A 72,089-nucleotide genomic window follows, 5' to 3' on the forward strand; every position below is an offset into this window, starting at 1 on the left:
GATCGAGGAAAACTGTGATCGGTGAAGTTAAACTCCCGATCAAGATTGGACCTAGTGATTTCCAGATCACTTTCCAGGTCATGGATATCCACCCATCATACAGTTGTTTGCTTGGAAAACCATGGATTCACGAGGCAGGCGCTGTGACATCCACCTTACACCAGAAGTTAAAATTCGTCAAGAATAAGAAGTTGGTGGTGATAGGGGGAGAGAAGGCTCTCTTGGTTAGCCATTTATCTTACTTTTCCTACATAGATGTTGAGGATGAAGTTGGGACTCCGTTCCAAGCCTTATCTATTACTGAGCCTTCAAGGAAAGGACCTTCTTCATTTGCTTCCTACAATGATGTGAAGTTGGCCATTAAGCATGGCGCAACTACTGGTTTAGGACAAATGATCAAGCTGGAAGATAATAAATCCCGAGCTGGCATAGAGTATTCTTCAGGCATTTCCAATGAGCGTGGGTTGTTCCAGAGTGGTGGTTTTATCCACACCACAGAAGATCAGGAGGCTGCTACCATTGTGGAAGATGATGAAGAGGAAGACCTGGGCAATTTCGTCATACCTGGTGGAATCTGCAATAATTGGGTCGTTGTTGATGTTCCAACAGTTATCCACAAGTCCACGTAATATGTTCATTTTGTTTAAAAACCCTTCTCCCATGCCAAAGGGAGAAGTGATGACATTGTTGGCACATTTTGATTAATACAATGATATGCATTCCAAAATTACATGTTAAATGTTTGTTTTTCCAAATTATTTTTCCCTTTTTGCCTTTTTGCATGAAATTTGTGATCACCATAAAACCCTAAAAAGAGAATAAAATCAATCTTTTCATCTGCATAATGATTTGCCTTGTTTGAATTATGAAATCTCTTTTATACTCAAAATCATTATGCAGGATGATCAAACCCATTGAACATAATGATCCAACACCATCTCCCAACTTTGAGTTCCCGTATTTGAGGCCGAAGAAGATGATGTTGAAGAGATTCCTGATGAGATTACCCGTCTGCTTGAGCATGAAGACAAGATCATTCAGCCACATCTTGAGAATCTGGAAACAGTCAACTTGGGGTCTGAAGGTTGCGTTCGTGAAGTGAAGATTGGGGCACTCCTGGAAGAGTCTGTCAAGAAGGGGTTGATTGAGTTGCTATGAGAATATGTCGACGTCTTTGCCTGGTCGTATGAAGACATGCCTGGTCTAGATACTGATATCGTGCAACATTTCCTGCCTTTGAAGCCTGAGTGTGTGCCTGTGAAGCAAAAGCTCAAAAGAACTCATCCTAATATGGTGGTGAAGATTAAAGAAGAAGTTCATAAGCAAATTGATGTGGGGTTTCTGGTGACTTCTACATATCCTCAATGGGTGGCCAATATTGTGCCCGTGCCTAAGAAAGATGGAAAAGTCCGAATGTGTGTGGACTATCGAGACTTGAATAAAGCTAGTCTGAAAGATGATTTTCCTCTACCACATATTGACATATTGGTAGACAATACAACTAAATTCAATGTCTTCTCATTTATGGACGGATTTTCCGGTTATAATCAGATTAAAATGGCACCCGAGGATATGGAGAAGACAACATTCATCACACCTTGGGGAACATTCTGTTATCGAGTGATGCCCTTCGGTTTGAAGAACGCCGGAGCCACGTATCAACGCGCTATGACTACCTTGTTTCATGATATGATGCACAAGGAGATCGAGGTATATGTTGATGATATGATTGTGAAGTCAAGAATGGAAGTTGAACATGTTGAGCACTTGTTGAAGCTTTTTCAGCGTTTGAGGAAGTACAAACTCCGCCTGAATCCGAACAAGTGTGCATTTGGAGTCCGTTCCGGAAAGTTATTAGGCTTTATTGTCAGTGAAAGAGGTATTGAAGTTGATCCTGCCAAGGTCAAAGAAATACAAGATATGCCTGCGCCCAAAACTGAGAAGCAAGTCCGAGGTTTTCTTGGCTGCTTGAATTATATTTCCAGATTTATATCCCACATGACTGCCACATGTGCGCCTATTTTCAAGCTCCTCCAGAAAGATCAGCATCATGATTGGACCAAGGATTGCCAGAAGGCCTTTGACAGTATCAAAGAGTATCTATCTGAGCCTCCGATTCTGTCTCCGCCTGTGGAAGGGAGACCATTGATTATGTACTTGACTGTGCTTGATGACTCCATGGGTTGTGTGTTGGGTCAGCAAGATGAATTAGGGAAGAAAGAGTATGTTATTTACTACTTGATTAAGAAGTTCACTGATTGTGAGTCTCGATACTCAATGCTTGAGAAGACATGTTGTGCTTTGGCTTGGGCCGCTAAGCGTTTACGCCAGTATATGTTAAATCATACAACTTGGTTGATATCCAAAATGGATCCAATCAAGTATATCTTTGAGAAGCCTGCTCTAACTGGGAGGATTGCTCGTTAGCAGATGTTGTTGTCTGAGTACGACATTGAGTATCGAGCTCAGAAAGCTATTAAAGGTAGTACCTTGGCTGATCACTTGGCACATCAACCAATTGAGGATTATCAGTCTGTTCAGTACGACTTCCCAGATGAGGAGATACTGTATTTGAAGATGAAAGATTGTGATGAGCCTACGCTTGATGAAGGGCCAGAGCCTGGTTCCTGATGGGGTATGGTGTTTGATGGTGCTGTTAATTAGTATGGAAATGGTATTGGGGCAGTGATTATTACTCCTCAGGGCACCCATTTTCCTTTTACAGCAAGGATGACTTTCAAATGCACGAATAATATGGCGGAGTATGAGGCCTGTATTATGGGTTTGGAATAATGTATTGATCTTAGGATCAAACATCTTGATGTTTATAGTGATTCGGCCCTAGTTGTTAGTCAGATTAAGGGTGAATGGGAGACGAATCAGCCTAGCCTCATTCCATACAGAGATTTTGCGAGGAGGATTTCAACTTTCTTTACTGAGGTTGACTTTCATCATATTCCTCGAGAGGAGAATCGAATGGCAGATGCTCTTGCTACGCTTGCTTCAATGATTATGGTAAAATATTGGAATGAAGTCCCCAATATTACTGTGATGCGCTTGGATAGACCAGCTCATGTATTTGCAGTTGAAGAAGTGAAAGATGATAAGCCATGGTATTTTGATATCAAGTGCATTCTCCAAAGTCAGACTTACCCGCCTGGGGCATCTGTTAAAGATAAGAAGACTTTGAGGAGATTATCTGGCAGTTTCTACCTCAATGGTGATGTGCTTTATAAGAGAAATTTTGACATGGTTCTGCTCAGATGCGTGGATAGACACGAAGCAGACCTGTTGATGACTGAAGTCCATGAGGGTTCATTTGGTACTCATTCCAATGGACATTCCATGGAAAAGAAGATGTTGAGAGTAGGCTACTATTGGCTGACAATGGAGTCTGACTACTGCAAGTACGTGAAGAAATGCCACAAGTGTCAAATTTATGCGGATAAGATTCATATTCCCCCGACACTTCTTAATGTTATTTCATCACCATGGCCTTTCTCCATGTGGGGAATTGACATGATTGGCATGATTGAGCCAAAGGCGTCAAACGGTCACCGTTTTATTCTCGTAGCAATTGATTACTTCACCAAGTGGGTTGAAGCGGCATCATATGCAAATGTGACCAGGTAGGTAGTTGTGAAGTTTATCAAGAATCAACTCATATACCGTTATGGTATGCCAGATAAGATCATTACTGATAATGGATCTAACTTGAACAACAAGATGATGAAAGAGTTGTGTAGCGAGTTCAAGATTGCACATCATAATTCTTCTCCCTATAGACCCAAGATGAATGGGGCTGTTGAAGCTGCTAACAAGAAAATCAAGAAGATTATTTAGAAGATGGTTGTTACGTACAAAGATTGCCATGAGATCCTGCCATTTGCTTTGCATGGCTATCGTACATATGTCCGCACTTCAACAGGGGCAACCCCTTTCTCCCTTGTATATGGCATGGAGGTTGTTCTCCCCGTGGAGGTTGAGATCCCATCAATGAGAGTCTTGATGGAAGCCAAGTTGACTGAGGCTGAATGCGTTTAGAGTCGTTATGACCAACTTAATTTAATTGAAGAGAAGAGATTAACTGCCATGTGCCATGGTCAATTATATCAGCAAAGGATGAAGAAATCCTTTGATAAGAAGGTCAAGCCTCGTGTGTTCCGAGAAGGTGACCTCGTGCTCAAGAAAGTCTTATCTTTTGCGCCCGATTCCAGGGGCAAGTGGACTCCAAACTATGAAGGTCCATATGTTGTTAAGAGAGCCTTTTCAGACGCTGCTTTGATACTTACAACTATGGATGGGGAGGATTTCACTCGTCCTGTGAATTCAGATGCAGTCAAGAAATACTTCGCCTAAAATAAAAACAGAATAGCTCGCTAAGTTGAAAACCCGAAAGGGCGACTTAGGCAAAAATGAGCGTCTCGGTGGATTGAAAACCCGAAAGGGCGGTCCAGGCAAAAGTTAGAGACATAAAAAATGAATATATATATCCCGCTAGATTGAGTACCTCACCTTGGGGCAATCTAGGCAAAAATTAGGGATTTGGCAAGTAACTGCATCCTAACAAGACTTCATTCTGCATGCTGTCTTCTGTCAAAGATTCTCGCTCGGTCATCGTCAACTAAAGCTTCAAATACATTGGATTCAGAGTTGGTGGAGAAATGGTCATTATGTTCAATGTAGCCCTTTTTCCAATATATATCACCAATTTCAAATTTGTAAAGATCCATGGAGTCTCGCCATTTGCGAACTACCATTCTATCAAATAAATTTGAGCCTTTATCCAATTCTTTGCACTCTTATTTGTTTCTGTTTAACAAATGTTTGCATGTTTTAATTGATAAATATCATTGTTTTTAAACAAATAAAGTTTTATAAACTGTTTTTAAACAAAGTGAACATTCACAATGGCTGAAAGGATAAAATGGAATGTCTTCAGTGCTCTCCCAAGGATAGTATGATCTCCAAAAGGGTAAGACATTTGTTCATATTCTGGCATATTTGTTTTCTTTTCATCATCTTTCAGGTGGTCTCCTCAGCGAATGCAAAAAGAATTTGCACATCCTCAACTCTCCGGAGAGTCTGAGTCTAGCATTTGTCTTTTATCAATTATATGATTGTCATCCCTTGTGTAGACTGATCTAAAATCCCTTATAGATTGATAAAAATTGATATGCTATCTTTTCACGAGGAAGTTGGTCTTCCCCCAGCGTGAATAGAAATCTCCAGTAGAGTAAGCAGGAATTCCCAGCTTGAGTAGAAGTCCTCAGTAGAGTAAGCAGGTGTTCTCTACAAAGTTATCTTTCAGATATCTCCTCGGCAGTAGTTGCCTAGAGTAGTTGGTGAAGGGTTGTTCCCTTTTCATCCCCAGCATGGCACGTGTTGACGTAGGATTTGCTTCCGTTTCCCTTAGCCAAGACAGTTCCTCCGGAGATACTGATAGTTGTCCTCAGCAGGTTGGTTTGTAGTCATCCCCAGCAGGTTTGCCTACAGCTCACTCACCCCAGTAAGGTTGCTCACAGCAGACTTTTCCCAGTTGGATCGCCTACAGTCTATCCCTAGTGGAGTTGCCTGACCAGAGCCTGGTAATTTGTTTTCCCCTCCGTAGGAAAGTTTCCTCTAAGTTGAGTTGGTGGTGAAGATGTGTTATTTCCTTCCCCAACGGAGCAATGTTTCTCTCTTTCCTCAGCAGAGTTGGTTTCTCCAGCAGTTAGAAGAGAATGCTTGATTGATGTGTATCTGTTTGGTGGTTGTTCCCCACAGGATTTCATATCATCCCCTGATAAGTTCCCCAGTAGAGTCTCTTCTATGACGGATCTTATCCGTGTTGAGCTCCCCAGTCGAGTTTCCTCTACAATGAATGTTATGTTTGTTCAACAGCACATACCTGGTTGGCGGATGTTCCCCACAGAGGCTCACATCTATCCCTAATAAGATCCCCAGTAGAGTTCCTCTATGATTAGATCTTATCAATATCTCTGCATGTTCCCCGGTTGACTTTTGCCTTTCCCAGGCAGTTGATAGTTGTGACTTTTGCTTATCTCCAGTAGTGGCTCTGTCCCCAGCGGTGATTTGTGGCTCCTGGTATTTGATGCTCCCCACCAGATTTGATTTCTCCTGTGGGCCTGGCCTTTCTCTTTTGAGATGTTATACTGGATGTCCGTCCCTTGATTCTAGGACTTGTTTGTGTTAGATATGTCTGTCTGGCAGCATTAATCATACATAAACCACGCATATACATGCATAATTATAGCATTCAGATATTCATGTTTCATTCTTTGCCATATATCTTTGCTTGTTATCTCCTGTTGTTGGTGAAATATTCTTCCCCAAGCAGATGTTTGCGTCTGATCTCTCCATATAGAGTCAGCCCTATAGGCAGAAAGTGTCTATCATTCCTTCTATATTCCCCACTGAGTTATGTCCTCGTGGATGATTTTTGTTTCAGTTTCCTCCCTAATTATATATTTGGATGGAAGTACTCCCCTGAGTCATATCCTCATCAGGTTGAGTCTTGTTTGATTGTGTCTTTCTAGTTTGATTCCTAGATTGACTCCTTTCTTGTTATTTCCCTGGCAGTTTCCCTGTGGTTTAGTTGTTCAAATTGCTCAGTAACTTGTCATTCTTCATCCTTTCCCCAGTGGATTTTGTGGCTTTCTACCCAGTAGTCGGTAGTTGTAAGTCCTATTACTGTGGCTTTCTACCCAGTAACCGGTAGTTGTAAGTCCTATTTCTGTGGTTTTCTACCCAGTATCCGATAGATGTAATCCCCTATTTGTTGGTTATCTTTATCCAATATTCGATATTGATATTCCTTCGTTTTTTAGTATACCACCCAGTAACCGGTGATATATCTTTGGGATCATTGCTCTTGTCAATGTATCCCCAGCGAGTCATCTTTCATTCACCCTTGTTGGTAATGACTGTTTCTCCTTCGGATCGGTCATCATTTTATACCCAGTAACTGGTATCCCAATGTCCTTTCTTTTCGGTCGATTTATCCTTTATTAACCCAGTAACCGGTTGTGGATAATCTTCCATGCGAGTATGTTATCTACGTTCTGATGGTAATAGATAATATATCTCATGCGCTCTTCAGTCGAAGTCTTTTTCTTCCCTAGTTGAGTAAGATTCGTATTTCCTTATGGAATCGAATGCCCATCCTGTAAATTGAGTTTGCTTTTTTCAGCCCTCCTTTTCAGATGATGAGTGTCTTGGATATGTTCCTAATTCACGCCTGGTTGGTCACCTATTATATGCACAGTAACTGGTATCTCTGGTGTTCCTTCCTTCTGCTCCCTATTATGACTTTTTTCCCTCTGTGGAATCAGATTTTCCTGAGTTGAGATATGCCTTTTAGGTCCTCCTTAGATGTTTCGGATGATTGATATCTCTCACTCTTATACCGGTCTTAGATTTTCTTTCTCCCTGAGCGAGTTGTTCTCACCCAGTAACCGGTGTTTTGATAACATGTCTCGTTTTGAGTTTATTACCCAGTAATCGATAATATCTCGTTTTTTCTTCCTCAGCTGAGACCTTATTGGATTTCCCCGTCTGAGTCCGGATTTTTATCCGAAGTATCCTTCGTGAATAGTTTTGCTGTATTGGCATATTCCCCAATACATGCATCTTTGCGTCAGCTCAAGTCTTTCCATTGATTTATTTTCATGGAATCCCTTCGTGTCTCCCAGCAAGTTTTCAAGTCGTGACCTGCTCACACATTTTACCTTTATTTCTCCACCAGAGTCTCTGTCTCCCTAGTGAGTGTATTACTCCTATGGATTTTCAGTTTCTCTTGATTTCTTTTCCTTTGTGGCCATATTTCCCCATAGAGTATTAACTTTTGCATGCATACATCTGCATCATGAGGTCTCTTAGGGACCAAAATTCGTCTCTTTGTTATTATTTAAGCCCATTCTACCTCGTCGAGATGAAGATTTTAACCTTCATATCTCCGACTAGAATGACCTTAAATAGGGGCATCTGTAAGACCCTAATTTTGACCCTAAGATCCCTCATGGCATCATATCATTGCTCATTGCATTGCCTCAAGGATCATAGCATGTGTAGCTCCTTAACCCTAGGGTTGGGACTTGTGTGAGTTGGTTTGAGACCACCAAGCATGCTTGAATTGTATATTATTGCTTTTCTTATTTTGTTTACTAACCAAAAGCACAAAAATATGTCACTAACCTCTTTTGTTTTGAAGCTTAAGCAATCATGAGATCCAAGGCTCCTAGGAGGCTCCTATGCTCAAAGAAGTGGCTAGATAAAGATGAACACAAGCATGACAATGGTTAACAAGGTTCCTAACTTTTGATGTGTTTGTCAAATGAAGATGACCCCAAGAGAAAAAAATGTTCTTAAGAACCATTTTAACAACTTTCATGTTCATCAAAAATCCATTTGAAACTTGTAAGGTCATCATTAATTTCAAAACATTATAGGTCATTTTGACTGAAACCCTAATTTTGGGTCAACTTCCTAAGGACCTAACTTCCTTATTTTTTATGATTTTTAGGTGATACCAATTGCATTGGAAATATTAAGGTGTCTAATTCAAATGTTATGTTGGACAAAAATTCATAATCCTAAAATAAACACATGTGATAATACAAAACATTATAGGTCACTTTGGACCAAAACCATTGAATCTTGAAAATGTCCAACTTCAAGTGCCCAAAACTTTCTCATATAAAATCCAAATGATGCATAATTTGAGTCTAAATTGATCATCTTGAAAATATCTACAACTTTAATATTGGAGTTTTTTCCATTTGAGGCTTTCATTATTGAAACAGAAAGGCTTGAAGTTGGTCACTTTTTGGAAAAAAATTCAAAGGGAACTTATACATGTTTTGTACCTCAAACTTCAAGGCCAGTTTTCATAAATTTCCAAACTCCAAATGGATTTTTGCCCAACATAGATTTTGTTCCTTATGTCAAGACCTTTCCAACCATTACTCAAATGCCTATGTTTGGATTTTCTATGTGTGACTTTCAAAGAGAGGAACATTTATGCCCAATTATGCATTTCACTTTGAATCTTCATGCACAAGCCATTGCAGTTCAAATTGCACGTCCAAACCTTCTCCAAATGAGCTCAGCTTGCAATTACACTTGAGTTTGGGCCTCACATGCGCCTGTATAGGCCCGTGCATGGAGGACCCAAAGCTTCATACACACGAGTTTGGCACTTGTTTGCTTGCATCTCAGCTATAAATACATGCCTTGCCTCATTCAAATCTCAACCTCAAGGCAACCTGAAACTCTGTAGAAGTGAAAACCCAACCATACCAAAGGAATTCTAATTTTTATTTCTCACTTTCAAGCTTGAATTTCAACAAAGTTAGTTGATATTCAAGACTTATTCCTTAACCTTGCATTCATACCACATCTCAAGATCAAATTGGAAGCAAAAGTTGGAAGGAATCGTGCTGATCAAAGATGCTCTTCAAAGGTATATGATCCAACTGTTTTGATCTGAATCTCATCATACAATGTGATTTGCTTGTGTTCAATTGGTTTTCTGAAGTCCTCGTGCAAGAGGCAAGCCAGTTGTGGCTTTGATTTTATGTTTTGAGAAGTTTCAGTTTGCATACCTGGAAATTCAAGCTCAGGTTTCTCATCCAATAGAGATCTTGAGGGAAATCCAAGGTTACAGGGGTGATGTACATCACCCCAGCTTCATTTTGGTACCACGTTTGTGCATTTTAGTTGAGGTTCAAAAACCTGCAACTGGTGGCTGGAATCAGTTAGTCCACCGGAGAAGACGGTGGTTTCCACCACCGTCCCCACGTGGATGACTCCAGGCCCTTGGATGAGGCTTCAACATTCTAATCCTGGCCAATGATTCTTTTGACTTTTTTAAATCCATTGTGTCACGCGTTGGACTCATGACCATGATGGAAGCGCGCCCTTGAGCCATTGGATGTGTCCACGTCAATTAATGAAGTGGATCCAACGCTCCCTGATTTTTCATATTTTCTAATTTCTGTTTTATTTTCTTTTATTCCTTTTTATTTCAAAAATTCATAACTATTTTATTTGGAATCACAAAAATATGAGACCAACACTAAAATTTTTCTTGAAAAATCTAGTTTCATAATCTGATTTTTAATTATTTTTGTGATTCCACTTAATATTTTTTGTGGATTATTTTGTTTTTATTAGTTTTTAATTCATTTTAAATACTTTTTGATATCCAAAAATTCCAAAAATATTTTCTTAACACATGGATCATGATAAGTCTATGAAAAATATTCTCATCAATTTCTTAATTGATTTGAGATTTATTTGAGATTTTAATTCATTTGTGTTATTTTTCTTGATTTTTAATTGTTTTAAAATAGTTTCTGTTTTCAAAAAAATGTTGAAAAAATTTGTCAAACCTTGTTTGACCATGTTAGACCTATGATGATTCAATTGGACTTATCCAAGTTGATTTGATTTGAATTTGAGGTTTGACCATACTTTGTCCATTTTAATTTTTGCATTTATTTTAATTTCAAAAATACCAAAAAATATGTTTGACTTTGTTGACTTCTAATCTTCATTTCTCTTCTGTTTTACATTGGTTGATGATGATTTCATTCACATTTGATCATTATGTTTTGATCATGTCATTTGAATTCTCATTTCTTATTCATTTCACTTCATCTCCATCTTCTTCTTTTTATTTTGGCCAATGAGTTAATGATTTGTGGTTAGTCTTGACATATGAGAGGCTTAACCTTCTTTGATCCAAATCAGACTCAACTTGATCAAAGATCAAGTGAGTTGCTTTGTGTCCAAAATAGGTTGCTTCTTGGTCAAGCAAAAAACCTAAAATCCATACAAGGCTTTCTTTCTTTTCTTTTGGCATGGCAAGTTGTAGGAGCTTGGCTTAATAGTCATGATCTCTAACTTGTGTTTATTTGCCTATAGTTTTATTGACCGGCCTCAAATAGGTGTGACTACTACATTAGTCCACTTACGATTTCTTAACATAGCGCTAAATTGTCTTATGACACAATAACATTAACTACTGTTGATTCTAAGTGTTGGCAGCAATTTTGGTAAAACAAAGAGTGTTCACAAGATGTTATGTGTGATGTCTTAACATGAGATATCCTATGTACCTGCTGGAGTTCAAGAACATGTGCATGCAGGATTGTTTCAGAATGCCACATACAATGCCATGGCTTCTGATATTGGATGTACCTGTTGGAGCTTAAATGAAAGACATGTTCATGCAGGATTGTTTCAAATGACATACACAAGGTCATGACATCTGATATGGATGTACCTGCTGGAAGTTATAAAAGGAATTATTGGATTATGCAGGATTTTTCCAGGATGTCAGACCCGATGTCATGACATCCTGTACACAGAACATTCAGTATGAATGTCTGGTGTTTTGTGATTGCACAATTAATGGCAATCTTTGTATGATTGAAGATATGATTAGCTGGCGCATTCAATCATGGATTACAACCAGATTTACTTATTTTCTAAGGAGATCTAACCAGCTGTTATAAAAAGATTTGATTGGAAAATAGATTTAGGGTTTTCAAGTTGTCCAAGCCCAGCTGGATGCTTCTATAAAAAGGGACTTAGAAAACCTGTTTGAATACACAACCAATACTGAGCAAAATTTAGAAAGAGAGCTAGGGTTTGTGTCTGTTTAGTCGTGAGACTTGTAGGTCATTCAAGTCATCCATTGATGATTGAATTGGACTGATTTGTGGTTGTAATTTGTCACTCTAAAGTTGTTAAGCAAGAGTGTGTGTCTTGATCAAAGCTGTGAAGCAAGATCAAGAGTGTCTCTTCTTGATTGAAACTGTGAAGTAAAATCAAGAGTGTGTAATTGAAAAGTATTTTCTTTTCACAAGGGATTGTTGTTTAAAATCACTGGTGTGTGATTGTAGGGAAGTGAGTGGGTTCTCATATCTAAGAGTGCTTAGGTAGAAATTTCACGGGTAGAGATTAGGTGAGAAAGACTATAACTTGTTGAAGTGTACGGAGAGTCTTTGAACTAATTCTATTTTAGTGAATTTCCTTCCTGGCTTGGTAGCCCCCAGACGTAGGTGAGTTGCACCGAACTGGGTTAACAATTGCTTGTGTTCTTTGCTTTACCATTCTGTATTTTTATCCATTGTGTGTTAACAGATATTAGTGTCGTGACATTACCTTCGACATCTTATATCTGATACCAGAATTTCAATTGGTATCAGAGCAGGCATCCTGCTCTAGTTCTGGGTGAGATCTAGGGGTAGTACTTTCTGGTACAATGGAGAGAGATGGAGGATTTGTTCATAGGCCACCAATTTTGGATGGTTCTAACTATGACTATTGGAAACCTCGAATGGTAGCGTTCCTGAAATCCCTTGATAACAAGGCTTGGAAAGTTGTGTTAACAGGTTGGGTGCATCCTGTCATTACTAAAGAAGGAGAAGCCACTACTGAGAAGAAGCCTGAAGAACAATGGTCCAAGGAAGAGGATGATCTTGCTCTTGGAAACTCTAAAGCATTGAATGCAATATTTAATGGGGTAGACAAGAATATTTTCAGGTTGGTAAACAACTGTGAGGTGGCTAAAGATGCTTAGGACATTCTCAAGACCACTCATGAAGGCACCTCAAGGGTAAAGATGTCTAGACTTCAGCTGCTCACCTCCAAGTTTGAAAACTTAAGGATGAAAGAAGATGAAAACATTCATGAATTTCATATGAGTATCCTTGAAATTGCTAATTGTAACACCTCAAAATTTGCCCTCCTCTCTTGGGACTAGCATAACATATTACATATCATTTTAGGTCATTAGGCATTGCATATTGCATATCATGTGGTTATATGGTGCAAGTCATTCTCTCAAGTCTTGGTCAGAAGATGAGGAAGTCAAAGTGCAAGCTAGGGTTTCATTGGACTGGTCAGCAATCATCTGAGGATGTGGAGGTCCAAATTAGGGTTTTATGATTCTCAAAAGATATTGGTCTTCATCTTGATTGAAGTGATACATCATCATCATCATGGTTTGTCATCATCAAGTGTGGGGGGATATTCTTTGAGATTAGGGTTTTGACCACTGGTCAACCCTAATCAGTTGCATTGGGCCAATCAGGGCATGATCAGGAGATGGGGTCTATGATGGACATGGGGATCATCCCATGGTTTTATTGAGATTATTGAGGCTAGGGTTTCATCCTTGGTCCATTTCATCAGAAGATTGGAGCTCAGTTTGATCTATGCATTGCCAAATTCATCTATCAGTTGGAAAAGTCAACTGTGGTCAACTGTGCTTGATTTTATGGATTTGGAGGTGGAAATGAGTTGGATACACTTCATTCATGTTGAAACAAGTGTTATTTGACATGTCAAAGCTCAAGAATGGAGAAAATCAAGTCAGGACAAAAATTGCCAAAAATAGAAAGTGACTTGTAATGGAAGTTTCCAAAAATGGAAAGTTTTTGACCTCAAATTTACATGTCCAAGGAAGCTTCAAATGAAAATTTGTTCAACATGAAAGTTGTAGATCTTGGTCTCACCTTTCCAAAAAGTCCAAGAACTTGAAAATCCCATGTATGGTTGTCAAGTTATGATCCATTCAATTTCAAAAATGACCCATAATCAGAGGGGCATAACTTCCACATGGAGTGTCCAAATTGAATGATCTTTTTATGTGCAAACTCCATTTGACATGTACTTTCATGGTGCATAATTGGAATTCATCAAAAATGGTCAATGCAAAAAGTCAATTTTCAAGTGTACAGTTAAAGATCCAAGGGCAAAATGGTCCAAGTTGAGAAATAATGAGAATTTTGGCATGGGTTTTTTTGCAACACCTCACAAATGCAAATTGGAAATGGTTTGAATGGTCATAACATGTTGAGGTGCAATATTTGACCAAGTCATTTTGGAACTTCATTTGAAAATGTACAATTTGCCATGACATGGTGAAAATGAGAATTACAATGCCAATGACCATGGGACAAGTTGCAACACATCACAGCTGGCATTTTGAGAGTGTGTGAGCTGTCATACAGCTGTCACAGGGCCTATGTGAAAAGTCCATTTTGCCCTTGCTTAGTAAAATGCATTTTTGCTAATCACATATCATTTTGCTAATTGGATGATTAAGAGCTAGATTAAATGGAAGTATATAGTCTTAATCATAACTAACTTTGGATCAGAATCACATTTCACAAGAAATTGCAACTGTTTTTCCCTCCAATTCTCCAAATTCACCAAGAACCTTCAAGAACAAAATTCATTGGAACTTTCTCCATTCTACACCAGTTCACGAAATTTCTTTTGCTTCATCTTCCCTAAGCTATAATCTTCCACTGTTTTGGTAATTTGGAGCAAGGAGACCTTGGATTCGTGACTGTCCATGAGGAGTTCAACAATGGCAATTGGAAATTTCTTCCACTAGAAGCAACATTGGACCAAGCTAGGCATTGAAGTCACCTTCCTATACTTCCTTCTTCATCTGTTTTAAGGAATCGTGCGCAAAAGCTCAAGGAATCACCTCTGTCTTCAAACTAAGGTGCAAATTCGAACCTCATCGTTTCCTAAATTGTTATATGCTTTTGAAAGATTGTTCAACGTAGAACAGCGTGATGCCTTTAGTTTTTGGAATGGTTGATTGTAGAGAGAGATATTTAGATTCAAAGATTTGATATCAAAACCTAATTTGGTCGATCCATGAGATGTAGCTAGAATTAGGATGAATCATGTACATATTTGGAATCCTGGCATTTAGACCTTTCCAACGGATATCCATTTGCAAATTTTAGTGGAGGTTTGATGTTCTTGATGTTCTTGCATTTTCTGGAAAAACGATGATGATGATGATGATTTTCTGGAAAAAAATTGGCGTTTGATCCGTCCACTTCGTTGTGTTTTTTGAATTTCTGTTTCCCTCCGCTTCCAACCAATCGCGTGCTGACACTTCAATTAATGAAACGCCTGCGTTTTGGCATGGCTAGTGATAATTACGAGATTGCCACTGAATCCATTTAATTAATTAAAACATTTCAATAATTATTTAATAATTCTACCAAACTTAGAAAAATCATAGAAAATTAATGATTAGTCCAAAAATGATGAGAGTTTTTTTGATGGATCCCAAATTCTCTCTAGTTTTTTATAGGCATGGTTACATAAGTTGTGCATGGAAAAATGTTGACCTGGCCTATTGATCTTTGACTTGTGTACAAGTTTTGCATGTTTTGCCATATTCATCATGAAATGCTCATACATTTAAAGAAATGATTGAAATTTTTTGTGCTTATTCTGGACATGTTGATGGTGATTTCCATGTAAAGTTTGTGATTTTTGGATACTTGATGATTGAGATATGATTTTTTGAATCTAGGTGTGACAATTTGTGTCACACCTAGCTAGGTCAACTTCATGAATTTATTTGCATGACCTATGATTGTTGGATGGGATAGAAATTTTGCATAAATGATCATTGATATGTCAAGATAACATGTGAATTTTTTGGAATTTTTGATTGCATTTTCAAGTTGATTGATATTTTTCTTCTCTGTTGGTTCATTTTGCAACCTTGTGTGACACATACTTGTATTTCCTTTGTGAAATTCTCATATGGTTTTAGATGGAGATGAAATTTGATATGCTGGTTATAGACACATTTTAGGACATCATGCTTTTGGTCCCATTCATTTCTTAATTGTTTTCACTGTTTTATGAATTTTTGAAGTGAATGCTTGTGTTGATGCTATGAATTGGCTTGAATAATTGTGTCTGGATTTCTTGATTTTCATTGACCTACTTTCTCTTGTCCAATTGAGCTGAAAATTGACATGCTATACCTTGAATGTGTCCTGTTTAGGTGTGAATTATTTGAGGATTTTTGGAATTGTTTTGATATGCTTTTGATTAAAGTCATTCTGTTTGGACTTTTGGTGTTGTATTTGACCTAGTTTGTACCAAGTTGTGCATGAAATGATATTGGTAAATGGTATGAGCATGGGACCAATTGCATTTGCTTTCTATTTGTTTGAATTTGATTTTGGATTGGTTTGGCTTTCTGTTTAGATTTTTATCACCTTTTGGACCCTAGGCTTGGCCTAGTGGTCTAGTTTCTCACATTTGGTTTGACTTTTCAGGATGAAATGCACAATGCTTAAGAAGATTGCTGCAAGGCAATTTGAATTGAGTCTGGTTGATGTTTATAAACTAACTTGACTTTGTTTTGTAGGTTGTGATGCTTGAGCTTAGGCTTATAGCTTGCACTTGTGTGCATTAACTTGTGTTGTCTGTATAGATTAACATTTGCTGTTTATTGTTTGTCTGTCTGAGTACTGATGATACTTGATTGATTTCAGGTACATTTAGTTGCTTACAGTTCTTTAAGAACTTGCTTGCTGCTGCTTGGTTTTTAAACCACTTGAGGTAGGACTTCTATTCTTCATGTAGTCTGGGAGACCCGGCCTGTTACTTGGCCGGGCAAATGTCTGAAGTCCTCCTTAAGAGGCAATGTTTGTGGTTGTTTACATTTGTGCCCAAGCAGGTAAAGTCCTTGATTAAGGCAATTGGTGGAAGCCAAGGGATATGCAATCTATCCCCCACTATTCTGTTGAGTCGTCCCTCTGCTCACACGGCTGTGTGTTGATGCATTGGGGCACAAACCCAAGATCTTGTACTTTGTACAGTTGTGTCAGAGTCTTTGAGCGTAGAAGGGTCCCTCCATTCTGGACCCACGCTCCTTTGTCAGAAGCTCTCCCTGGTCAGGGATAAGAGCTGTGAAGTCTAATCTTCACTCACCTTTCATCTGCTTCACCTTAGCCCCGCAATGGCAAGGTTAAGAGTGAGCGATACCCATGTACAGATGACTTGCTTCGGCAGTCAAACCCATTGTTTGAGCCCACTTGACTGGTTATAGTGTGTGCTTTGTGAATATTTGTTTGCTTGTATGCTTGTATGCTTGCTTTCTTCCTGGATAGGGTTAGCTTGCAGTTGTGCAAGTAGGTAGAAACCTCAACTTAGGGCAATGATGCATGACAACACTAGGCTCGAGTACAGCTCCCTGGTAGTGTGTCTTCCCTTGGTTTGTGGCTAGATTTTCTTTCCCTTTAGGGGGAACTACATCGCCCTGATCCTCGTTCCAGACGAGGTATGTAGGCAGGAGACCGTGCGAGGTCTCTCCGGGCCCTTTTTTCCTTTTTTGTGTGTGTTTACTTGTGATTGTGCTTGTGGTGTGCTTGGAAGCTGATGTAAGTCCATCGAGTGGCCTTCGGGTTCCAGTGTGCGTGTGTTTTGGTTCGGATGCTGATGTAAGCCCAATGATTGGCATTCATGCTCCATGTTTGCCTATTGATGTGCGTGTGCTGTTTGGCGTGCGTGAGCCGAACTATAGCAGCTCTGATTCTCGTTCCAGACGAGATATGTAGGCATAGGACGCGATGTCCTATCGAGCTCCCTTCTCTTAACCCCACCTGCGTTCCCTGTGTGTGTGTGTGATGTTTAGCAACCTTTTCTTTCCTTAGAGCGTGGATCCCGTCGAGTACGACGGACGTGAGGGGTGCTAATACCTTCCCCTTGCGTAACCGACTCCCTTACCCTTTCTCTTTGGTCGCGAGACCATGCTTTTCCCAGGTTTCTCTGAGTGTTTCCTTTCCCTATTTTGGGATAAATAACGCGCAGTGGCGGCTCTGTGTTGTGTTTTTGTTTCAGCCCGCCGGTTGTTTTTTCGCGAATGCGACAGCTGGCGACTCTGCTGGGGAAACTGCTGATGTAGACCTATGCTGGTCCATCTTCCCTAAGCGAGTCTCTCCTAGCGCTTTAGGATAGTTTAGGTTGCTTGTGATGTTTGATTTATTGCATTTATTATTCTAACCAATGTATATATTTGCATTAAATATTTGCATGCATCATTCTATCATGTTGCCGTCCTCTGTGCAGGTGGTTCCTCTGTTTGGGGTGGGTGTTCTGAGTGGGGCTAAAACCCAGGCCCGAGTGTACACCTAGGACTAGTGTGGTCTCATGTCGCCTCTTTCGTGTTAGGTTAACATGTGCTTGGCGGCGTGATGTACCACAAGCCGGACGAGGTTCATTTGATAGTGCTTTCCTCTGTGGGGTACTCCACTTTGGCTTAGTCACTTCATTTGAGTTGTTGACTCTGGTGACCGATCATTTCCCGGATCTTTGGTTTAGACGATCTTAAGGGAGCTACAATGGCACACCCGAAAGGGCAAACCCATTGAGTATCTCTGCCCGATTGTCGAGACTATTATCCGCCTTAGGATGACCTGTTTAGAATTTACCTGTGAGGGGAGGGTGATTCTTTCAGATGCATGTTCAGATGGTGACTCAGATGGTGACTTTTGGTTCCGTGGATTGGAGTCCTATTTATGAGTCAGGTTTATGGTCATTTATTGCTGAGACGCCGGAGTGCTGTCCGTGATTTATCATCGGGGATCCGTTTATTTCAGGATTCCCCGGGCCGAGTTGTTTATCAGTGGGGATCCGTTTATTTCGGGATTCCCCGGGCCGATTCAGAGATTGCGTGATGGGTCTGCTCAGAGACTGATGATGATGATGTATCTGTCTTCCGTTTATTTCGGAACCCGTGGGTCGGATTTGTGGTTGCATATTCCTCAGATGATTATGATCAGTACAGAGAAACAGGCTTCAGTGCAGATGATCAGATGACTCAGAGGATGGCAACGCATTGCATTCATTCATCAGCATCATTACATTTTGCATTTACCTGCATCTAACACATGTTTACCCATATGGAGGGACACTTTTGATTGAGATCCTGGTTGAGAGATTTTCTGCTCAGACATGAGAACCGGTTTGAAGCACGATGTGGCCTACAGTTTCTTTGATCCCGAGATTGGTGTGCTGAAGGAGATGATAGCATTGATCACTCCCGACCATGTGGGGATGTTCAGAGAGTCATATGGTAGTATCTTGAAGATGGTTTTCAGACTCACTGATAGTGACAGAAGTGTCATTCATACTCTTCTTCAGTTCTATGACCCGGGGCTGAGATGCTTCGTGTTTCCAGATTATTTGTTGGGACCTCTGATCGAGGATTATGCTAGCATCTTGGGTATACAGATCCGTGATCAGATTCCTTTCCATGTCACTAGGGCGGAGCCAGATGTCCTTGGGATTTCCCGTGCTCTTTATTTGAGTCCGGAAATGGTCAAGGAGGGTCTGAAGGAGAAAGGAAAATTACCTGGATTTCATTTGAGTTTCTTGGAGGCTAATGCCAAGGAACATGCTGCTAGGGGTAACTGGAAGACGGTTTGCGCGTTGATTGCTGTGAGCATTTATGGGATTGTTTTGTTTCCTAATCAGAAGAATTTTGTGGACCATAATGCTATTAGGTTGTTCATGCAGAGAAACCCTATTCCTACTCTGATCGGGGATGTTTACTACTCGGTTCATAACAGGAACGAGAAGCGGCGTGGTGGTCTGATCCGATGCTGTGCTCAGTTGCTGTTCAGGTGGTTTATGGGGTATTTGCCTTCCCGATGTGCTTTTGCTCATCTTGATCCTTCTGTCAAGTGGTCCTTCAGGTTGATGGGTTTGCGGGCTGATGACATTGCTTGGACTCATAATGGTTGGGCTGGTCGGGATTTTATATGCAGTTGCGGGAGTTTACCTAATGTGCCTCTTGTGGGAGTTCAGGGTTGCATCAATTACAACCCGACGCTTCTCAGGAGACAGATGGGGTTTGCTGTAGAGGGTCCTCCTCTCGGGCGAGAGATTCAGGAGTCCTTTTACTTCCCGATTGATGGCAATCAGGCCAAGCTGAGGCAGGTATTGGATGAGTGGCGAGATATCCAGAGGAAGGGTAAGGTTCCTTATGGGAAGGTCAACTGACGGTATTTTCCTCTATTTGATGATTGGTTGCGGAAGAGAATTGAGATTACACTTCTACCGTTTCCTGGAGGTGATTCTGGGTGTCCTATGATTGAGGGTCCAAGTTCTTTTGTCAGTATGGAAGAATTCCTTGAGATGAAGAGGGCCAGAGATCAGTTACTTGCAGAGAAAGCTGAATTGGAGAGGAGTGTTGCTCGAGTTCAGACAGCTAACCAAGAGATCAGAGTGAAGATGGAAGATCAAGACAAGCGATATGCCCTGGAAGCAAAGCGCTTTGAGATGGATACAGCCTACTATGGGAAGATCAGTCAGGCCTTAGCATCATCTACCAGAGAGCACGACATCACCAAAGAAAGATTGGCTAGAGCTTCACAGATCATTGAGGATCAGAAGAGGAGGCAAATCTTGGTGAAGGATCAGAGGGATGATATGGCCAGAATCCTCGCTGCGGAGTGGGAAGCAGAGAAAGCAAAGATCATTGCCGAGAGGGATCATTACCTGGCTGAGAGAGACCACTACTTCAGGCAGATGAAGATTCACCAGAAGGAAGTGGGGAGATTGCAGCAGGAGAACACCGAGCTCAGGTTCGCCGTTGAGTTCGCGAAGATGGAAGACGAGATAGGGCCATCTGTGGGACCCTCATCCGGCTAGATCTTTCATTTGTTGTGGATTACCGTCAGGCTTGTTGACGGAATCCATTTGCTTGTATTTCTTTCCTGATTCTGGAGGATTGTATTTGAATTTTATCTGGTTCGATGTATGACTATGGCACTTATTGTGCACTTTTTGCTATGGGATGGTTATTTTCAGTCGATGATTGATCTTCAAGCTTTATTTGCTTTACCGTATGCACTCACACAAGCACACACATGGTTGGGGGTATCATGCTAAATCACATATCTCCAATCTGCACGATGGAATCAAATGTTGATTATCAGAATATTGATGCCGGATTATTATTTGTCTCGATGATGCCAGGATCGAGAGATAGAGTGTTCCTCATGTGGATAGATACTGCATTCATGCATTGATCATAATAACTTGTGTTTTATTTTGCAGGTATATGTTACTAACGTGCTTGATTGATACAGGAATCATTGCTCGTGCTCGAAGAACTGTACCTTTGCACTCAACACGCCCTCACAGATACTACACCAGGCGCAATACTCCCAAACTCATGGATCTTCCCAACACAGATATTCTTGAGCTGAAGGATAAAATGAACGAGCTGATCAACATCATGCAAGGCTTTGCAGTTGGTCAGAAGGCGTTGGCTGACAAAGTTGAAAAGCTCGAGCGGGCTTCTGCAGCAAACAGTGGGGTTAACCTGGATGGTGTCTCCAATCAGGGGCTGGGTGGTTCTCGTGATGGCGGTAAGAGGACAACTATTGGTGTGGTGAATAATACTGGTGCTGGTGGCCAACCGGGGCAGAATTTGAAGGATAATTTTGTGCCTCCGTTTTATGGCTTCGATGAGGACAGAGAGGAAGACAGGGAGGCTGATCAATTCTCCATGCAGAATGAACCGTTTGTTCCATACAGTGCTCCGCCTCAAAACAAGGAGATTCAGCTGCTGGCTGAGAAGATTAAGGTGCTAGAAAGTTATGCCACTCCCGGGGTGGTCAATATGTCAAACATGGGGCTCGTTGAGGGGATTGTGATCCCACAGAAGTTTAAGGCGCCCACATTTGACAGATATAATGGAAGTTCTTGCCCAGAGACTCATCTACAAGCCTTCGTCCGCAAAATTTCTGCATATACAATGGATCAGAAACTGTGGATGTACTTTTTCCAGGACAGCCTGTCCGGAGGTTCCCTGGAATGGTACACCAAGTTGAAATCCTCGGACATTAAAAACTGGCAGGATCTTGGGGATGCTTTCTTCAAGCAATATCAGTTCAACGCTGACATGGCTCCGAGTCGTACCCAGCTGCAGGGTATGTCTCAGAAAAATAATGAAGGATTTAAGGAGTATGCTCAGCGGTGGAGAGAGTTGGCTGCTAGGGTACAACCTCCTCTGGTTGATCGTGAAATGTCAGATCTCTTCATGGGAACCCTGCAGGGGGCATTTGCTGAGAGAATGGTTGGTTGTCCGGTGACCAACTTTTCTGATATTGTTGTGGCAGGGGAAAGAATTGAGAGCTGGCTGAAGCTCGGTAAAATTCAGGGTAACGCCTCTTCTTCAAGATCAAAGAAACCGTTTGGTAATGGTGGCCAGAGGAAGAAAGAGGGTGACACAAGCGCTGTGTATGCTCAACGAGGACCCAGTAGGGATCGTTACTTCCAGCACACTGCTGCAGTAATTATTCCTGCTGAACATCAGCCTGCACCGCAACAACAACAGCAACAGCAACAGAGACAACCCTTTCAGCAGAGGCCTCAAAGGGCTGGTTATCAGATGAGGGGTAAAGCAGTGGACAGGCAGTTTGATAGGCCTCCGGTGACCTATGCTTTTCTGTTCAAGAAACTGATGGATTTGGGGCTCGTACAGACAAGGACTCTGGCACCTTTGAGACCTGATCAAAGGCCAGCCAGCTATGACGAGAGTGCAAAATGTGAATTCCACTCAGGTGCTCCCGGACATAACATTGAGAACTGTAAAGCTTTTAAGCACACAGTTCAAGACCTGGTGGATTCGAAAGCGATTAACTTTGCACCATCTCCCAACGTTAATGCCAATCCCATGCCCGCACATGATCAAGGGGGAGTGAATGCCATTTCTGCAGAGAGTAGGATCGGGCTGTTGTCTATTGACCAGTTGAAGACTCCGTTGGCTGAGGTCAAGGGTCTGTTGTTGAAAAATGGGGTTTATCCGGGCTGTGGCCATGAGTGTGCCGAGTGCACTATTGCTCCCGAGGGATGCGTGCTTCTGAGGAAGGCTGTCAAGGGTCTGATGGACAATGGGGATATTATTATTGAGAAGAAGGCTGATAAAGGAAAAGAGGAGGTCTCCACCATAACTATATACTTTGATCCGGTGGATTTGTCGGACCTAGCTGAAGCGGCTCCAGTTACCATCACGGTACCTGGACCAATTCCTTACGACAAAGATGATGCCGTGCCTTGGCATTATGGTGGGGAGGTTTATTGTAATGGGGAGAAGATAGAAGAGCAATCTGCAAGTGAAACCACTGTGCTAAAGGTGGATAATGCCGGTCCCAGCGGTTTCACTCGCAGTGGGAGACTCTTTGCTCCGGAGGCCCTGAGGGGAGGAGAAGGAGAAAAAGATAAAAAAGAAAAGGTCGAGGCTTTAGCCAGGGCGAAAGGGAAGGCTGTGGTTGATAATAGTACTCCTGTGGTGACACCGAGGCCTGCGGGGTCGGAAAGTAAACTTGATGATGATGCTGAAGAATTTCTGAGGATCATCAAGAAGTCCGAGTACAAATTGGTTGATCATTTGCAGCAGACTCCTTCCAAAATATCCATTCTGTCATTGCTGTTGAGCTCTGAGGGGCATAGGGAAGCTTTGTTGAAAATTCTGAAGAAGGCCTATGTTCCTCAGGAAATTACAATAAATCAGTTGGAGACGGTCGTATCCAATGTGCATGCTAGCCATGGGCTGGGCTTTACGGACATGGACCTGACAGTAGATGGAAGGAATCACAATAGGGCACTACACATTGCGATGGAATGTAAAGGAGCCGTGCTTTCGCATGTGCTGGTTGATACCGGCTCCTCCTTAAATGTGTTGCCGAAGAAGGCTCTGGCGAAGCTGAACTGTGATGGGTTGATTCTCACCCCGACAAATTTGATTGTGCGGGCTTTTGACGGATCAAAACGGGCCGTATTTGGAGAGGTAGAGCTGCCAGTGAAGATTGGACCCGAGGTGTTCAAGTCGACATTCTATGTCATGGATATTCAGCCGGCATACAGTTGCTTGTTGGGTAGGCCATGGATTCATGCTGCTGGGGCAGTAACATCGACTTTGCACCAGAAACTAAAGTACATCTGGGAGGGTCAAGTCGTCACTGTTTGTGGGGAAGAGGACATTTTTGTCAGCCATCTGTCCTCGTTCAAATATGTGGAGATGGATGGTGAGATTTGGGAGACACCCAGTCAGGCATTTGAAACCGTTAAGGTGGAGAATGCTCTGTTTGCTAAGCAGGAGGAAGAGAAACCGTCCATTGCTTCATGCAAGCAGGCCGCTGAGGTGGTTAAGAGTGGAGAGGCTCCTGGTTGCGGCAGAATGATGGAGGTCCCTGCAAAGAAGGACCGATTCGGGGTTGGGTATCAACCGGGCCGAGGCTCAGGGCAAGGAAGAGGACGTCGTACGTCAGTAACCTTCACAAGCGCCGGAATGCTGGATCCGGATCACATTTGCATGATGGGTGAAGATACTGATAGTGACTGCGACATTGACCAGTGGATAAAGTCGTGCACACCAGGGATGGGAATCCAGAACTAGAAGGCCGAAGAGATCATCCGGGTCACTCTCCTTGAAGAGTAATATTTTTCTTGTTTTCATCTTATATGCATGAAAGCCATACGTGTTGCCCGACACGTAATGGTCCAATGAAAGGGTCACCTCATGTTTAAATTGGCAAGATTTTGCATCATTAATAAAAGGATGTTTTTCAGTCAAAAGCGGTGTTCCCTGTTTTTCATTTATTTTTGCAGTTTAAAAATAAAAAAACAGAATAAAAATGGCAATGTTTTCATTTTTCTTTTCAATTTGTCACACCGGTTCTAAAGCAATGCATGAATCAACATTCATGCAGATGCGATTCCTCCCCGGATCTCATTGATAACAATCCTGTTACACCCTTGTATGACTTCGACAATCCGATCTATCTTGCCGAGGAAGAAGACGAAGAAGATTGTGAATTGCCAGGGGAATTAGCCAGGTTGTTGAAACGAGAGGAGAAGGTGATTCAGCCGCATGAAGAGCCGATTGAGGTTGTGAATCTGGGTACTGACGAGATGAAGAAAGAAGTAAAAATCGGGGCTGCTTTGGAGGAAAGTGTCAAGAGCAGATTGGTAGTGTTGTTGAAAGAGTATGTCGACATCTTCGCCTGGTCTTATCAAGATATGCCAGGGTTGGATACCGATATCGTTGTGCACAAGCTACCGTTGAGAGCAGATTGTCCTCCAGTGAAGCAGAAGTTGCGCAGAACTCGACCCGACATGGCGATGAAAATCAAAGAAGAAGTGCAGAAGCAGTGGGATGCTGGTTTCCTTGCTGTCACTAATTATCCGCCATGGGTCGCGAACATTGTGCCGGTCCCGAAGAAAGATGGGAAAGTGAGAATGTGTGTGGACTACCGAGATCTGAATAGAGCTAGTCCGAAAGATGATTTTCCGTTACCGCATATTGATGTGTTGGTAGATAATACAGCTCAATTCTCGGTGTTTTCTCTCATGGATGGCTTTTCTGGCTATAATCAAATGAAAATGTCGCCAGAGGATATGGAGAAAACAACGTTCATCACGCCATGGGGCACTTTTTGTTATAAGGTGATGCCATTTGGTCTCAAGAACGCCGGTGCTACTTATCAGAGGGCCATGGTGACTTTGTTTCATGATATGATTCATCATGAAATTGAATGCTATGTTGATGACATGATAGCAAAGTCCCAAACAGAAGAGGGGCATTTGGTAGATCTGGCCAAGTTGTTCGACCGGTTGAGACAGTTCGGACTGAGGTTGAATCCGAACAAGTGCACGTTCGGAGTGCGGTCCGGTAAATTGCTGGGGTTTATTGTAAGTGAGAAAGGTAGAATAAATTGCTGGGGTTTATTGCAAATCTTGTGACTGCTTTGACAGGAAGATGGGGATCTGATGAAGACTCAAGTGATGGTGAAGTAACCTTTGAAGAATTGGCCTCTACCTACAGAGAGTTGTGTCATAAAAGTGTAGAGCTGAGCAAACAGGTTTTAAACCAGAAGAAAGAAATAAATCAACTTGAGAATGAGAAGGTAGAATACTTGGAAACCATCTCCAAATTACAAACAGAATCAGTGGGTCTGAATGCTAAGCTAGTTGAAAATCCACAAGCTGAAAGTGAGAAGATGACCAAGTATGTAAGGATGTTAAGCAATGGATCTGACTCCTTAGACAAGATTCTCCAAACTGGACAAGTAACAGGAGACAAATCTGGAATTGGGTATAATGACTCTAAACCTGAGAGCAGTTACATTGGTGCCAAATCTCAAGCCAAACCTAAGTGCACCCATAATAAAAGTAAACCAGTGATGTCACATCATATGTTCCAACATCAGAGGAGAAAACAGCAGAAAAGGAAACACCAGAGATGGAGATGCCATCACTGTGGGAAGTTTGGTCATCTGAAGCCATTCTGCTATAAACTGTATGGTTATCCTAGGCATACTCATCATCAGAATCACTATCAATCCAGACCCAAACAACACAGGCCTATATTTAAGAAACAATGGATTCCTAAGACTAATGTCACTAGTCTGATAGCTCACATTCCCCCCAGAATCTCAGCCAAAGAAGAATGGTACTTTGATAGTGGATGTTCCAGACACATGAATGGAAACCAAGACCTGCTAACTTATCTGCATCATCATACCATAAGCCATGTAACCTTTGGAGATGGAGCAAAAGGTGAAATCAAGGGAACATGTAAGCTTGATTGTCTTGGAGTTCCTAAACTTGACAAGGTTCTACTAGTCAAGGGCTTGACTGCAAACCTAATAAGCATAAGTCAATTATGTGATTAAGGTCTGAATGTTAACTTCACCAAAACTGAATGTCTAATCTTTGAAAAAAATAGTGAAGTGATTATGAAGGGAATCAAAACCAAAGACAACTGCTACAGGTGGAGCTCTCAAATGGATTATCCCTTAAAATATTGGATGAGTATAGATGCTCTCAAGAGTGATGAAAAACAAGTCCATGGGAAATGTCAGACAAAGATGTCACACCAAAAGCTCAGAGGAGAAAAGGTTATGATGGCTCAAAAAAATGGGAGGTTAGATCAAATAGGTGGACATATGATCAGTCATAGGCAGAATGGAACTGTTGGGACTAGGCCACAGGGGACTTTATGTTTATCTAGAAACAAAAAGGCCAAAATAATGTGGAGAAGATTGGAATGACACCTGCTTCTACACATATGAAAGGTATAGAAGATGGAAACAGTTGGGCTCAACTGGGTTGGATGAAACTATTGATGATTGCATACAGTGTCACACACGATGTCATGACATTGTGTTATGACAACCTGAATGCTGAAACTAGGTCCAAAAACCAGACTCGGCACAGATGGACAATGTATTATTTTTGCCATTATCACCTCATTAGAAAATTCGTGGAAGACAAACTCAGAAGCCTAAAGCATGGACTGGAACTAGTAGACAGGGTTGCAAGGAACTTGGGTGAAATTCAAATTGGTTATGAGGGAGGAAAATTAGGGATTTGGACTCTTGTGAAATTATGGCTATTAAAAGGGAGAAATAAAAGAAATAAAAATAGTGTATACCCTTTTAAAAGAAAGAGCCACATTAATGACAAATCATTCCCCAACATTGAAAATAGTATCTATTCCCTTAGCACACGCTACCTAAACACAACAACCTCCATTTCCATTCAACTTCTCAGAGAAGCTCACCTAAGGCAAAGAAACTTTTCTCAAAAGTTCTACAACATGTCTCAACATCCATCAGCATCTGGTTCAAAATCCTCTCACCATGCACAGACTCCCTCCATGGAGTTTGAAGATGAAGACGTGATGGACGTTACTCCTCTTTGCATGATACCAGGCGACACCCTAGGTCCCTCTTCCAAGGCTGGAGATAAGCAAGGTAATACCTCTGGTAACTCCTCTCTTCCAAAAGACATGCATTATGCTGATCGTGCCATAAGGAACCTAGTCACTGGGATTCTAAGTGAAGGGCATGAAGTCAAAGGGGTTTCTACCCCTCTGTCCAGAAGGGACCCCTCTTCTGAGGAGGAACCTCATGCTGATAAAGATGATGACTCATCTAGATCAGAAAAGGAAGTTGCTGCTGAAGGGCTATGCTCTCTAGGTAAAACCCTACCTAGCAAGAAACCAGCAAATATGTCTCAGGAGAAGGTTATTGACCTAGAGGAAGAAAGCTCTGAAGAAGAGGATGATCCTTTGGTTAATCTTGTAAAACCTAGTGTAGTTGAGAAACTGAGAACTAGGAAAGGGAAAAGTGTGGCTAAAATGAGAACAGGAAGAGTGAAAAAGACTGTTGGTATAGGACCCTAAAAATCTTAGAGCAAAGTTGAGGTTAGGAAAAGGAAAGAAAGAGATAGCTCTGACTCTGAGGAAGATGTCAAAGACGATGTCCCAGACATCTCCCCTGCAAAAAGGCAGGCTGTTCAAAAGTCTCCTGGCAAGGCTGCTGCTGTGCACCTAGACAATATCTCCTTTCATTTAGAGGATGGTGCAGCAAAATGGAAATTTATCATTCAGAGGAGAGTAGCTAGTGAAAGAGAGCTTGGAAAAGAGGCTGTGGAGGTAAAGGAAGTAATAGAGTTGATCAAAAATGCAGGACTAATGAAGATTGTGGAAGCTCTACCCCAATGTTATGAGGGGTTGGTTAAAGAGTTCATTGTTAATATCCCTGAGGATATTTATGAAAAGAGCAGTAGGGAGTTCTGCAAGTTGTTTGTAAGAGGAAAATGTGTGAAATTCTCACCAAGTATTATCAACAAGTTCCTAGGAAGAGGAACTGATGGAGGAGTGGACCTAGAGACTACAAACAATGAGGTCTGTAGGGTTATCACAGCTGGCCAAGTTAAGGAATGGCCTAGTAGGAATCACTTATCAGCTGGGAAGCTCACTGTTAAATATGCCATCTTACACAAGATAGGTTCAGCTAATTGGGTGCCTACTAATCATGTCTCTACCATCTCCATTAGTCTTGGAAGAATCATTCAATTGGAACAAGGGTTAACTATGATTTTGGCAAGTTCATATTTGATCAAACCATTAGACATGCTTCTACAAATGCTGTGAAGTTACCCATTGCCTTCCCCTCCCTTATTTGTGGCATTATCCTGAGACAACAACCAGGCATCCTGAGTACAAGTGACATTCCAAGCAGGAGAAAATCCCCTCTGTCCATTCATTATAAGCTGTTTGAGGGAAGTCATGTCAATGATGTCATGACATCTGCCAAAAGGGAGCCTACATCTCAAGGGAGCTTGGTTGATCAACTAAAAGAAACCTGCAAGGAATTGGATAATGGGATAAGGGTGGCCAAGGCTAGAAAAGAAGCTTTAGAAGTTCTTATCTGTAGCCTTGAAAAGGAAGAAGTAGAGAAGGTTGGTAAGGATTTAAATGCAAGATCAAAATCCCGATCCAGTGGAAGCTCTGGAAGCTCTGAAGACTCTGAAGGTGAAGGTGATACTTCTTCTTCTGATTAATGGTTCTTGGCTGTGTTGAAGACTGGTAAGGTGAAGTCTGGGAGGTGTGGAAACTGTTCTGCTGTTGCTGTATGGATGCTGAAGGTTTATTGTTTTTTTTGAAAAATATGTATTTTGTGGCAGTCCTCATTGATGTCTGTTACGTAATATTTAGGGCTCTTAAAGAGTTCCTTGGATTTGTTCATTATCTCAGCTATCAGCTGTGTATAATGATGGTTTGTACTTCCTGAATATTATGTTTTAACATGCTTAATGTTATAACATCTGATCTAACACTCTCTGCTAGGCTAATAGACATTTATTTTGTCTGATTGGTCACCTTTGGTCAATTTTGACTAAAAAGGGGGAGAAGTGGATATATGGAAGTTGTTGTGGAAGTTGTGATATGTATGTGGCTGGACAGAAGGACAGTTATTATTAGTGCACAGGAGGTGTTAAAACAGAATGCTATTCTGTTTATAGATGTCAAAGAGGATGTCTGATATGGTGCACAAGTGTTGTTGTGGAAGCAGATGTCAGATTGACATTCTGGCTGGTACAGGTGCTGGAGTTACAGTAGTTGTTATGTTCATGAAGACTGTTTGGTGTGTGCACAGATTTAGGGGGAGAAAGAGTACCCTTGTGCATTTGTGTGTCTTACTAGTTGCATCCATAACTAGTAATTATGTTTGTTACACAGATTTAGGGGGAGGAGAAGTACCCTTGTGCATATGTGTATTACTAGTAGCCATAGCTAGTCATTGTTTTTGCTTCTGCTGCTGATTAAACTACTATTATGTTGTTTAACTGCTGATAGTTTACCTTGTGAACAAAAAGGACAGATATATGTTTTAGCCAAAATTTGCCAAAGAGGGAGTTTGTTGATTCTAAGTGTTGGCAACAATTTTGGTAAAACAAAGAGTGTTCACAAGATGTTATGTGTGATGTCTTAACATGAGATATCCTATGCACCTGCTGGAGTTTAAGACCCTGGTAGTTTTTCTATACCTTGCATTTTAGGGAGTCATGTGATCGACAAAGCTTTCCTAGACTTAGGCGCTAGTGTGAGTTTGATGCCCTTAGCTGTATGTAAAAGGTTAAACCTAGGAGAATTGCAACCAACTAAGATGTCCCTCCAATTAGCCGATAGGTCTGTTAAGTATCCTGTAGGCATTTTAGAAGACATCCCAGTCAAGATCGGTCAACTTTATATCCCAACAGACTTTGTGGTCATGGATATCAAAGAAGACGAAGATATCCCTATCCTTTTAGGTAGACCATTCTTATCAACAATCGGAGCTATTATAGATGTCAAAAGAGGGAAATTAACCTTCGAAGTAGGGGATGAAAAGATCGAGTTCATTCTTTCAAAGTTCCTGATGGCACCAATTCTAGGAGACGCATGTTATGCGATTGATATCATAGATGAGTGCATAAGAGAATTCGATCAAGGAGAACCTAAGATCGAACCATTTTTAAACCCGAATGAAAAGGATGACGAGTTAGAAGAAACGGAACCTCACACTAACGAATGTCTGGATCTTACTCCAGGCCCTTCACCTAATTCTCAAAAACCAGCCCAAGAACTTAAGGAACTACCCAAGAACCTAAGATATGAGTTTTTGGATGAACAAAATGAATCGCCCAGTAATAGTTAGTGCCACCTTAAACCAAGATGAGACGAATCGACTCTTGAACGTTTTAAGAAGATACCCCTCTGCCTTAGGGTACAATATCTCTGATTTAAAATGTATTAGCCCATCTGTGTGTATGAACGGGATCTCGCTAGAGGAAGATTCAAAACCTTCCAGGGAACATCAGAGAAGAATCAACCATGTAATGAGCGAGGTAGTAAAGAAGGAAGTCCTTAAACTACTGGAAGTTGGTATAATCTATCAGATTTCTGACAGTAAGTGGGTAAGTCATGTACATGTGGTACCCAAAAAGGGAGGCATCACAGTCGTGTAGAACGAAAAGGGCGAGCATGTCACTAAACGCATAGAAGGCGGATGACGGATGTGCATAGATTATAGGAAGCTCAATAAGGCAACTAGGAAAGATCATTTCCCCCTTCCATTCATAGATCAAATGCTGGAGCATCTTGCTAGACACTCCTACTTCTGTTATCTTGATGGATACTCTGGATTTTTCCAAATACCCATTCACCCCGAGGATCAAGAGAAAACAACCTTTACCTGTCCTTATGGAACGTTTGCTTACAGACGAATGTCGTTTGGACTCTGTAATTCGCCAGCTACTTTCCAACATTGTATGATGTCAATCTTCGCGGATTATCTCAACGGAATCATGGAAGTATTCATGGACGACTTCTCGGTGTGTGGATTAGACTTTGAAGACTGCCTTATTAACCTTGAGAAAATCCTAGAGAAATGCCTAGAAGTTAACCTTGTGTTAAACTGGGAGAAGGGCCACTTTATGGTTAAAGAAGGCATAATGTTAGGACATATAATATCTGAAAGAGGCATTGAGGTTGATAAAGCAAAAATAGAAGTTATAGAAAACCTTAACCCTCCTAAGACAGTTAGAGAAGTTCGTAGTTTCCTTGGACACGCCGGTTTCTACCGACGCTTCATAAAAGACTTCTCTAAAATAACGAAACCCCTGACCGGCCTTCTGATGAAAGACATCGAATTCATTCTCGATCAAAAATGCATCGAAGCCTTTAACCGTTTAAAACAAGCATTAATTTCAGCACCCATTCTACAAACCCCGGATTGGACTAAACCCTTCGAAATAATGTGTGATGCTAGCGATTTCGCTATATGAGCTGTTTTAGGGCAAAGAAAAGATAAGAAACTACACGTAATATATTACGCTAGTAGAACCCTAGATGCCGCTCAATTAAATTATACAACAAAAGAGAAGGAACTCCTAGCTGTAGTTTTCGTAATCGATAAATTTAGGTCTTATCTTGTAGGATCTAAGATTATGATCTATACAGACCATGCAGCTATTCGTTACCTTCTGAGTAAAAAGGATGCAAAACCTAGATTACTCAGGTGGATCCTTTTGCTACAAGAATTCGACTTAGACATTAGAGACAAAAAAGGAATAGAAAACGTAGTTGCTGACCATCTTTCCAGATTAGAGCATTCAAAGCCAGATCATTTACCTATAAATAATGGCTTCACCTATGACAGACTGATGGCTAAGATAGATACCGCTCCCCTTGAACCCGATAGAGACAACCTTGGGACAGTTTCAGAAATTAGAAGAGTACCATGGTACGTTGATTTTGTGAACTATCTAGCCGCTGATATCATACCACCTGACCTCAACTATCAACAGAAGAAGAAATTCTTTAAAGCACTGTGGGCTTACAGAACTGCTTACAAAACCCCTATTGGAACTACACCGTACCAGCTGGTCTATGGGAAGTCATGCCACTTACCTTTTGAACTCAAGCACAAGGCATATTGGGCCATTAAGACCCTGAATTTGGATTACCTAGCATCTGGCAAGAAGAGAATCCTTGATATTCACAAATTGGAAGAACTCCGCCAGAACGCTTACGAGAATGCCGTTATATACAAAGAGAGAACCAAAGCTTGGCATGACAAAATGATTGTGAAAAAGGAATTTAATATAGGCGACTCCGTTCTCCTCTTCAATTCGAGATTACGACTTTTTCCAAGTAAGCTGCGTTCGAGATGGATAGGCCCCTTTGAGGTTTCCAAAATCCTAAAATCTGGAGCAATTGAAATCCGGAACAACTCCTGTAATTCGTTCGTGGTAAATGGACAAAGACTGAAGCAATACCAAAGAGGTGACATCCCAACAGAATGTCATGACCAAACTCTGATCGACCCTCCAGTTCCTACCTCTAACGTATAAAGTTCGAATCGTCAAGCTAACGGCGTTAAACAAGCACTGCATGGGAGGCAACCCATGATTTCTTTTCCTTTACTTTTACTATTTTCAATTTATATTTTTAATTTGTTTTATATATATATATGTATATCTATGTGGAGACTAACAGTTATAATATTTGTGATTTCAGGTGTCCTCTGTTTCTAATCTAACTTTTCAGGAATGGAGAATATCGACATTATGCCAGTAATATTTTGTGACCTAGTTCAAGAGCAGCACTACGCCATGCTTTCACAGCGCCCAATGCTGCCCACCAGATATCCCGACTCGAGCTGCATGGAGGCATTAGGCATTGAGCCTAGTGTCAGGCATTTGTGCAATCAGTTGTAGTGGGATGAATACATTGATGATATGCACGTGACTTATAGGAACCTGACTTTGGAGTTCCTGAGCTCACTTATCTACGAGTCCTATGTTAGTCACGCCAGTGATGGAGGATACATTAATTTCAGGTTGTTTGGGGCAGAATACACCTTCAACCACAAGCGTTTCTGCGACTTGCTTGGTTTTCAGACTGCCTATGATGCTTCATCTGAGCTCCCCATGAGCTATTTTCTGAGCCGAGACGTCGAGAAGTTTTTGAGTGATATTACGTGTGGAGGTAGTCCTAACCCTTCCACCCAAATCTCCAAAAAGATTCACAACCCTGCTTTCCGATACTTCCAGATGATCATTGCCCACACCTTTCTGGGGAAGAGTGACCCTGATACGCATGTGAGTGCTGAAGAGATCTTCTTCATGTATTGTACCACTCAGTCACGCCCGGTAGATTGTGGAGCTTTCTTGATCGGGAGTCTATATCTTAATGCTCGCTCTGTTGCGAGCCCTATACATGTTGGAAGCACGGTGACTCATATAGCCTCAGCCTTGGGACTCGATAGAAGACTATCTCACCTGACGTCTTAATGCAACTACACCTTGATGGATATTGATTTCTGTCTGGACCGTGGCCTCATGAGGAGATCTTCTTTCCAACCGAATCAATATAGGTTGTTAATTGAGGGTGAGACCATTCACTACTTCACTTTACCTGACCCTCAGGTGACTTGTGTTATTGATCAGGCCAACTGGGCCTACGCCATAGAAAGGCTGGGAGAGACAGTAGACACATCGAAGATCGCACCGATCAAAATCAAAGTCCGCACCAACAATCCGAATCTCCAGACTCTGAGCATGCAGTCTGAATTGGTTAAGCTTCGCATGGAGATAGCTCAGCTTCGCCAAGAGCTTGTTGATGTTGCTTTGCAGGTTGAAGTATCGGTTGCCTCACATGACATCGAGACTGATATGCTGCATGATGAGATCGCCGACCTCCGACGCCAGATCGCAGAGCTTCGAGGATACGAAGACGAAGAGACTCCACCATACCCCGAGCATTGATGCCAGCATGAACCGAGAAATACCGTTTGAATTTCCCTATTTTTCCCGTTACTTATTATTCATGCCTATTTCTATTGTTTCCTCTGACATTATGCTTGCTTTATTCTTCCTAAGATCTCTAGACTCGTGAATTATTATTGACTCTTCATATACATATATATATATATATATATATATATATATATATATATATATATATATATATATATATATATATATATATATATATATATATATATATATATATATATATATATATATATATATATATATATATATATATATGCATTATTATAATTATTTTGTTTTTATGTCCATTTTGTTTTATTTTTTTATTTTACTTTACTATTTTATTTTATTTTGTTTTATTTTATTTTGTTTTACTTTATTTTATTTTATTTTATTTCGTTTTATTTTATTTTATCAACCTTAAATCAAAAAAAAAAAACAGCATTCATGGATACCTATATGCACCCCCCCCCCCCTTTTACAAAAACTGAAGACAAAAGGACAAAAGCCCAAGTAGCAATGAGCATAGCCGGCCCAACCAAATCCGAGGATATGGCGGGCGTCATAGGCTTCATGGCGGGCGCCATGACGTAATGGCCAGATTTCCCTTTTTCACCATTTATACCTTCTTCAACCTCTCCAAACCCATTTTCTTCTTCTCCCAACTCCACCAAAGTTCATAAAAAATTCCCAACCTTCTCATTTTCACTACAAGCCATTACCATTTTCCAACTTCACTTCTCCATCTCTCCACCAAAAACCCATTAAACTCCATTTTTTCATTTCTTTTCTATAAATACTCATTTTTCTCTACAATCACCATTAATGGCCGGAATGGAGTTTAACAACATCATTCTTCGTGGAGGAAAGCCCGGTGAGCGACAAAATAAGATTTTGCAAAGATTGCAAACTCGGGAGATCCTCGCTACCAGGTATGTCGACGAAGACTGTTTGTACACTCTAGGCACATACCATAGTGTTTTCCACATGCTTGATAATCTAGGATTACACGATATTTTTGCTAGTAAAACACCCACATACGATAGCCTCACTAGGGAATTTTTGAGTTCCCTAATTTACACTGTTTACCCCGGCACTGCTAGCACGGTAGGTACCGTCTATTTTAGAATATTTAATGTAGAATACGAGTACACTATCGATGCTTTAACGGGTTTGCTCGGAATATCTTATGGTGAGGGTGCTATCTGTGAGACGCCCTTAGATACTGAATGGGCACTCGAGGCATTTACTTTTTGGAACAGATTATCTAATGTGAATGTCACTTCCTTTGAAGGAATTTTGGCTTCTAATATCCATAACCCGACCATACGTATTTTTCGATACCTCTTGGCATGTACTATATTTGGCCGGGAAAATTCTAACAAAGTAAATGCCCGAGAATTGTTGTTTTTACAGGGTTGCCTCACTAATCGTAGGATCAATCCTGTTCCTTTCATGTTGGCCCATATGTCTGCCATCCTTAAAAAAGGAGGAACCATCTCTTTCGGTGGTTCGATTACCTCCATTGCTAGAGCGTTGAATCTACACACTGAGTTAGCCACCTTGGAACCACTCCCTCACCACACCATTAACTTGAAGTTTTTGAAAGATATGAAATTATGCAAGGTGCGGCGATAAGGTGGTTTCTACCTCATGATACATGGTGCAGCTGTACCCAGTGTTGTCCTACCTTGCTCTCAGCATACAGATGTGCGACATACGAGGAACTGGACATACGATCTTGATGCTCCGCCCTTTACCGATCCTTTGCCACCTAACATTCCTATGGACGATGGGCAAGGGACCGATGATGAGTATGACCGGCGCGACCAGTCACCTGTTCATGATATTCCTGTTGCATCACCTGTACACACCGCACCTTCTTCCTCTAACGCTTTTGCAGGTACCACTCCCAGTTTCTACATCACCGAGGAGATGTGGTGCAAGCACCTGGCTCGTGAGGAAAGGCGTAACACCCTCATGAATACCATAAACCAACAACTGTCAGATAATATGAGTTTTATGGTAGCTTCCCAGCAGCGTAGTGAGCAAGCACATCGGACTGTCACTGAGTCCTTGCTTGCGATCACTAATGAGCAGCAACGCCAGCGACAGGCTAATGAGCGTCACTTCGCTCTCATCAAGGCCACCCAAGGATCTCTCCTAGGTCGCTCTCATCAGCTTCAGGAAGGACTTAGTACTCGAACCAGACGTCGTCGACCCAAGCATCCTGACCAGGGCGGTGACGGTGACGGTACCGGTGCTCACCCCTAGCTCTGTCTCTCTCTCTCTCTCTCTCTCTCTCTCTCTCTCTCTCTCTCTCTCTCTCTCTCTCTCTCTCTCTCTCTCTCTCTCTTCCAGGTTACTCCTACCCTATCTCATATCGGAACATTGAGGACAATGTTCGGTTTAAGTGTGGGAGGAGATTTTATCGTTTTTCATCTTTCCTTTATTTTTATTGCTTTTTATCGCTTTCCTTTACTTTTATCGCTTTTTACCATTTTCTTTTTATTTTAGTATGTTTTATATTTTAGTTGTTTGTTTTTCCTTTTAATAAAATAACATGTGTCTGACGAGTCATTTATGTAGTGTATCCTTATTTCCCCCATTTCTTTAACCTTACCCAAAAAAATTTAGCCAAGAAAACAGTACATCTTGAACATTCAGGCTATAAGACAGGTTTATAATAGGATGTAAAAGACTTGGGAAAACTTTTTCTAAAAATCGGTATTGTCTTAACACCTTAGGCTTCATGATTATAAGAGTCGGCCCCGATACCCCATATGTTGTAGCCCCAATTTTTGTTCCAAATAAGTCCTTAAGTAGTTTATCCTAGCAATCAGCTCCGGCTTAAGCATGCTCTACGTAGGGGACCGATGAAAATAAGTGAATGATCACAAAAAAACTCCTGCTTTGTTCTCAAGTCATATGAAAATCCGGGCTAGGTGACTCTCACATGGTCATTTAACCCAGCAAAATAAAGACATATGCGAAACATGCAGAAGAAAAATAAAAATTATATACAAATAAACCTATTTTTTTATTGGTTCAGAGGTATATGGTGCTGAACTCGGTAGGGTGTATTACAATCTAATCCCCCACAACTTCAAATTAGGTTAAATAAAGGGGTTACACCAACTTATGTACCGGAGCCCCATGCTTAGAAAAATAAAATAATAAGCCTACTTGTTTGTTGGTTCAGAGGTATCTGGTGCTGAACTTGGTAGGATGGATTACGATCCAATCCCCCACGACTGCAAATTGGGTTGAATAAAAGGGTTATACCAACTTATGTACCAGAGCCCCATGCTTAAGATCATAATCACTAACCGGTCACTTTACTATGAGTATGTACGGATAACGAGCTTAATGTCACTACGCCAAAAAGTGCTTTTGGCAGCACCAAAAAGAAAGCGCTTTTTAAAAAAAGCGCTGTAATAGCTTGAAAAAAAATTCGCCTATGTAAAGAAAGCGCTTTTAAGGTAAAAGCGCTCTTATAGGTCTCCACTTATGAAAGCACTTTTAAGGTAAAAGCGCTCTTATAGGTCTCAGTCTCACATCTATGAGTTTCACACTTATGAAAGCGCTTTTAAGGTAAAAGCGCTCTTATAGGTCTCATGGGTTTCACACTTATGAAAGCGCTTTTAAGGTAAAAGCGCTCTTATAGGTCTCAGTCTCACATCTATGAGTTTCACACTTATGAAAGCGCTTTTAAGGTAAAAGCGCTCTTATAGGTCTCATGGGTTTCACACTTATGAAAGCGCTTTTGAGGTAAAAGCGCTCTTATAGGTCTCATGGGTTTCAGACTTATGAAAGCGCTTTTAAGGTAAAAGCGCTCTTATAGGTCTCAGTCTCACATCTATGAAAGCGCTTTCATTGTAAAAGCGCTCTCATAGGTCATTTATAAAAATTATAATAAATCTAATATTACAAAATCCCTGACTTTCAGAAATCCCTCTTTCACTCTCTCTCGTTCGAAGCTCTCGCTGCCCTGGAAAAAATTCCACAGAGTACCTGGAAATCTCAACGATAAACACTGCAAATTTGAAAGAGACTGCATTCGAAAGAGAAGGATTCAATACCTGGAAATCTCATTGCGTTTTAAGGTTAGGTTTTCGTGTCTTTCTGTTTTTCCCTAGAAGTCAAAGAATAGGTGGTCGATTTTGGTTTGAATGGACTTGCATTGCTACATTATGGGTTATTTATTTTTCAGTATCGATTATTAGAGTTTGTGACTATGTTTGCTTAATATTCTGTAACTTACCGAAAGTTTCATCTTGTTCTGATATAAATGATATTCTGTAACTTGCATCGCCATTGACTTAGAAATAATGTTGGGAGTTCTAATAGAATCAGTGCCTTTTCAACATTTGTTTAAATTTGCTGAGAAAGTAGGAAGGAATGAACTGATATGTTTGCACCATTGTATCCTCATATTCTAACTATTACTGAAATTTCAGAAAGTGATTTTGATGTTAAATGTTGGATACTCAAATGGAATAACTTTGTCTGCTACAGTGATATATGTGATATGGTTTCAAGAACTTAGAGCAATGTCTCATATTTTGGCAATCCTATTACATGTTGGTTTGAATGAACAGTTAAACTTCAAAATGTACATTCATATTTTGGCATAACTTTGTCTGCTACAGTCATATTTTGGCAATCCTATTTAATGTTGTAAAATGAGGTTTTAATATTATGTGAATTTTTAAGATGGTCACTGTAGTGTAAAATGAACCCTGATGGACTATATGTACATTTTTCATGTGCTTGTCTGCAGGTTGTTGAGTATCGTGGTGAGCAAATAGGAGGTCTTGAGGATCTGAGGGAACCATATATGTTGTTTTCTTCCTTTATAGATAAATTCTTGCTTAGCTTTTATTACATGGTTTGCGTCTAATTGAAAACTTCACGTCTTTGCCCATTTCAGGTTCTTACAAAATCGGTACTGCGTCTGAATCTGTTAATGCAGCTTACATATTTTCTAGAAAAGATCTTTCTCGGTATGTCTTTCAGCTTAGATATTATACAAACCCAAAGCATGTGTTTAATCATTTAGTATCTAGAATGAATCATTATGTTCAATTATTCATGTTAAGCTAATGAATCAAGTTACCAAAATATGTTAGTTATGTATGTTGCTTTATTATTTGACCTTGATATGCAGGCCTGCTATACAGATTCCCTGCGCAAGCAAAGTTGTTGTAGCTGTCCGGTTCTGTCCTATATTTTTTAATCTCAAAGCGACAAACTCAGGTACTTGTGCACTTAGTATAGTTCTGTTTACAACCAGTAACTATGTACAACCAGTTATATGTGGTACTGTTCCAATTAAACTGCCTGTGTGGGATGTATTCCGTCTTAAATCTATATGACCTCTTACTAGTAAAGATCATGAGTGGTGGCCTAGAGGTTCAAAGTGATTGGTCTGAGCTAATTAGACAGTTTTATATTATTTAGCTCTAGTTATGCATTAGGAAGCAGTTATGATATTTGGAACTGTGTTTTGGTCGCAACAAGCTCTTGAGTTCTTGGAAAGGAGATAGACAAAAGACTCAAAATAGTGGGACTTAGACGAGTTTCACCCAATAAAAGAGTGTTAGAGTTGGTATTGTTAGCACTCCTTTTATTAATATTAGTCCACGTAGTTTAACTATTGATATACCGGTTCGTCCATTGACACACTAACCTTATATCCCCATCGAGTTGATAATTTAATAAAATTGATAATGTGAATTGAATTTCTTGGTTCTTGAATTTCTTGGTTCTTACTTGTGAATTGAATTTCTTGAATGATCGATTACTTGGTTCTTGAATTGTTCATGTGCATCATATAAGTTTCTTGAATTGTTTTATACGTTATGACTTATCCTTGATGTTGTTTTATATGTACAGCGCTCATTCCCTGTGTTTCCGTGAGTTTGACCTTCTCGACGTTGCTGTTCGGTAAATCCGAGGTAAATTTCTTCCTCAAATTACTGGTACACTGTGATGAATTTGTCTGAAATTGCGTGAATATGTTGTGTTTTCTTGCTCCGTATTCATTCTGTGTATACTTTGGGTTTTGACAGAAACGCGTTATACCGTTTTGTACCCTAATTACTTTGCGTTAAAACCATGGATAAGACATGGATGTATTCCAATCGATTGTCGAAAGAGTACGAGAATGGGGTATCGAAATTTGTTAAGTTTGCTATTGCGCACGCCAAAGACCCCAATCGAATGACATGTCCTTGCTTGAGTTGCTGTTATGGGAGTCAGGTTGACGCGGTTCAGTTGGCATCACATTTACTACGGTATGGAATTGATAGAAGTTATACATGTTGGAATTTGCATGGTGAGAAAAGTAACGAGAATGTTGAATCGGGGTATAATACGACCTATGCTTCAAACGACGATTGCACAGATACATATGATTATGATCGAGTCGAAGAGATTGCAGAAGCGCTTGAAGAAGATCTTAAGGACTGTCCCAAAATGTTCGAGAGGTTGGTAAGCGATGCAGAGAAACCGTTGTATAATGGTTGTACAAAATTCACAAGATTGTCTGTGTTATTAAAGTTGTACAACTTAAAGGCGGGCAATGGATGGTCGGATAAAAGTTTCACAGAGTTATTAGCTCTTATGAAAGATATACTACCAGAGGATAATGTTCTTCCCAATCGAACGTATGAGGCCAAAAAGATGTTGTGCTCTATTGGCATGAGCTATGATAAGATACATGCCTGTTCAAACGATTGCGTTTTGTTTCGAAACGAGTATGCATCGTTAAATGAGTGTCCTAAATGTGGTGCCCCTCGATATAAGAAAAAGTTGTCTCCAGCAAAAGTCTTATGGTATTTTCCTATAATTCCGAGATTTAGACGCATGTATCGTAGTGAAACCGATTCAAGACACTTGACTTGGCATGCAGATGAAAGAATTATTGATGGAAAGTTTCGACATCCAGCAGATTCACCCCAGTGGATGAAAATTGATAATGATTATCCTGAATTTGGATAAGAATGTCTTTCTCGGTCATCGTAGATTCTTAAATTCTAATCATCACTACCGTGGGTGGAGAAAAGCATTCAATGGAAATACAGAAGAAGGTAGAGCTCCAACAATGTTGACAGGTGATCAAATTTTTGAAAAGGTGAAGGACGTAAGTACTAAGTTTGGCAAGCCTTTTGCACATACACTTGTCAAGAGTGGGTGGAAGAAAAGGTCAATTTTTTTTGAACTGCCATATTGGAAGTCTTTGTATGTAAGACATTTCCTCGATGTTATGCATATTGAAAAAAATGTATTTGACAGTGTTATTGGTACGTTACTCAATATACAAGGAAAGTCTAAGGATGGCCTTAATGTAAGGAAGGACATGGTAAACATGGGAATGAGAACTGAATTGGGACCCGTGAAGAAAGGAAAACGAACATATCTACCACCTACTGTTTACACTCTATCTAGAAAGGAGAAAAAAATATTGTGTAAGTTCCTAAGTGAAGTTAAAGTTCCAGAAGGCTACTCATCAGATATTAGAAGACTTGTGTCTATGAAAGACCTCAAGTTAAAGAGTTTAAAGACGCATGATTGCCATGTTATAATGGAACATTTTCTACCGATAAGTATACGTTCTATTCTGCCAGAAAAAGTAAGAAGCGCAATAAATAAATTGTGTTTTTTCTTCAAGTCAATTTGCAGTAAGATGATCGATCCTGCGATCTTACCAACATTGCAAAAAGAAATAGTTGTTACTTTGTGTGATCTTGAAATGTATTTTCCTCCCTCGTTTTTTGACATAATGGTCCATCTAGTCGTTCATCTTGTGAAAGAGACACAATTGTGCGGACCAGCTTATATGAGATGGATGTACCCTGCTGAACGTTATATGAAAATATTAAAAGGGTATGTGAAAAACCGAAGTCGACCAGAGGGTTGTATTGCCGAACGATACATTGTTGAAGAAGCGGTTGAGTTTTGTACAGAATATTTGTCAAATGTTCAATCAATTGGACTCCCCAAATCTCATATTGTTGAAAAAAAAGAAGGTAAACAGCTAATTGGAAATAAAGTTGTGACAGTATCAAGGGTCGAACGAGATCAAGTGCATTTGTATGTTCTGCACAATGAGATTGAGGTTGAGCCGTATGTTGAAATGCACAAGGGTGTTCTTCGAGGTTTAAATCCGAATAGAAATGAGAATTGGATAGTACGAGAGCACAATCGAAGTTTCATACCATGGTTTAAGGAACATATTTATTCAAAGTATCGTTCAGATCCCGCTTCAATAACAGAAAGGTTGAGATGTTTAGCATATGGTCCAAGTTTGGTTGTGTTTTCTTATAGCGCATACGCAATTAATGGATACACATTTTATACCAAAGAACAAGATGATAAAAGTACTATGCAAAATAGTGGTGTCACCTTGGTAGCTGAAGCAATGCACATATCAAGTGTGAAGGACTTAAACCCGAAATTTGCAAATCTGTCATATTTTGGGGTTATCGAGCGCATTTTGGTGTTTGATTATGAGAAGTTTCAGATTCCTATATTTGGTTGCAAGTGGGTTGAAAATAATAATGGCATACGAGTGGATAAGTCAGGATTTTTGCAAGTTGATCTTAATAGGGTGGGTTACACAGATGAGCCTTTCATTCTAGCCTCTCAAGCTAAACAAGTATTCTATGTCACTGATCCGACAAGTACGAAATGGTCTATAGTGCTTTTATCTAACAAAGTAATTGATGAAAGAATTGGAGATCAAGGTGATATTGATGTTGAGATTGAATCTTTTACCATAAATGATCAAAATGAGAATGAATCATGTATTAGAAATGATCATAATGAGGGTATTTGGATCAATCCAACCGTCCGCGTTGTTAAAAGAAAAGTAGAACATATTCCTACCAAGAAAAGAAAGAGACGTTACTGAAAAAGGTAATAGTATAATTATAGCCTATGTCATTCAAGAAAATTTAATTATAGCCTATGTCATTTTATATTATTCAATATATATATGGATTATTGATTATGGATTTTTATATTTTTCATTTCATTTTTATATTTTTTCTTTATTACAGGTTAAATGGCTAGTGATCAAGAAAACTCACAAGATGCAAATGCTCCTGATGATACTTCAGAAAAAGAAATTACACGAGGCATCACTATTATGAAGAGTATCATTCGTGATAGAGATAAAGCAGTAACATATAATGTAAATTGGAATGCTGATAACCAACTAATTGGGTCTAATGCTGCAAAGTTGGCAAGCTACATTGGTACACTTGTTCGTATGCACATTCCAATCACTGCTACAAGATGGAGTAATAAAGAGTTGGGTAGCGCTAAAGATAAGATTTGGACTGAGATACTGGTACAATATATGATTGTTTATATTTTCTTTATATTGACGATAATGTGTTTAAATTACTTATACTAACACACTCTATTCCAATATTTTTTCGTAGAGGTCTTTTAACATTGAAGATACAACTATCCGAAAAAAGTATATACTTCAATTGGCCGGAAAAAGACACAGAGGGTGGAGAACGTTTTTAACAAACAAGTATCTTAAGGACAAAGAAAAAATTTTTGTTGAATATGATCCGGAATATCCAGTGAAGTATGCGATCTTCATTACAGAAGAAGAATGGGTTGCTTTTGTAGCCCAAAGAAGAGACGAAAATTTCAAGAAAGTGAGTGCCACAAATCGCGAGAGAGCGTCAAATCCCACGTATGCATACAAAAAAGGGCGTTTGGGATATGCACGCTTAGAGGAAAAAATTGTAAGTATACAAAAATGCTACGATCTTATTAATTGTCTCAATGTGTTATAATTGATTATTTTATTATTTGTGTCAATGCGTAGTTAGACGAGACGAAAAGTGACGCAACATCACTTCCGCCACATGTTTTGTGGAAAGAAGCTCGTGTGGGAAAGGATGGAACTGTTAGGGATGACGTTCAACATATTTATGATGAATGTGTAAGTAGAACATTGTGTCTTTAATTAAATCAAAAGTTTAATAATATATAATTAATTTTTTTATCTCCACTAATAATTTCCGATATGTAAATGAATTTCAGGAGACCCTATCTCAATCGATAAGCACAGCTGAGGACCAGGAGAACAGGAGCGTACTTAGTAGAGCACTAAATGTTCCTGAGTATCCCGGTCGGGTGAGGGGTAAAGGGCATGGTTGTACTCCAACTTCCTTGTATAAGAATCCAAGGAGAAGAAATCCTAGCAATCAAGAAGTGATGGAGACATTGCAGGCATTACAAGCGCAAGTTCTTCAATTGCAAAAGGATAATGAGAGATATAGGTGTATGGAAAAGTGCAGTTCACAGTTGAAAGAAACTAGTGAGAAAGCCAGTATCAATTGTCAAAATAAATTTCCCGAGGTAATTATATATGTTATTTTGAAATTAAAATAGCACATTTATGTTAATTGAAATATATACACATTAAAAGTAACATATTTATTATTGGTTTAGGGCATTTCATCTTGTCAGCTATACTTATCGTCACCGACTTATCGCCTAGTTGGCAAGGGAAAAGTGCACAACACTTCGGGAGATTTACTTCACCATAGACCGCTCCCGGATGGACACCTTAAAGTATCGGTTGATGTTGTATTAGATAAGGATGCGTTGCTACCGATACCTGACATTGTTTCAGAGACAACATTCCTGCGAGATGCAATAGGATCATTTGTTGCATGGCCCTTGGATCTCATTTTCATTGATGATGAGGTATGTTGAATTCAAAAACCACTATGAATCTTTTAGTATTCAAATGTCAATTCTGAACCGTTAAGTTAATTTTTTTTACATGGTAATTTTAGACGCCTACAAAACCCGCATCTAAGTATAAAGGGATTTTGCGGCACAACGAGTCTGTTGCATCACAAAAAGAGGTATATTGAAAGTGTTAATTATATGATCCGAATCAAAAAATGCATGATTTTATAATTTACCTATGTTATATGATTTATAGGTATTTGCTCAAGGGTCACAACAACTGAGCCAGAAAATTGGTAGTCGACAGAAAAACAAAAGGGATCTTCCAGTGACTTCTTTGCCAAAAAAAGGTGCTTTTGTGCCTCGATACCAGATATCTCTTGAAACACTTGTTGACTCATCAGATATGGCAACAGCTGGTGCTATTCGCTTACTGGATATGGAGGAAGATATCTTTGGTTATTCATGCACTGAAACAATCGGAAAAGAAGATCTGGAACATATTTTTCGGCATCAAGAATTAGGCGTCGGTGTTATACACACATACATCCGGTAATCCGATCTATATATTATTTAATTACTTGAACAATTTATTTACACATTTCAATAAAAATAGTCTAATGTTTATTATGTTTTTATTGAAGGTTCTTGTATGACAATTTCATGCGCGGGAATGATCAATTGTCAAACAGATTCCGTTTCGTGTCTTCCTCCCTGGTCAACAAAGCATTAATTTGTAGGGAACCGGATTCATGTAGAGAGTACTTAGTCAAGAGATTCATGGCCAGCAGTACAAACAACTTGTATCTTTGGCCGTATAATTCAGGGTTAGATTTTAATTCTAAGTTTATTCTAATCTTTAATTGTTTCTTTTACGTAAAAAAATTCCATATAAACTTTTGTTTTAATTTATAGGTGTCACTGGTTGTTGCTTGCTATTGATCCTTTAAAAGAAGTGGTATATTTTCTGAATTCGATAGATGGTGAATGGACAAATTATCCGGATATGAAGCAATTAGTTGATACGTAAGTGAGACTGTTCTAAATATTCGTGTATATTTATGTGAGATTGTTCTAAATATATGTTTTTATTTTGTTAGATCAATAAAAGTGTTCCGATCTCAAAGACAAGCTCGAGTACCACGTACTAAATCCAGCAACATTACGTGGATAAAAGTGCAGGTACTTTAATTTTCACAATTTTGCTTATAATAGTGATGCTACTTGATAAGAAAAGATAACTATACATTCTTATTTATTTTTCTATGTAGTGTCCTCTACAGCGCAACGGTATCGATTGCGGATACTTTGTAATGAGGTTTATGAGGGAAATCATTAATATGAATCAAATAGAGATTCCAATCACGGTATGGATTTATAACTTAGGATTTGTTTTAATATTTATCGAATATTTCATATTATTTATTACTTTTAACTAAATCATGCATATTATGTTTTGTTATGTAGTACTTTGATGAATACAAGTGTGCTCATTACACGAGACTGCAGTTGGAACAAATCAAGGAGGAATTGTGTCAATATTTTATTGAGAAAAGATTAATTATATAATGGTTTCAAAATAACATGAATACTTTGATGAAGAATGGTTTCTGGTTGGCAAGTGTATAGTTCTTTATATTTTTAACAGATTAGTTATGACTCCAAATAGGCCGTATAACATATTAGTTTTGACTTGTGTATAGTTCTTTATAATTTTAGTGATATCTTTAATTTCATGGATAGATTAATGTGTTCATTCTTGTGTTGGTTTGCTTTAAAAAATTACAAATGCTTGAATTATGACTCCAAATGTGTTCAGTGCCTATCTATCCTTGTGTTGGTTTGCTTGAATTATGACTCCAAATGTGTTCATTCTTGTGTTGGTTTGCTTGTGTTGGTTTAAAAAATTACAAATGCTTGAATTATGACTCCAAATGCTTGAATTAGAGAGGCTTGATTTACAGGTTTATGGGATTATTCCCAAAAAATATTACAGGTTGAAATGGTAGGCTTAAACTGAAGGCAGCGTTTTGTTATTTTACTAGAGGAAAAGACAACGCTTTTTAGTAAAAAGCGCTGCTAAAGGTTGTCAATAGAGAGCGCTTTTTACTAAAAAGCGCTGCTAAAGGTTGTCAATAGAGAGCGCTTTTTAGTAAAAAGCGCTGCTATAGGTTGTCAATAGAGAGCGCTTTTTACTAAAAAGCGCTGCTATAGGTTGTCAATAGAGAGCGCTTTTTAGTAAAAAGCGCTGCTATAGGTGGTATATAGACAACCTTTAAGAGCGCTTTTTACTCAAAAGCGCTGCTAAAGGTTGTCAATAGAGAGCGCTTTTTAGTAAAAAGCGCTCTTAAAGGTTGTCTATATACCACCTTTAGCAGCGCTTTTTACTAAAAAGCGCTCTCTATTGACAACCTTTAGCAGCGCTTTTTAGTAAACAAAAAGCGCTGCTAAAACCTATAGCAGCGCCACCTACGGCAGCGCTTTTAAGCGCTTTTAAAGGCCAAAAAAAGCGCTCTCATAGGTCTTTTTTGGCGTAGTGTGTGATTGAACCTGAATGAAAAGGACTTTAAGAAAACAAAAAGAAGGCTTAGGTATGGTGGGGTAATGTGGATTGATTTGTATAAGAACGAAGCCTACGACCGCAATTGCGGGAAGTGTCACTACAATATCCTTAGTTCGATTCGTTAGTACCTATTGATACATTCCTTGAATGAACTCATAAGTCTTTTTTCCTTGAATTAACTCTAGTTGATACTGATTTTTCTTGCATAAACTATAAAGAGTTTTGCTTGAGGACAAGCAAAGGTTTAAGTGTGGGAGAATTTGATCACACTGAATTACATCGTGTTTTTGACTCGGATTTCACATGTTTATTAGGACTTTATTATCATTTTGTTTGTATTATGCTCTCTTTTCTCTTGTTTTCAGATATTTAGCACTTTCGGACTCTTTTGGAAGAAACGAAGCAAAATGACCTAAAATTAGGGTTTTTCGGCGAAATTACACACATGGCGTTGCACATGGGTATAGGAGAAGCCATGAGTCATCAACCCTCAACTAGGAGGTAACCGCAATGTTCCCATGATCCACCCCATTTACACACATGGCGGGCGCCATGAAGGGATGGCGGGCGCCACCTTTGGAAATCACGTTCCCACTAAGGAGAAGTTGGAGGGCACCATGGTCTTCGCAAGCTGCTGAAATCCTCTATAAATAGTTTGTTCCATTTCATTTTCAAATCATCCAACTTAGTTTTACAACACTAAGCATATATTTATCATTTGTAATAGCGGTAATCCGTCACATCGGGGGGTTATCGCACCTTAGTGAGATTGAGTTGGGTCACTTCGAGTTGCTGTCGTCTTTAGCTTCAGGAGTCGGAGGTTTATTTTTGTACCAGATTTAAAGCCCTCCATTTGGAGCAGGTTCTTATTTATCTTTTATTTTATTTATTTCCCGCATCGCTTTTATTTTATTTATTTCCCGCATTGCTTTTATTTTATTTATTTCCCTAATCGCTTTTATTTTATTTATTTTCCGCACTCGCTTTACTTTATTTATTTTCCGCACTCACTTTACTTTATTTATTTTCCGCACTCGCTTTACTTTATTTATTTTCCGCACTCGCTTTACTTTATTTATTTTCCGCACTTGCTTTACTTTATTTATTTTACGCACTTTACTCGCTCTTTACGCCTCACATTCTAAAATAAACTTTTCATCATGATCAATATCGTTGTGTTTGTTTGTGTTACCATGTCTAGCTAAATCTTTTAAAGGTTAGAATGTAAGGATCGCGGTTAAAGTAATGTTTCACATATTGAATCTGTAGAAATACTTTAAAGGTTGTTTTGATTTTTAACTTGAGTTTTCTAAGACAAACTTGGTTAGTTTTAATTATTCGAGGAGTGCGAAAGCACCCTGGCTTAGTAACTAGGAATTTTTATCACTTTAAGGAAAAACTATTTTTGAAACTGTTTTCGGACGCGTTCATGGGTTTAAAATCAGGAAACTCCTTGGGTAAACTTTCCAAATCAAAATCACTTTTCAACTAAGTTTACGAGTCTCATTTCTTAAAAATAAGTTTACTACTTTAGCATTCTGCGCACCTTTTATAAGTGACAATAAGAGGCCTTAATTTAAGGGTAAACTCGGTTCTGAATACGCGAAAGCGACAATTCCTGTTAAATGGATTCTTTTCAAGAGTAGAAAATATTGCCTCATAAGTAGTTCTATTTAGACAATTGAAACATCACTTAACTGACGTGAGATACATTCAACCTGTCTTTACCTGCATTTATTAATTACCGTTGTTTTGCAAACCCAATATCTCTTTTATACCATCTTAGATAAACACTATAATGATAGTAATCGATATATTGACGATTGGTCTCTGTGGGATCGATATTCTTTTATATTACTTTGACGTTATTCGTGCACTTGCGAATCTACACGATCAGAAGTCCATGAAGGTTCCTTTGGTACTCATTCCAATGGACATGCTATGGCTATGAAGATATTGAAAGCAGGTTACTATTGGCTAACAATGAAATCTGAATGTTGCAAATTTGTGAAGAAATGCCACAAGTGTCAAATTTATGCAGATAAGATTCATGTTCCTCTGACACTGTTGAACGTCATTTCCTCCCCGTGGCCCTTCTCCATGTGGGGAATTGACATGATTTGCATGATTGAGCCCAAAGCTTCAAACGGACATCGTTTTATTTTGGTGGCTATTGACTACTTCACAAAATGGGTTGAAGTGGCATCGTATGTAAATGTAACCAAGCAAGTTGTTGTGAGGTTTATAAAGAATCAGATTATATGTCATTATGGTGTGCCAAGTAAGATCATTACTGATAATGGATCGAACTTGAATAACAATATGGTGGAAGTTATTTGCAAAGACTTCAAGATTGCACACCATAATTCTTCTCCCTATAGACCCAAGATGAATGGGGTTGTTGAACCTGCAAACAAGAACATCAAGAAGATCTTTTAGAAGATGGTTGTGACGTATAAGGATTGGCATGAGATGCTCCCATTTGCTTTACACGGGTATCGTACATCGTCTGCACTTCGATAAGGGCAACCCCTTTCTCACTTGTTTATGGTATGGAAGTTGTGCTCCCCATAGAGGTTGAGATCCCATCATTGCGTGTGCTCATGGAAGCCAAGTTGACTAAGGCTGAATCGTGTCAAACCAGGTATGATCAGCTGAATTTAATTGAAGAGAAGAGGTTGACTGCCATGTGTCATGGTCAGTTATACCGGCAAAGGATGAAGAAAGCTTTTGATAAGAAGGTCAGGCCTCGTGTGTTCAGAGAAGGTGACCTTGTGCTCAAGAAGATTTTATCTTTCAAACCAGATTCTAGGGGAAAATGAACTCCTAATTATGAAGGCCCATATGTTGTTAAGAGAACCTTTTCAAGCGGTGCTTTGATTCTTACAACTGTGAACGCATATATAGCCAAGAAATACTTCGCCTAAAAAATAAAAGAACAGCTCGCTAAGTTGAACACCCGAGAGGGCGGCTTAGGAAAAAATGAGCGTCTCGGTGGATTGAAAACCCGAAAGGACGGTCCAGGCAAAATTTAGAGACATAAGACAGAAAGAATTATCCCGATAAATTGAGTACCCCACCTTGGGGAAATTTATGCAAAAATTAGGGATTATGGCAAGCAACTGCATCCTGCTGATCTTTAGTTCTGAAGACTTTCTTGAGCACATCGTCGGATTCTGATCCCCAGTGGCAGCCAAGAGCATAGTGGATATCAAGAGATGGTAGAAGGATTAGTGATCTTTGTATTCAATGTAGCACCTTTCCATGTAAATTACCATTTTTAATTTTTATAAAGATCTATGGAGTCCTGTCATTTACAAACTACCATTCTATTTAAATAAAGTTGTGCTTTTATCCAATTGTTTCTACTCTTATTTAATTCAGCCAAATAGTTTTACATTTTATTATGATCATTTTGAAAATTAAAATTTTAATCAAAAAGCATATTTTCTTAAACATATAAAAGCATTAATTCTAAGCAATCGATTTCATTAAAAAGGAATATCAACAATGGTCTGAAAGCAGTAAGCCCTAAGTGTGAAGCATTATTGGTTCTCCCCAAGCAGTAGGAGTGATTCCTCTTTCATCCCCGGCAGTACGTTTAGCACCTGGTGTTTGTTGATTTCCCCAGCTAAGTGAGGGCATTTCGTTGCAGGAGTTTGCATCAGTTTCGGTAAAACTTTGGTTTTCCCGCAAGTCACCATCAAATTCGCTCCCAGTCAGAGTTTTCTCTCGGTTTCTGAGCAGCTATTTGTGTTTATCCCCTGCAGGGTTGTCTCCCATTTGATATGGTGTTGACTTAAAATTCCCTGCCAAGTTAGTAGTAGTTTCCTCAGCATATATCCTATCTTCTTCCCCAGCTAGGGTCGAGCCTTTGGGATGTTGATCTCTCTTTTCTCCAGCAGTTGTTTCCCTCTTTTGTGGATTGGCCGAGAATTGTATCGAAGATTCAAATTTGCGACATTTTTGTATCCCTTGCGATTGTTTTGTTAGCATAATCATCATATGTACATATACATATACATATACATATATATATATATATATATATATATATATACACACACACACATATACACTCATATAACCTCATTATTGCATCATTGCACCTGTTGATTCATTTTTAAGATTCTTATCCCCTGCTATGGTGACACTTTATCCCCATTCAGGGTCGGCGCGTTTGTCCTCCTTCAATTATAGAGTGTCATCCCCCCTTAAGAAAAAAGACTTTAACCTTTCTCCTTTCCCCACTGAGTTATTTCCTCGTGGATGATTATTATTTCAGCTTCCTCCCCAGTTGATTATCTGGATGGAACCACTCCCCTTGAGTTACATCCTCATTGGGTTGAGTCTTGATTGACCGTTTCTTTCTAGATCTTACCTAGATAGATATTTTTGGTCCCCTAAGAGTCTATTACCCAATAACTGGTAGTAGTATTCTTAGTTTGCAGTTTGTTACTTCTTGCCCAATACCTGGAAAAAGCAACCCCTTATTTTCTCCCCAACGGATTCATTTTCACGTTTCCCCAGGAAGTATATCCTAGAAATGTTCATCCTAACCGATGACAGATATTTTCTTCCCCTACTTTGAGTTTATCCTTGATATGTTCATCCTAACCGATGACGGATATTCTCATCTTTGGTATTCTACCCGGTAAAAAGGTAGTTGTAATCCCTATTTGTTTCTCAGAGAGTTAATCCTTTATATGTTCATCTTAACCGATGATGGGTTTCCTTCTCTTTGCGGTCTTCTGCCCAAAAACCGGTAGTTGTAAATCCTGCTTTTTCTCCCCTTGCAGAGTTTATCCTTGATATGTTCATCCTAACCGGTGATGAATATTCTCTTTTTTTGGTATTCTATCCAGTAACTAATAGATGTAATCCTTATTCTCCCCCTCGGAGTCTATCCTTGATATGTTCATCCTAACCGGTGATGGATATTCTCTTTGATGGTATTTTATCTAGCATTCGATAGATGTAATTCCTACTCTTGATGTTCAAGTGGTTTATCCTTGATATGTTCATCCTAACCGATAACGAGTATCCTCTTTGACATCCTCAGGAAAGTCTATCCTTGATGTGTTCATCTTAACCGGTGACAGATTTTCTTTCCTTTGAGTCTATCTTTGATATGTTCACTTTAACCAGTGACGGATATTCTCTCATTTTTGGTCTTTTGCCCAGTAACTGGTAGTTGTAAATCCTACTTTCAGCTTTTCCCCAGCAAGGCTATTCCTACCCAGTAACCGGTAATGAATACACCTCATGGCGGCCCTCAGTGAGTCATCCTTGATATGTTTACTCTAACCGGTAACGAATGTCCTCCCTATCAGATTTTTATTATCTCCGTACCCAGTAACTGGTAGTGGATAATGAAGGAGTATTGCGGTCCAAAACGCAGCGGAAATTAAAATTTCTCCTTTAGAGATCCTTACGAATGGTCATGATCAGTGATAGAATATTTACCTCTTGTGATGATCGAAACCTTTGGTGCAGATCTCTTGTGACAATCAAACCTTTGATGCAGATCCACGGAGCGATCACGAACATTGAACGATGACAACGTCTCTACTCAGTCCACACGAACGGGTTCCTTCAATCTCAGTGCTAGCTGGTACGAATGAAGGCTTTGAGTGAGAGAGAGAGAGAGAGTGAAAACGAAAAGAATGCAACCGCAACTTTTTGCTTCTGCACAAGGGTTCTATTTATAGAACCACTTGTGTGGGCTTCAAGCTAAAAGCCCACTTAAGTGTATTTTGGCCCATATCTTATAATATACCCAAAATCACTTAAGCTCATGGTACCTTACCATATTTCGTATTCTACTCAAGTACACCGTACCTTACGATGTTCTATAACTCACTTAAGGGAACCGGACCTTACGGTATTCCTTAGTTACTCTATCTCTCATCAATCCGTCCTTTGTGTGTGACCCTGTAGGTTTTCGTGACGTTGGCAATTATACTAAATCACACATTTAATATAATAAACAGTGAGCGGTATCTAGCAACACATCACTGCTACCCAAGACACGAAAATGTCATGTGATCTGACAAAACCTTTCTGTGATAATACTTATGTGTATAATTACCCTTTTGCCCTTATGTCTATATTGAACACAAGGCATAGACCGTGTCATCCTTGTCCAGTTCAATATTGGGCCCATAGACATTTATCCTGTTATGCAGGATGGGCAAATTCCATCTAGGTCACTCATGTCCCTCAGCATGCTTCGTGGAGTACCCATCAACTGTCTTTATGGTTATCCAGTTACGGACAACGTTGTATCAGCAATAAAGCACTCGACTCTACATCTAGGGTCCATAGTGGTTTCAGGTCGAAGAGTGGAATACACTATTATCACCATGAGAATAACTTATGACACCTTGCATAACTTTCTATACAGTATTCTCATAGCGGGTCAATCCGGTATAAATATTACTCCTAATATTCATACCTATGTTTAAGACTTGATAACTCTTTATCCATGATCCATGAGATGTGATCATCAGTCTACAAACATAATAGTCTTAATGCTTTAATGTTATCCCACTTCACACTAAAGCTCGACTACGGATACTTTAAGAATAGTGTCCTTATGTTTAATGTGTTCTCATGATTAAGTCACACCTAATACATTAAACGGACTATCTATTCCAGGGACTTTATTAATCAACCATAATAAAGAGAATGCCTTTTATTATTCGATACAAGTACCAAAATGTATTGGCCTCTAGGGCTTACACCAACAGATAATACATATATGCTCCTCCTGTGTTGAAGATATTTTCTTCCCCAGTTGAGTTGAGTGCGCATTTCCTTAGTGGAATCGCTTTTCCTGCATGGTTCGAGTATTTCAGCTTTATTCTGATCTATCTGTTTCCCTTGCAGATGTTATTTCCCCCCGGCTGAGTCTTTCCATTTTCATGGAACCCCTCGTGCCCACCCAGCAGTTTTTAATTCATAGCCTGGCCTACACATAACCTTTTATTCCCCCAGAGTCTTTGTTCCCCAGTGAGTTTTCCTTACGGAATGCATTACGCTCTCGCGGACTTTCAGGCTCTTTGAATTCTTTTCCTTTGTGGCAATATTTCCCCACAGAAAGTTTAGCTTTTAGCATTCATATCATATGCATCATGAGGTCTCTTAGGGACCAAAATTTGTTTCTATATTATTTAAGTCCATTCTACTGAGTCGATACGAAGATTTTAACCTTCATCTCCTCAATTAGAACGTCCTTAAATAGGGGCAGCTGTAAGACCCCAATTTTGACCCTAAGATCCCTCATGCTGCCTCATCATATGCATTAGCATTGGGAGCATACCTTGGCATCCTCCTTACCCCTTCATTCATTGAGTTTGTATTGGGAGAGATCACCAAGCACTATGAGATTGTATCATACTTGTATTTTATCATCTTTACTAACCAAAAATACCAAAAAAATATGTCTTTGCATTTTTCTAACTCTTTTGTAGGTAGGGCACTTGATCACCTTTGATCTATCAAGCACACATCTAGGGTTCAAGACCCTCGTTGCTAAGAGCTCAACCAAGAAATGATCCATAATGTCTCTAGGCATCATATATAAGTCCCCGTGATCTTTTCATGTTATTTTGATCAAGAATTCTTTAAGAGTTTGGAATTGGTTTGCCTTGGAAACCCTAGTTCATCTGGGTATCTTAAGTAACTTCTTCAACAAGCTTCTTCACCAATTGGTCAAATATTTCAAGGGACACTTAAAATTTCATCATCTTATGCATATATGATCTCCCATGAGTCCCAAAAGTCAAGAGAATTGCAAGCTAGCAAGTAGAGGAATTCATCTGATCAAAACTAGGGTCCCCTAGACCCTATCTCCTACAATTTTCAACATATGAAACTGATTCCAAGAGAAATGTTACTCTAAATTACATTCCAAACAACTTTCATGTTGAGGTCTAGAGCTAATTTTACTTTTAAAGTCATTTTTTATGTTGAAAGATTATAGGTCATTTTGTCTAAACCCTAATTTGGAGGTCAACTTCCCAGGGCCATAACTTGCTCAATTTTTATGATATGAAAGATTTCCAAGTTGCAAAATCAAATTAAAGGTGTATAATTCAACTTTGGTGTTTGGAGGAAGATCTAATTCAACTTTTATGAGCATGTGATATGAGGATACGTTATAGGTCATTTTGGAGCAATACCATTGAACAAGTGATTTTCCTCAACTTCAAAAGTGCATAACTCATTCATCCCAAATCCAAATGAGGTCAAATTTGTGACCATTTTGAAGGTTTTTGAAATAGATACAACTTTGATGAAGACACATTTCTCATTTGAAGCTCACATAAAAAGTTAGCTAAGGTGGAATAAGTGAACATATGGCTTAACACTTAGAAACTTTTTTGACATGTTAAAATTTCCAAACTTCCACCTCAAAATTCATCATGATACAAGCTTCAAATGAAAAAGTGTTAAACATAAGAGTTATTCCTCTTGATCTAACCTTTCCAAAGAGTCCAATTGCATTCATTTTGGACAAGGTTTGAGTGGTCTGCGCATGGCTTGAACATGGAATCATCATTTGGCAAGGATCAACTTCAAACAGCTACACACTTTTGCCTAGCATTCCAATCCACTTTCAGACTCAATTACATGTGATTATGGACTTAATTGAGTAGCTTCATAGGCATGTACACGCCCATGCAAGCATGCATCACTCAATTGCCAAATTTGGAAACAACTTTAAAGGTGCAAATATCACTTGCTTCAGCTATAAATAAGAGCCCCTTGCATCAGAATTAGGGACCCCTTGCGCGCCAGCTTTGATCCAAGACCTCTAACCCTCACATTTGAAAGGAAAACCTAAGAATTTTCTTTTGAAAATTGAGTTTGAATCTCACTGTTTGGAGATTCAAAACTCCAGGGATCCAAAGCTTTGTTTCAATCCTAAGCCACTTCTACAAGCTTCTTGAGTAAGATCAAACAAGAATCAAAGCAAGAGAGATCAAGTTTTGCACAATATTGAAGGTATTTTCCAGATTTTTTCTTTTCTTCAATTCTCTCTCAATTCTCATCAATTCTCTTGGATCCTTGGTTGTCTGAAGTCCTACCAATGTAGGCAAGAAGATTGAGTTGCTTTGAGGCTAAATCGAAGCAACTCAGTTCATGTACCTCAAATTTCAACTCCATGTATCTCTCAATATACTTGGAGTTAGGATGAATTGAGGTCAGATTCGTGATCAGTGCCAGTTTTACTTTAAAATCATGTCCTTATTTTCCATTTTTGTGATGGTGATGAGAGAACCAGTCCGGCCAAGGTCGCATGAGAAGACGACCGGTGCTTTGCTCTGGTGATGAGCTGGATAGGTTCTGAGCCATAGGATCAAGTTATTTTGTTTTAATCACGAGCGTTCCTTTTGAATACCATTGGTGTGGCGCGTTGACTCAAGTGTATGATGGAAGGCGTGTTTTAGTCCACTTGATCAGCCACCTGAATTAATGAGGGAGATCAAGTGGTCCACGTTTTTTCTGATTAATTGATTTTCATTTGATTTGTTTTATTTTCATTAATTCATATTAAATTTAATATTGATCCAAAAAATATGAGAGTTTCACCAAAAAAAAAAAAAAATCCTCTTTCATTTTCTGAATTAAAATTATTTTTTGGATCATTATTAAAATTTTTCATGATTTAATTGATTTTGTGAATATTTTTAAGTGTTTAAAAATACTTTTAAGTTTCCAAAAATTATGAAAAAAATTCTCCAAGGTCCTTTGACCTTGTTTGACCTATGATAAATCTCATGGCCATTTCTTTGGTGTTTTGATGAGGTTTTAGGAAATTGACCAACCATAATTTAATTTAATGCATATTTTTATTATTTTTAATTGTTTAAATACCAAATAAATTGTGTAGAGCCATTTTAATTGACTTTGTGAGTTTGACTTGTGTTGTTGGGCCTTGGTCAAGTTTGATTTAACTTTGCTAGGTTAAGATCATTGAATTTAGGGGATTGATGGAATGTACAAAATGAATGGATGATTTTAATTTGGTAAAAGTCCTCCTTTGACTAATTTGTATTTTGATCCATCCCCCCCCCCCCCTCTTCATCTCATTCCCATTCTTTATGCATTCATCTCATTTGGCCTATGATATCTCAAAGTCCTAATGCTAGTTGATTAAAAAATTGACATGAGTATGGATGAGATTAGGCCATACCTTTTGCATATTCTTTTTGTGTCTGGTATGTTTCATGAGCATAGTCCATTATACTATGTCTCTAACATGCATTAACACCAAAATTCTATTGCCCTACCTCAAATAGTTGTGACTTCTAAATAAGTCCAATTACGATTGCTTAACATAGCGCTAAATTTGTGACATAAAAGGCATAAGCATTCTAGTTAGTGAGATTGTAAGTATCCCCTCTTTCATGGTATTGTGTGGAAACTTGGCCTTCTTTCCTTCCTTTGGAAGATATTTTGGCTCAAGGATTCATGCTTGTGATAAGTGGGTTGAGTGTTCTCCAAAGAATGTCTTAAGATGAAAAGCAAAAGCAAAAGCAAAACAATACTAATTTCTAACCTATTAACTACTAACTTTTAATTTCAAGCCTTTAATTTAATGCAATTTACTTTTAGCACTCTATTTCATTTGCCATTGTTCATATCATTCTAATTATTTATGTTAGTGCAATTTTCACTTTGTCCACTTAGACCATATTGTGTGGTATATTTTGTTTGTGTATACTTTGCTTGTTTGTGTGGTCTTTGACCATTAATGTACATAATAACAACAAAAACCCTAAAAGACTTTTATGTGGACTGTTGGCTTGATCTTGGACAAATGGACTTAGAATCTAGGCAACCTTCCTAAGCTAAAGGACTTGGCCAATGCCAACTTGCTGAGAAACCAAGTGCTTGAAATTTGAAATTCATCTGATACATCTTTGAAGACATCTCTAAGTTCATCTGCAACATGATCATTGTGAAGTTGTTATTATGAACCTGTGACTTGTGGAATTCATCTATTACATGGGTTATTTTGAAAAAGATCATGGAATGGATAAGCTTGGATGTGGCCATCTTTATTTGATGCCTTGCTCTTCAAGATAATATAATTGTGCATTTGTGTGTTGCTTGATTCTAAAAGTCCAAGGAAATTCTGGGTTTCTATTGACATTCTTGTTTATTGGATTGCTACCCATTTGGTCAGATCTTTTCAACTCTAAACTTTTAATTTTGTACATAGGATAGTCTCTTCATCTTCTCCCCATTTCTTTAATTTCAAAATCTCTCCCTCCATTTTTCAAAATCTTCTTTGTGTGAACTACTTTTGTTCTAAACTTAGACTACTTTTGCAAAAAGATAGAAACTTTGGCCTTATGCCATTGCATTTTCAAACTTATTTTCTTAAATCAAACTTGTAAATAAACTTAACTATACTTGACTTAAACTTTCAAAAAATCCGAAAAGAACTAACTCATTCAAACCATTTTTAGGCCTTTGTGCCTTTCAAACTTAATTTTTGTTAAAAACAATGCATCCATTTTGATATTTGTATCACGAACTACGAGGTTTTGATCCCTCATTTCTATGTTGGTACGTAGGCACAAGACCGAAGGTCTTGTCAAACACAAAAACATAATTAATGAATTCTTTTCTCGTCCCCCCATTCTATTTGTTTGTAAAAATCACTTTATACCAAGTACATATGCACACAAAAAGGGCTCCCTAGGAGTACCTAGGACACTTTGGGTGCTAACACCTTCCATTTGTGTAACCAACCCCCTTACCTGTAATCTCTGACATTTTATTAGTTTTTATTTGAAAACTTCTTACTTTTTGGGTTTTGTTCGTACTTTTTCCCTTTTCCCTTGGAAACAATAAAAGTACGGTGGCGACTCTTGTTATTTGATCTCTAGCTTGTCAATAGCTTGATGATCATGAATTTCCCGCTACAGAAATTAAGTGGCGACTCTGCTGAGGAGTAGTCTCCAGTGGGTTTAGCCTACTTTTTGTGTGTATATATTTGTATATATGTGATGTTTGTATATGTATGTGTGATAGAATCTTCTTGTTATGCTTGGTGATCTCTGAGTGGTGAGATAAGTTCTAACCCGAACTTGAGTGAAATTAAGATAGGAGGATGGTATAGTCATGTTCGACTTGTATGGAGTAGTCCTTAACAAGTTGGCTAGAGATCCATCTGCTCAGTGGAGACTCCTTTGGATTTGGAAATGTCAAACAAGTATTTGTGGTTAGGCATTACTATTTCTAATTGGGCCCGAGAAGTTGAGGATATTAGAACATTTAACCCATCTTGGCCTATTTAGGATGTAGTGTGGAAACTGTTCAGGTGTAGACTTGATAATAGTTGTTACGTGATACTACACTCAGACGAGTTTCTCTTGAGAATATTATGGGTCGATGAGTCAGTCATCTTAACCTGTAATATCCGATAGATGGAATTAAGACTCTGGGAACTTTTTAGAACATGATCTACAGGTTTTTATCCTTAGTTCACTCCTTTGGTATGGTTCATACCCGATCTCCACGCTCGTGACTTGCAACAAACCCTTGATTCTTTGTTAATCCAATCAAGTCTTGTCAATATCAATGGAACTTGGGTGTTGATAAGGTGTAAACCATAATCCACCAAAATGGATGATTGATCTTGACAATGACTTGATTCATCCCTTGACCTTTGTTTGACTTATGTGTGATCCCGTATTTGTGATTGTTGCATTCATGCATTCATGCACATCATAACATTCATCACACGAAAATTTCAAGGAACTAAGGTATCATTTGCAAATATTTTCAGACCATGGATTATGGACGAAGGAACACTAAGAAGTACAGTTTCAAATGTCCCGACTTGAAAGAGTTAAGGAAGCTAGCATCTTTTGTATTAGATCCCTTAGACTTCAAACAACGTCATGGGAAGCTTATGTCCATCTTGTTTGCTGATGTGGTTGAAGGACTCTTGAGTGTGTTGGTGCAGTTCTATGATCCTCTCTACCATTGTTTCACTTTCCCAGATTTTCAGCTTGTGCCTACCTTGGAGGAGTATTCTCATCTTTTGGGGATACCTATTTCTAGTAGAGTGCCTTTTAGTGGATTGGAGGAGATTCCCCGATCTAGTATTATAGTTGAAGATCTTCACTTGAAGAAGTCTGAGATAGAGGCTCATTGGGTGAAGAAAGGAGGGTTATTTGGGTTGCCATCTGTTTTCCTCATCAAAGAAGCTACTACTTTTGCTCAAGCTGGTAGTGTGGATGCTTTTGAAGTTATCTTTGTGTTGCTCATCTATGGATTAGCTTTGTTCCCTAACATTGACGGTTTTGTTGATGTTAACGCCATTAGACTTTTCTTGATTGGGAATCCTGTGCCTACTTTGGTGGTGGAACGATTTTCTGTTGTATTCCTCTTCTGTACAAGTGGTTTATTTCGCACTTGCCTCAGACGCCTGCTTTTGTGGAGAACAAACAATGTCTAAGGTGGTCTCAGAGACTTATGTCTTTCACTAATGATGATATAGTTTGGTATGATCCATCTTTAAGCAGTTTGGAGATTATTGATAGTTGTGGTGAATTCTCTAATGTGCCTCTCATTGGTACACAAGGAGGAATTAACTACAACCCTGCTTTGGCTCGTCGTCAAATTGGGTTCCCCTTGAGAGACAAGCCTAATAACACTTTGTTAGAAGGTCTTTTCTATCAAGAGGGTAAAGATACCCAACATTTGAAGCAAAAGATTGTGCATGCTTGGTATAATGTGCATAGGAAAGGAAGATCCGAGCTTGGTCTGCGCAATTGTGAAGCTTTGGAAGCTTATACTCTTTGGGTGAAGAAGAGAGCTATGGAGTTGAAGATGCCTTATTCTTGCGAAAGACATATGCCTATGGTTGTGGTTGAGCCATTAACTCTCCCTAACCAAGATGTAGAGGAGTTGGAAGACGCGCTCGCCAAGATGAAGCAGTAGAAGGATAGGTGGGAAGAGCATTTTCGTGCTTTGAGCAAGAAGCATGAAGAGTTGCAGTTGGAGTCTAAGGACAAAGACACACTTATTGAGCTACTTGAAGACTGAGTGACGAAGAGATAGAGAGAGCTAGAGGTTTCATCTTCTAGTATGCCTCAGCTTTCCGCTTCTTGGAAGAAGATTGTTGATCAGCTTGTCCTCGAGAAGACTCAGATGAAGGCTTCTTTTGAGACCGAGATCCGTCGCATTCAAAGGAAGTACGCGTCTTCAGCCAGATCTTCTGACATTGTTGTTAGGGATCCTTAGGATGACTAGGCTCCTTTTCTCTTGTATCTTTTTGTTTTGGTTTCTGAAATTGTACTTAGTGTAATCCTTCCAATTTATATAAATGAAAAGAGATTTTTGGTCATATCTAATTGTTGCAATTGCCATTTAAATATATATTTGCAAATGATACAGTAAGTTCCTTGAAAAATAAAAACAAACAAGCATTGCATCTCATGCATCATTTGCATAAGCAGGTTTTCGCCAGATGTCTGATTGATGTTTCTTCTGTGCTTTAGCCAAGCTGACTCACCGGTACAATACCCGAGTCAATCATCAGAAAATCATGGAACATTTGGAGCAAGAGAACAGACAGCTGAAGGACGAGATCGCCCGCCTGAGTGCCATGATGGAGTCAGTTCTTGCTTCTCATAATCAAGCTTCTCCAACACCTGCAATTCCTCCTGCGAGGACTGTTACTTCAGAGGTGACTACCACTACCATGTCTGCTGCTACCGCTCATTTCGTGCCGAATATGGCTACCGGATTCCTGTGGGGAATCCCAACTTTGTGCCAGAAGGCTTTGCGCCTACCTTTGCTTCCATGCCGGCATCTAGCTCGGTCATGTCCGTGCCACCTCCCGTTGTGCACACTTTGCCTCGCGTAGAGGATACCATCTATCATTCTGAGCCGTCTGAGGGTCTGGATGTTTATGAGAAGATGGACGAGATGAAAGATCAGTTTCTTGAGCTGCGCAAGTGTAGCAACCTGAAAATACAGTGCGCGAAAAAACAACCGGCGAAAGAAAATGACAGAAGAGTCGCCACCGTGCGTTATTCGTCCCAAAGGAGGGAAAGGAAACGCTCGAAGTAAACCTGAAAAAGGAAAGGACAAGACGGGGTCTCGCAACCAAATCTTGGGTTCGGGAGTCGGTTATGCGAAGGGAAGGTATTAGCACCCCTACGCATCCGTAGTACTCTACGGGATCCACTTTTGTAGTTCTTGTCTAAAGGGTGTGAGTTTATCTTGTGCTGTTTACCAAAAAAAAAGGTTAAATGAAAATGACTTGCGCGGATGTCGCATCCACTGCATACGTATCTCATCTGAATATGAGAATCAGAGTCTTCGTAGCTCGGCTGACCTGTGGGTTGGGGGATGTGTGCTCGCTAAGACATCGCGTCTTATGCCTACGTATCTCATCTGGAATGAGAATCAGAGCAAGTCGTAGTTCGGCTAACTACGGGGTTATGGAGTGGGTTTTGGACGAACGACGTTACTACGCAATCTACCGGATGCTCAACCTTTGGAGACTTACTCACCTGTAGTAGAAGGAGTAAACGTGTGTTTAGGAGAAGAAAAATCAATGAAGGGTTAGGGTTTGGTGAACTCATGCAAAAAGGCATTCCTTGACGAAGGAACCTGTAAAAAAAAACACAAAAACATTGCCTCATATCGAGGTCTTCCAGCTAGGAAAGCAGTAAAATGCGGGAAAAATGTAAAAGTACCACGCAGATAAAGATCCGAAGTAACAGCAGTTAGACGAATGGGAAACCCAGGGATCCTTCCAAGCTAAACACCATCAAAGAAAGTGAGTCAGTACAGGTAATCGGAATGAAACCTCCAGGGGGTATCCCACAAATAAAGTGGAAAACCACGCAAGTTATCCCTGCAAAAGTCATGTGAGCCCTCACAAAAACTCAACAAACAGGTTAGAGACACAAAAATAGGGTAATCAAGGGTTGCCCCCAAATCAAAATGTAACCACATGAATCATGCCATTAAAATTCACAAAAAAGACATGCATCAAAAGGGTATCAAATTCACCCATAATACCTCATACATTTAGAGCATTCAAATTAAAGGCATAAAGATGATGGATATAGGGCAAACCTAATTGGAGAGCTTGATTGAAATTGAGTTGCACCCGTGAGGTTTACAAAACAATCTTTAGGGTTTATGTGAGGCAGAGGTGATTCTGTGCAGTTGAGTTCCCTTCAGGGTTTGGAGGCTGCTCTGAACTCTGTTAGCTCTTCTCTCACTATCTTTTTCCTCAGGGTAATAGGAATAGAATGAATTTGTTTCACTGAAACTCTAGTATTTATAGCCTAATATTGGTAGCTTAGTGGGCTTTTGAGAGAGGTCCAAGTCTGAGATTTTTTCTTTTATTTATTTATTTATTTATTTATTTATTATTTTTATTATTTTTTTATTTTTTTATTTATTTTTATTTTTTTAAAAATAAATTTTCTTGGATCTAATTCTGATTGATATGATGAAATGCAATGTATCTAATGTTAAATGACCTAAAAATGAATGCATGCATGAGGTGTAAAGCGTATGCTTCCAGGAAAAATGAAGGGTAAATTTTGGGGTATTACAGCTGCCCCTATTCAATCAACTGGAGACCTGGAAAGAAGATAGCAGCGGCTTTCGTGCTTTTGAGGTATCAAGGGATTGAATACAATAAAAGCCCAAAAATTTGCACTGAAGTGAAGTGAAGTAACAATGTCTGTCAGAATCGGCAAAGAGGTGGTCTTGAAAGAAGAATCCGTCTGGTACGGTGAGAGTCAGTCTGAATACCGAAAAAGAATGTTAACTTGGATGCCAAAATAAATGGTAACACAGAAATAACCATGGCCTGAATGCCGCTCATCAGTCTGAATACTGGAAATGACTTCGATCTGAACATCGGGAGATATGAGATTATTAATATCGGTCTGAACACCGAGAGGCTGGCCTGAATGCCACAAGTTGCGTCGACCTGAACGTCGGAAACTTCTTCGATCTGAACATCGGAAAATTGGCCTGAATGCCACAAGTTGCATCGACCTGAACGTCGGAAACTTCTTCGATCTGAACATCGGAAAACTGACCTGAATGCCACAAGTTGCATCGACCTGAACGTCGGAAACTTCTTCGATCTGAACATCGGAAAACTGGCCTGAACGCCACTTCGGTCTGAATACCGGAAACTGGCCTGAACGCCACTTCGATCTGAATATCGGAAATTGGCCTGAATGCCACTTCGGTCTGAATACCGGAAAATTGGCCTGAATGCCACTTCGGTCTGAATACCGGAAAAACTTCATGCCTGTCAGCATCGGCAGAAATAGGGAAAGATAATAGAGGCGGCGCATGGGCCAATGACACTTGCTGGGGATAACAAAGGTAAGTCATGAACAATCTTCAGTCTGAGTACTGGAAACAACTTCTAGCTTATCACTTGGGATACCGAGAATGTTTTATGCTTACATGCGTATGTTTGAATTTTTCAATGGCGTAATGCTCCATGAAAAGGGAAATGCTACGCGATTTGGAAGGATGCAATGCAATATGATTCTACATGCAGGGATGCGAAATGCTGGGTAGAATGCCAAGCTGAGGCAAGGGGATCTGCTGGGGAAATGATCACCATCTTCTGGACCCTGGCAAGGCTGCTGGAGATGCACAGCGCAAAGAATTATGTGGGGAAATGACCCGTCACACGGTGTTCTAGCAATGACGAAATGCCGAGATTCAGACTGGGGAGAAAACGACACTGAAAGCCTGCTGTTGGGGAAAGCGATAGTGGTTCTGGCAACCACGATCTACGAGAGATGACTCAGCAGGGGAAGCAAACACTGATACGGTACCGAGGTTCTGCTTCAAGGAAAGAAACCATGGATCTGGCATTGGGATTATCGATCTGGCCTCGAACTCTAAGGAGCAGCCACTTCTGCTGGGAAGATACAGTCTGGCACTGTCAACTCCGCTGGGGATATATAGTCTGACACTGTCAACTCTACTGGGGAGTGTATGTCCTGAAACAAACGCTTGGGGAAGTACAGTGGTGAGAACCTGCTGGGGATTGAAGAATCCAACACTCTGATCAGCTCTGCAGGGATAAGACACCGGATTCGTCTGTTGGCGACTTCACTGGGGAAGATATTCACGGTCATCTGCAGGGGATTTTAAGGAAATGCCCCGAGGGTATCTGTTCTGAATAGACGATCCAAAGCACTTAAAATTTACAGCAATTTTAAATGTTTATTAAGCATGTACCTGTAAAGCCCTTATGTGTCATGATGCAATGTTTATCAAAAATTCGGACGTCATTTTTGCAAACAAAATAGTAAAATGAAAATGAAAACAGAGATATACTGAATAACATGATTTTATTGATTGAATGGCCTCTGAATAGGCATTTACATCAGGAAGCAATCCCTGGAAAGAGGTAATCGCACAAAAGATAAAAACAGAAATTAATCTAATGGCAATGTGAAATGGATTTCTATTGGGTTCCAATTCTGCTATGACTTGCCCGTCTTCAAGATCCTCCAGATGATCAGCCTTCTGAAAAGGTGATTGGACTGTTTCCTACCTTTCGAAAATTTCCAGTCATCGACATGAGATGAGATTCAGAACTAACTCAGAATGCAGTCATTCGCTTAATCCCTAACTTTTGCCTGGATCGCCCTTTTCGGGTTTTCAATCCACCGAGATACCCATTTTTGCCTAAGTTGCCTTTTCAGGTTTTCAACTTACCGGGTGTACGATCTTTTCATTTTTAATCCCTAATTTTTTCCCGAACCTTTTCATCTTCTTGGTTCGTCAGGATGCCCATTTTTGCCTGGACTATTCTTTTTACTGTCCAGCGGGTCTATTTTATGCGAAGTATTTTTTAACTGCGTCTGAGTTCACAGGGGAAGTGAAGTTTTCACCATCCATAGTTGCAAGCATTAAGGCCCCACCATCAAAAACCTTGGTGACAATATACGGTCCATCATAGTTAGGAGTGCACTTGCCCCTGTGATCTGTCTGAGGAGGAAGGATCCTTTTCAACACTAAATCTCCGACTTGGAAACAACGAGGACGCACTTTCTGATCAAAGGCTCTCTTCATCCGACTCTGATATAACTGCCCATGACAAATGGCTGCCATTCGCTTCTCTTCGATAAGACTCAACTCATTGAACCTTGTCCGAATCCATTCGGCTTCGTCTAACTTGACATCCAACAGGACTCTTAGAGAAGGAATCTCCACTTCAACAGGTAGGACTGCTTCCATACCATACACCAGGGAGTAAGGGGTTGCCCCAATCGACGTACGTACTGAAGTACGGTACCCATGCAAGGCGAAGGGTAGCATCTCATGCCAATCTCTGTACGCGACGACCATCTTCTGCACAATCTTCTTTATGTTCTTATTTGCCGCCTCAACAGCGCCGTTCATCTAAGGGCGGTAAGGGGAAGAATTGTGATGCTGAATGTTGAAGTTCTGACACAACTCCTTCATCATTTTGTTGTTGAGATTAGAACCATTATCAGTAATGATTCTTTCGGGAATCCCATAGCGACAAATGATTTCTTTCTTGATGAAACGGGCAACCACATGTCTGGTGACATTCGCGAACGACGTTGCTTCGACCCACTTGGTGAAATAGTCGATGGCAACAAGGATGGAGCGATGCCATTGGAAGCAGTCGGCTCAATCTTTCCAATCATTTCAATGCCCCACATAGCAAACGGCCAAGGTGAATTCATCACATTCAGAGGATTTGGCGGCACATGCACCTTATCAGCATAAATCTGGCATTTATGACACTTCCGAGCATATTTGAAGCAATCTGATTTCATGGTCATCCAATAATAACCCGCTCTCAACAATTTCTTAGCCATTGCATGTCCGCCGGCATGAGTACCGAAGGAACCTTCATGAACTTCCTGCATTAACATGTCCGCCTTGTGTCTGTCCACGCATCTGAGCAAAACCATGTCGAAGTTCCTCTTATACAGCACATCGTCTTTGTTCAAGAAGAAACTGCCTGCCAATCTTCTCAAAGTCTTTCTGTCATTGTTGGATGCCCCTGCAGGGTACTCTTGATTCTTCAGAAAGCACTTGATATCGTGATACCAGGGCTTGTCATCGACTACCAGTTCAGCAGCAAACACATACGCGGCCTTGTCAAGGCGCATCACATCGATCCTGGGAGCATGGTTCCAACTAATTACCTTGATCATGGAGGATAGAGTAGCAAGTGCGTCTGCCATCTGGTTCTCATCACGAGGTATATGATACAATTTTACTGTTGTGAAGAAAGTCAACAGTCTTCTCGTGTAATCTCTGTAGGGGACCAGAGTGGGCTGGAGAGTATTCCAATCACCATTCACTTGATTGATCACCAGAGCTGAATCTCCGAAGATGTCCAGAGTCTTGATTCTCAGATCAACGGCTTGCTCAATACCCAAGATACAGGCCTCGTACTCAGCTTCATTATTTGTGCACTCAAAAGTCAAACGGGCGGTGAAAGGCATGTGGGCACCTTTCGGAGTAGTAATGACAGCACCAACTCCACTTCCTCTAGCATTGACAGCCCCATCAAACAACAAAGTCCACTTTTCGTTTGGATCAGGTCCCTCCTCAACAACTGGCTCTTCACAGTCTTTCATCTTGAGGAACATGATGTCTTCATCTGGAAAATTAAACTTCATCGGCTCATAATCATCAATCGGCTGCTGAGCAAGATAGTCTGACAGAATACTCCCTTTGATGGCTTTCTGGGATGTATACTGGATATCGTACACTGTCAGTACCATTTGCCAACGAGCCACCCTTCCAGTGAGAGCTGGCTTCTCGAATATGTATTTGACTGGATCCATCTTGGAGATCAGTAGGGTTGTGTGAGACAGCATGTATTGTCTCAATCGCTTAGCAGCCCATGCAAGTGCACAACATGTCTTCTCAAGCATTGAGTATCTCGACTCGCAATTTGTGAACTTCTTACTCAAGTAGTAGATGGCATGTTCTTTCCTACCTGTCTCGTCGTGTTGACCGAGAACACAACCCATAGAATTGTCAAGTACTGTCAAGTACATAATCAGCGGTCTCCCTGGGACTGGAGGCATAAGGATAGGAGGATTCTGCAAATACTCTTTTATCTTCTCGAAAGCCCTTTGACAATCTTCATTCCACCTAATAGCCTGATCTTTCCTCAGCAATTTGAAAATTGGCTCACACGTGGTTGTTAGGTGAGAGATGAACCTTGCAATGTAGTTCAACCTCCCTAAGAAACTACGGACTTGCTTCTCTGTTCTTGGCTCAGGCATTTCCTGTATTGCTTTCACTTTGTCAGGATCCACCTCAATCCCTTTTCCGCTAACAATAAAACCCAGCAATTTTCCCGATCTCACCCCGAAAATGCACTTGTTCGGATTAAGTCTCAGTTTGAATTTCCTTAACCGTTCAAACAATTTCTGCAGATTCACCAAATGCTTCTTCTGTCTGAGATTTGGCAATCATATCGTCCACATAAACCTCGATTTCATGATGAATCATATCATGGAACAGAGTCACCATAGCTCGTTGATATGTTGCTCCGGCATTTTTCAGACCAAATGGCATCGCCTTGTAGCAGAAGGTGCCCCATGGGGTTATGAAAGTTGTCTTTTCCATGTCCTCTGGTGCCATCTTGATTTGGTTATAGCCCGAAAAGCCATCCATGAAGGAGAATACCGAGAACTGAGCTGTATTATCCACCAAAACGTCGATGTGAGGTAATGGGAAATCATCTTTAGGGCTAGCTCTGTTCAGATCCCGGTAGTCGACACACATCCGTACCTTTCCATCCTTCTTAGGTACTGGGACGATGTTTGCAATCCATGGCGGATAATTGGTGACTGCTAGAAACCCTGCATCCAACTGCTTTTGCACTTCTTCCTTTATCTTGACAGCCATCTTTGGTCTTGTTCTTCTGAGCTTCTGCTTGACCGGAGGACAACCTTCTTTGAGAGGCAAGCGGTGTACCACGATGTCTGTGTCCAAGCCCGGGCATGTCCTGATAAGACCAGGCGAAGATGTCAACGTATTCTTGCAGCAATTCAATCAGCCATTTCTTCACATCATCTCCCAAAGCAACCCCTATCTTGATTTCTCTTTTGGCTTCCTCGGGGCCGAGATTAATCACTTCAGTAGGCTCTTGATACGGTTGAATGACCCTTTCTTCCTGTTTTAAGAACCTGGCAAGTTCTTCAGGGAGTTCACAGTCTTCATCACCCTCTTTTTCAGCTTGAAAGATTGGATTTTCAAAGTCGAAGCGAGCCATAGCAGAACCGTTATCAATAGGATCCGGTGACGTGCATCTGCATGAGTGATGGTATGTGCTTATGAGTGTGAAAGAAAAAAGTGGAAACTAAACAAAACATTGCCATTTTTTTTATTTTGGAAAACTGCAAAAATAGAAAGACAGGGAACGAAATATTTGAATGCAAAAAGACGTCCTTTATTTATGATAAAAAATGCAAGTGTCACATAGATGAGCCCTACAATTAGTCATTACGCCTTGGGCGGAACGTAAGACTTGGACATGCATGAATAAACAAAGAAAATTACTCCTTCAGAAAAGTGACTTGGACAATCTCCTCAGAAGACCAATTGTTGATGACTTCACCCGGGATCCTCGGACGCACCCAGTTGTTGATGTCATAATCACTATCCCCACCCTCTTCATTGATTGCTGATACCTGGCCATACTGAAAGATGCCAGCGCTGGAGAAAGTAATCGGCCCCTGATGAGTCTGAAATGTTGAAGTTGTAAAAGTCAGAGTTGGCTGGTACCCAATCCCGAACTTGTCGTCTTTCATTGGTAATTCCAACAGACGCCTCCAACCGGGAGCAGCACCTGAATCCACCGCGGCCTGTGCCTGCTTAAAGGTTGAGATAGAGGCACCCGCTTTAACCTCTTCCACAGACTCTTGGACAGACAAATCTTCAACCTGGAGGATATCTTTGTCGAGCAAGGCCTGGATACCCTGCTGTAGCTTCAAACAACCTCCACTCTGAGTGGCATAATCCAAACAATCCTTCCCACAACCGGGGAAAACATCGGCCTTCAGCAAGCATCCTTTGATATCCAACAATGGAGTCTTCAACTTCAACACATCCTTAATGGACTTGGCTTTTCCTTCCATCATATTAATGTTTGCACCACCATGATGCGGCATGGGATTGTTGACGACATTAGGAGCCGGTGCAAGGTTGATGGCTTTTGAATCTATGAGGTCCTGAACTACATGCTTAAAAGCTTTGCAGTTCTCAATGTTATGGCCAGGTGCCCCAGAGTGGAAGCTACACCTAGCGTTGGCGTCGTAACCCACCGGAAGTCTACCAACAGGAGGAACCAGAGTGCGCAATTGCACAAGTTGTAGTTGTTGAAGACTAGAAAGCAACTGAGCGTACGACATTGGAAGGGTGTCGAAACGTCGGTCCATCATCCTTTGCCTCTGTTGATAGGCGGGTCTGTTACCCGGTTGTTGCTGCTGTTGGTACTGAGCTGGTTGAAGTTGTGGTTGTTGTTGTTGTAGTGGTGTTGCAGCTGGAATGGTCACAGCCGCAACATACGGTTGTTGATGATAATTCTGGAAACTGTTCCTTCTAACACCTCTCTTCTGATAGGAAGTCAAAGAATTCACTCCCCCCTCTCTCTGCTTATGCCCTCCAATGAACGACTTTTTTACCCCTGATGAAGATCCAACTCCATTTTGGATCTTGCGGGTCTTCAGGTAATTCTCCACCCTCTCTCCGGTAGAGACCACATCAGCAAAGTGGGAGGCATTGCACCCCACCAGACGCTCCAGATAAGGTCCAGGCAGCGTATTCATGAACATGTTGGCCATTTCCTTTTCCAACATAGGAGGCTGAACACGGGAAGCTATCTCCCTCCAGCGTTGAGCATATTCCCTGAAGCACTCATTGCTTTTAAGAGACAGATTCTGAAGTTGAGTTCTGTCCGGAGCCATGTCTACATTATACTGATACTGCTTTATGAAAGCCTCCGCCAAATCCCTCCAGCAGTGGATATGGGCTCTGTCCAGCCTCATATACCATTCCAAGGATGCCCCAGCTAGGCTATCCTGGAAGAAGTACATAAGTAGCTTCTCGTCATCAGAGTATGCAACCATTTTATGGAAATAGGCTTGCACGTGAGTTTTGGGGCAAGAGCTGCCATTGTATTTATCAAAGACCGGGACTTTGAATTTCGGTGGCACTCTCACACCTGGGACCAGCCCCAAGTCAGCAACATCTACTCCTAGAGGATTCTGTCCTTCCACAGCTTTCAGCC

General features: G+C 40.1%; 2 long non-coding RNA genes across 2 annotated transcripts; both read left to right on the forward strand.

Moving 5' to 3' along the window:
• The first annotated feature begins 38,514 nt into the window (after nucleotides 1–38,514).
• On the forward strand, nucleotides 38,515–39,664 carry LOC127098007 (uncharacterized). The gene is made up of 3 exons (XR_007793255.1): nucleotides 38,515–38,576; nucleotides 39,254–39,476; nucleotides 39,641–39,664. It is a non-coding gene; the product is annotated as an uncharacterized LOC127098007 (long non-coding RNA).
• A 6,654-nt stretch (nucleotides 39,665–46,318) lies between these two features.
• Nucleotides 46,319–46,902, forward strand: LOC127095403 (uncharacterized). The gene is made up of 3 exons (XR_007792667.1): nucleotides 46,319–46,380; nucleotides 46,470–46,565; nucleotides 46,666–46,902. It is a non-coding gene; the product is annotated as an uncharacterized LOC127095403 (long non-coding RNA).
• Nucleotides 46,903–72,089: the final 25,187 nt, after the last annotated feature.

Source organism: Lathyrus oleraceus, chromosome 6 (assembly GCF_024323335.1).
Source record: "Lathyrus oleraceus cultivar Zhongwan6 chromosome 6, CAAS_Psat_ZW6_1.0, whole genome shotgun sequence".
Taxonomy (NCBI): Eukaryota; Viridiplantae; Streptophyta; class Magnoliopsida; order Fabales; family Fabaceae; genus Lathyrus; species Lathyrus oleraceus.